Source organism: Elaeis guineensis, chromosome 3 (genome assembly GCF_000442705.2).
Source record: "Elaeis guineensis isolate ETL-2024a chromosome 3, EG11, whole genome shotgun sequence".
Lineage (NCBI taxonomy): Eukaryota > Viridiplantae > Streptophyta > Magnoliopsida > Arecales > Arecaceae > Elaeis > Elaeis guineensis.
In genome coordinates, this window is record NC_025995.2 from 100,461,069 (window position 1) to 100,533,008 (window position 71,940).

The 71,940-nt window shown below is 39.3% G+C and overlaps 5 protein-coding genes, 1 non-coding gene and 1 pseudogene across 8 annotated transcripts; 5 read left to right on the forward strand and 2 right to left on the reverse strand.

The window, feature by feature from the left end:
* The first annotated feature begins 10,693 nt into the window (after window positions 1-10,693).
* LOC105041432 (uncharacterized) lies at window positions 10,694-11,424 on the forward strand. Its single transcript, XM_010918405.4, has one exon. The coding sequence runs from the start codon at window positions 10,790-10,792 to the stop codon at window positions 11,213-11,215; it is 426 nt and encodes a 141-aa protein (XP_010916707.1). The 5' UTR covers window positions 10,694-10,789; the 3' UTR covers window positions 11,216-11,424.
* Window positions 11,425-28,648: 17,224 nt separating this feature from the next.
* LOC105041593 (cytochrome P450 CYP94D108-like) lies at window positions 28,649-30,160 on the forward strand. Its single transcript, XM_010918533.3, has one exon. The coding sequence runs from the start codon at window positions 28,649-28,651 to the stop codon at window positions 30,158-30,160; it is 1,512 nt and encodes a 503-aa protein (XP_010916835.3).
* Window positions 30,161-30,213: 53 nt separating this feature from the next.
* LOC140856298 (uncharacterized) lies at window positions 30,214-41,737 on the forward strand (annotated as a pseudogene).
* Window positions 41,738-41,867: 130 nt separating this feature from the next.
* On the reverse strand, window positions 41,868-42,859 carry LOC105041431 (uncharacterized). Its single transcript, XR_012139807.1, has 2 exons — window positions 42,470-42,859; window positions 41,868-42,395 (listed from the first exon to the last, which is right to left on the reverse strand). It is a non-coding gene; the product is annotated as an uncharacterized protein (transcript).
* A 1,891-nt stretch (window positions 42,860-44,750) lies between these two features.
* LOC105041430 (F-box protein At3g07870) lies at window positions 44,751-50,650 on the forward strand. 2 transcript variants are annotated; one of them, XM_010918404.4, is made up of 3 exons: window positions 44,751-44,962; window positions 45,042-45,128; window positions 49,135-50,650. In XM_010918404.4, the coding sequence occupies exon 3, from the start codon at window positions 49,267-49,269 to the stop codon at window positions 50,560-50,562; it is 1,296 nt and encodes a 431-aa protein (XP_010916706.1). In that variant the 5' UTR covers window positions 44,751-44,962; window positions 45,042-45,128; window positions 49,135-49,266; the 3' UTR covers window positions 50,563-50,650. The 2 variants fall into 2 exon arrangements, with proteins under 2 accessions (XP_010916706.1, XP_010916705.1); XM_010918403.4 differs by having other exon boundaries at window positions 44,751-45,128.
* A 9,457-nt stretch (window positions 50,651-60,107) lies between these two features.
* LOC105041429 (F-box protein At3g07870) lies at window positions 60,108-67,809 on the forward strand. Of its 2 annotated transcripts, XM_073254147.1 has the most exons (3): window positions 60,108-61,206; window positions 64,408-65,748; window positions 67,243-67,809. In XM_073254147.1, the coding sequence occupies exon 2, from the start codon at window positions 64,542-64,544 to the stop codon at window positions 65,697-65,699; it is 1,158 nt and encodes a 385-aa protein (XP_073110248.1). In that variant the 5' UTR covers window positions 60,108-61,206; window positions 64,408-64,541; the 3' UTR covers window positions 65,700-65,748; window positions 67,243-67,809. The 2 variants fall into 2 exon arrangements, with proteins under 2 accessions (XP_073110248.1, XP_010916704.1); XM_010918402.4 differs by lacking the exon at window positions 67,243-67,809 and having other exon boundaries at window positions 64,408-66,018.
* LOC105041428 (uncharacterized) lies at window positions 66,763-69,068 on the reverse strand. Its single transcript, XM_010918401.3, has 5 exons — window positions 68,754-69,068; window positions 68,266-68,340; window positions 68,112-68,194; window positions 67,823-68,025; window positions 66,763-67,125 (listed from the first exon to the last, which is right to left on the reverse strand). Exons 1-5 carry the CDS (start codon window positions 68,924-68,926, stop codon window positions 67,036-67,038), a joined length of 624 nt encoding a protein of 207 aa, XP_010916703.1. The 5' UTR covers window positions 68,927-69,068; the 3' UTR covers window positions 66,763-67,035.
* Window positions 69,069-71,940: the final 2,872 nt, after the last annotated feature.

Here is a 71,940-nt window from a genome sequence, read left to right on the forward strand (position 1 = left end):
GAAAGAATATGAATACCGTATTTCAATGGTTTAGATTGGATCCGATCATCTAATTTCATCTAATCAAAATCTAATTAGGATCTAAACGATCCAAAGTTCGACTATCAGATCAAATCAGATTCGAAGTGATAGGACCGAGGTTTCTTCATCGATTTCATAAAATCAAGTAGAGAGAGACAATTAGAGAAGAGAGAATTCATGAGGTACAATTCGAATTGATCAGGTGACACAATCTAAAATTACGATTGGTCCAATATCTCGATTGGTGAAATCAACATGATCAAATCAAGTCATGGCTAGATCGAAATCATAGATGATCGAATCTAAAGATTTATGGTCTGATTAAGGTGGGTGCCAGTACGCTGTCTGACAATCATGGATCAGGATTCTTCATTAGATCAGAAATATTAAAAAAAAATTTATTGATAAATCAATCAAGAGAGAGAAATCGATCGAGAGAGAAATGACTTTAGAGAGAAAAAATTCTAAAGAGAGAAAATTTTAGAGAGAGAAAATTCATCTTGGACTCCTCAGACGATATGATTCAATAAATTAGATCGATCAGATCAAATCATGCTAAGATTATCATGTAGATAATTCAATAAAATCATGAAAAATAGAATCTTAAAAATACCTAATCTGATTAAAGTGGGTTTCGGTGTACCGTCCGACGATCATAGATCAAAAATCCATCACGAGGATCATTTAAATTCATCATCATTCTTCTCAAAATTTTTAAAATCTTAAGAGAGAGAAATAATCTAGAAAGAGAATTCTAGAGAGAGAAAATAGAGAGAGAAAGTTCAATTCTAGAGAGAGAAAATACTAGTTCAGGCTGAAGAAAGAGAGGGAAGAGAGAAAAACTCTCTTTCTTATATTTTATTATTTATATCATTATTTATTAATTTATTCAATAATTTTTTTTTCTTTTTCTTCACGGAAGAGAGGAGAGAAAATCCTATTTATTATTATTATATTATTTTTTTTCTTCTTTTTCTTCTCTCTCTCTTTTTTCTTTTTTTTTCCTTCTTCTTTTTCTTTTCTTTTTCTTTTTCCTTCTTCTTTTTCTTTTTCTTTTTCTTATCTTTTCTTTTCTTTTCTCTCGGGCTCCTTCCTGGCCGAAACAGGGGATCTTAAATCTCCTCATTAGAGTTTCGACCGACGGCGTAGCCAGCGTGGGGCGGCCGTCAGCAGGAGGGGACGACCCAACGACAAGAGAAGGGCCAAACCGATTGATGAGGGACAATCCTAAAAAGAAAATCAATCCTAATAATCAAGCTCTCTTCTGTTCATCAACAACAAATCACGTCCGGCCAGGGGCTCATTATTCCCAAGACAGACAGTATAGTTGCCTATACTATACTCAAGAGGCGTGATTGATTGATACGAGACTAAAGCGAGATCAATCTAAATGATACAGACGAATGCCATTCGAGAGATCAATAAACAATTAGTAATAGAAAATTTTATAAACAGATAGCAGAAATTAAACATGCTCACGAGTAAATGCAAAAAAAAGAAATAAGAATGGAATGAGAGAAAATAAAATATTAAACCCGTGAGAAAATCCAAAAAGATGATAAGAATCCGGATCGTGGTAGTTAAGAAACTACTCTGATTAGGGCTCTTAATCTTTTAACCAAAACAGATCCATCGATAAAGAACTAAGTCTTTACCAACATCGGATTAAAAAAAAAATCAAAGATCAACTGTTAAGGAACGAAGGTCCTTGACAACATATGATCTGTAGAATAAGAAATCACTCCTCTCAGCACGACAGATGAAAATTCTGGAGGAGACAGATCTTCTCTTGACGGAATGGGCTTGCGTAGATAGATGGTGGAGTCGATCAGAGTCGCAAGAACACTGAATCTTAAGTAGAAGGAATAGGATAGAAAGTGGGCCTCACACCCTCCCCTTGTGGGGCGATTTTGGATCTCACACCCTCTCCCTCTCGGAGCGATTGACACAAGTATTTGTGGAGTTTGTAAAATCATTTATTATTTTTCTTTCATGAAAGATATAAGGATTTATATAGGACTTTAAGGGTCCTATTTGTTTAGGAATCTCTTATTTTTACAAGAAAAAAAATCAACCCTCCACAAAAAAGTAAAGCATTATAATCTACCATAGGAAAGAAATCAGCCTTCAACAAAATAAGTAAGTAGCCAAGAACTCTTAAGAAATTCTAAAGAAGAAATAGAATTCCATGTGGGTGCTTGATGCTTGACACAACTTGGCATGAGCACGGCACATGCTGGCATGCATATTTCTTCTCTTGGCATGTGGAGAGTGGTGGCTCCAAAGGTGACGTGGACAAATCCAAGTATGGCCCTATGGACCCAAAGCCAAATGCATTAAAATTTATTGATCGAAAATAAATAACTGAAGTAGAATCAATTTAATGAGGCTTCTTCGATCCAAATCGAACTTAAATTATGTTACCGATTTTTGATGGCTCTGGTGTCCGCACCAATTCTCCCGGGGTGGAAAAAACTCGACCCTGTCGAGTATGGGTCGATTCCGCTCTGGTGACGCTCAAGTAGATCGAGATCAATGCGTTGCAGCTCTTCTCGAGTGATCCAGGTATCTTCAGACTCCGATCGACCTCGCCATCTGACCAGATACCGCTGATAGCCTCGACTCCGGGTGGAAAGGATCTGCTCATCCAAAATTCTCTCAATCTGATCGTGTTTTGCTGACATTTTGGCTGGTGGACACTCAGGGATAGGTTCGCTCTCAAAGGTTGGTTCAAGCTCAAATGGCTCACTAGGTATCCGAATTGGTTTTTTATAGGCGACAAGATCTGTAATGTTAAAAGTAGAGCTAATTCCAAAATCAGAAGGTAGGTCCACAACATATGCATTTGATCCGATTTTTTTTATGATCTTAAACAGACCTGCTCCTCGGGCATGTAACTTCTTCACGGTTCCGGGAGGAAATCGTTCAGGCCTCAATCGAACCATCACATAGTCTCCCTCTGCAAACTCTTGAACACGTCGATGAGAATCTACATTCTGTTTATAAACTTTATTACTCATACTAATTTTTTTACTGATCTCTTTATGCAGACTCTTGATATGCTGTGCCAATGACTCTGCAGATTCAGAAATTCTAGCATGCATGGGTAGTGGGATGAGGTCTATTGGTTTTCTAGGTTGATATCCATGAACTACTTCAAAAGGACTCATGCCAATGGACCTATTAACAGAGCTATTATATGCAAATTCGGCTCGGGGCAGCAAAAGATCCCAGTTACCCATATGTTCCCCAATCAAGCAACGCAAAAGATTTCCAAGACTCCTATTAACCACTTCGGTCTGACCGTCTGTTTGCGGATGATAGACAGAAGAAAACTTTAGTTTTGTGCCTAAAAGATGCCATAGGGTTTTTCAAAAGTAGCTCATAAATGTAACATCCCTATCAGAAATAATGATTTTAGGCAATCCATGTAGTCTAACAATCTCATCAAAGTATATCCTTGCAACTTTGGACGCATCAGACGTTTGGCAACAGGGCAAGAAATGGACCATTTTTGAAAATCTATCTACAACCACTAGAATAGAATCATGCTTCCTGGCTGTCCTAGGTAATCCCAAAACAAAATCCATACTAACATCTTGCCAAGGACAGTCTGGTATAGGTAAGGGTGTATATAAGCCGGTGTTTTATTTTCTCTGCTTGGCCACGGCACATGTTCTACATTGGGCAACAATTCGGGCGACATCTCTTTTCAAGCTTGGCCAAAAGAACTGGGCTTCTACCAACTCTATAGTTTTATTCCTACCAAAGTGTCCAGCTAATCCTCCAGCATGTAATTCCCAAACTAAAAAATCTCTCAAAGATGTACGGGGGATACACAGCCTAGTTTCTCTAAATAGGTAACCATCCTGAAGGGTATATTCACTACATTCTCTAGATGGCCCCTTACGTAAAGCGGTAAGTATGTCACCAAAATCTGGACACTCCTCATAATTTCCTTTAATCTTATCAAAACCAACCACTTCTATACTAACGGTGGACAGCAAAGTATGACGACGACTCAGGGCATCAGCAGCATGATTCTCTACACCTGCACGGTGTTTCAAAACAAAAGTATAGGCTTGCAAAAACTCGACCCACCTACCATGTCTATGATTCAATTTCTTTTGAGAATTCAGGAATCTAAGGGCCTCATGGTCAGAGTACAAAATAAATTCTTGCGGTAGCAGGTAATGCCTCCAATATCTTAAAGCTTGAATTACCGCATAAAATTCCTTATCATAGGTAGAATACTTGAGTTTAGAATCGTTAAGTTTCTCGCTAAAGTATGCTACCGGATGACCTTCTTGACTAAGGACACCACCAATCCCAACTCCTGACGCATCGCACGCTACTTCAAAAACCTTAGAAAAATCAGGGAGACGTAAGATTGGGGCATGAGTCATCTTGTCTTTAATGTCTAGAAAGGCTCTATTGGCTGCCCTAGTCCATTCAAAATTTTCCTTTCTAATGCAGTCAGTGATGGGAGCGACTATGGTGCTAAACCCTTTTATGAACCTACGATAAAAAGTTGCTAATCCATGAAAACTTCGCACGTCATGCACACTCTTGGGCACCGGCCACTCAACTATTGCTCTAATCTTTTCAGGATCAGCAGATACACCATTGGGGGTAACAACAAAACCTAAAAAGATGATATGGTCTGTCATAAAAGCGCACTTCTTAGGATTAGCATACAAGCTTTCTGTTTTAAGAACTTGGCACACTCTTTGGAGGTGATCTAAATGGTCTTCCCTAGTTCGACTATAGGTCAAAATGTCATCAAAATATACGACTACAAATACTCCTATAAATGATCGTAGTACTTGGGTCATCAACCTCATGAAGGTACTAGGGGCATTAGATAATCCAAATGGTATCACCATCCACTCATATAAACCATTTTTTGTCTTGAAAGCAGTTTTCCACTCATCTCCCGATCTAATCCTTACTTGATGGTAACCACTCTTAAGATCGATCTTAGAAAAGATAGTGGATCCGGCCATCATATCTAACATGTCATCTAATCTAGGAATGGGAAAGTGATACTTAATGATGATCTTATTAATGGCACGGCTATCTATGCACATCCTCCATGTACCATCCTTCTTTGGAGTCAGTAGTGCAGGAACCGTGCAAGGACTCAAACTCTCCCTCACAAATCCTTTTTTTATCAGCTCTCCAACTTGTCTTTGTAGCTCAGCATGCTCATTAGGGTTCAACCTATAGTGGGGCAAGTTGGGTAGGGTAGATCTAGAAACTAAATCAATGGCATATTGAATGTTTCTCATAGGCGGTAAGTAATCTGAAAGATCCTCAGGAAAGACATCATGAAACTCGGCAAGAAGGCTAGCTACTTCCTTAGGATAATCCACCTTAGAATCCTCACGAACTTCTCTAGCAACAAGCATCCAAACTGGTGATCCTTCACTCATGATCGTCTCTAATTCTTTAGCACCTATCAAATTGAGGCTTTTCTTCTTAAGATTTTCTTTTGGTCCATCGCCTATCTTTCTATTAGTAGCCTTAGGTGGGAAAGAATTAATCGTGATCTTCTTACCCTGATGAGTAAAGCTGCAGGAGTTGGTACGGCCATAAATCGTAACATCATTGTCGAATAGCCAAGGCCGACCTAATATGATACTTCCGACTTCCATGGGTAAGACATCGCACCACACATGATCCTGATAGGAATGAAGCTGGATGGGCACACGGCATCTAAATTTGATGGGAATAGAGGAGGAATCAATCCAAGACACACGGTATGGACTAGGATGATCTACAGGAGTTAATCCTAATCGCTTAACCGTGTCGGTGGAGATGGCGTTGATACAGCTACCGCTATCAATGATCACCTTACAAATTTTATCGCCAAATTTTATGAAGGTATGAAAAATAGAGGTCCTACGCCAGTCTTCACTTTCCTTAGTTTGGGCTAGGACATACCTAACGACTCCAAGCCTAAGGTCTGACTCAGGTGTGGCATAACCTAGGATGTCCTCAGTACTCTCAAATTGTTCGGCTAAATCTGGATCCGCTTCATAAACTTCCTCCTCAATATTTTCTAGAGTTTCTCCTTCTAATTCTTCTACGAATAATGATCGGTTGGGGCATTGTGCAGAAGTGACCGTAACCATGGCACTTGAAGCAATGAGATCGAGAACTACTTCCTTTTGATAACTCTCCTATAACTCTTTTTCCTTTATCTTCTTTTCTCCCAATAGGATTTGTAAGTGGAGGTCTGTTACTAGGAGTTTGATTAATATTAGGTCTCGATCCAGAAGGAGTTACTCGGTTGGGTTCATGACGACGGAGAGTCGAATATCTAGAAAATCTTTCAAAATCTAAGGCAAGTTGATAAGCTTGTTCCAACGTGGTTACCTCTCGCAGAAAGAGCTCACGCTGAATATCCTCTCGTAATCCAGCTCTAAATCTAGATAAGATAACAACTCTATCTTCGGCTACTCCACATCTCATGAGATATTCATCAAATCTCGTGATATACTCGGTGACTGATCTATTCCCTTGAGTAAGCCTCTGCCATTGATCTAAAAGTCTTTGTTGGTAAGAGGTGGGGAGGTACTTCTCTCTGAGTTTTTCTTTCATCTCATCTCAGGTTTCTATCGGATCTTGTCTTCTCTGATTGAGAAGACGCTCAACACTTTCTCAATAAAATCGGGCTTGCCTCACCAATTTCATCCTAGCAAACCTAACTCTCCTTGCTTCAGATATTTCGTACCATCCAAAATAGTGGTCCATACCTGATTCCCAATCTAGGTACTCTCTCGGATCTAGACAACCATCAAAACTTGGAGCTTCGACTTTCACATTTCTAAGAATATGCTCATCTTGATCGAACTGGTTATGGTGCGGACGTGCCCCTATAGGTCGATCAAGTTCTAGATTCCTACCTCTTTGTCCTATAGGTAGTCGGGGAGACTCAGGTTCAGGTTGTTTCTGCCTAGCTTCGTCTAATATCACTATTCTCTCATCCATGGCTTTCATAAAATTTTTCATTTCATCAAACTTTTCAGTCAGAGCATTAATGATGGCTTCTATATTGGGATCCATATTGGTGTTGGGTGGGAAAGTAGGATGTTGGTACCAGGTACCTGATCTAGTGGTCATGCAACTCTAAGATACAGAAATAAAGTGCAATAAAAAATTAAAATACTTGAAAGTAAAGTACGAAATTTAGAGTGCAAAAATTTAACTTGTAAAAATTTAAATTGCTGAATTTAAACTAAAGCCCTAATCAACCTGCTCTGATACCAAATTGATGCGGGACAATCCTAAAAAAGAAAATCAATCCTAATAATCAAGCTCTCTTCTGTTCATCAACAACAAATCACGTCCGGCCAGGGGCTCATTATTCCCAGGACAGACAGTATAGTTGCCTATACTCTGCTCAGGAGGCGTGATTGATTGATACGAGACTAAAGCGAGATCAATCTAAATGATACAGACGAATGCCATTCGAGAGATCAGTAAACAATTAGTAATAGAAAATTTTATAAACAGATAGCAGAAATTAAACATGCTCACGAGTAAATGCAAAAAAAGAAATAAGAATGGAACGAGAGAAAATAAAATATTAAACCCGTGAAAAAATCCAAAAAGATGATAAGAATCCGGATCGTGGTAGTTAAGAAACTACTCTGATTAGGGCTCTTAATCTTTTAACCAAAACAGATCCATCGATAAAGAACTAGGTCTTTACCAACATCGGATTAAAAAAAAATCAAAGATCAACTGTTAAGGAACGAAGGTCATTGACAGCATATGATCTGTAGAATAAGAAATCACTCCTCTCAGCATGACAGATGAAAATTCTGGAGGAGACAGATCTTCTCTTGACGGAATGGGCTTGCGTAGATAGATGGTGGAGTCGATCAGAGTCGCAGGAACACTGAATCTTAAGTAGAAGGAATAGGATAGAAAGTGGGCCTCACTCCCTCCCCTTGTGGGGCGATTTTGGGTCTCACACCCTCTCCCTCTCGGAGCGATTGACACAAGTATTTGTGGAGTTTGTAAAATTATTCATTGTTTTTCTTTCATGAAAGATACAAGGATTTATATAGGACTCTAAGGATCCTATTTGTTTAGGAATCTCTTATTTTTACAAGGAAAAAAATCAACCCTCCACAAAAAAGTAAAGCATTATAATCTACCATAGAAAAGAAATCAGCCTTCAACAAAATAAGTAAGTAACCAAGAACTCTTAAGAAATTCTAAAGAAGAAATGAAATTTCATGTGGGTGCTTGATGCTTGACACAACTTGGCATGAGCACGGCACATGCTGGCATGCATATTTCTTCTCTTGGCATGTGGAGAGTGGTGGCTCCAAAGGTGACGTGGACAAATCCAAGTATGGCCCTATGGACCCAAAGCCAATTGCATTAAAATTTATTGACCGAAAATAAATAACTGAAGTAGAATCAATTTAATGAGGCTTCTTCGATCCAAATCGAACTTAAATTATGTTGCCGATTTTTGATGGCTCTGGTGTCCGAACCACCGGTGGTCGGCGGTGACCACCGGCATCGAAAATTAAAAAAAAATGGGCAAAAATAAAGGTTCTTCCGCAACAAAATCCGGCGACTCCGGTTGCCGGCGAGTGTGCACACAGGCATGGGAAGAAAAGGGGAGAAGAGAGGAAGGGAAGGAGGCTTACCTCCGACACCGGCGAGACTTTTCCGGCGAGCAAATTGGATGAGCACAGGTCGGTCTTCCGCGGTGGTTTTCCGGCGATTGCCGCCGACTGGATCTCGGATCTTTGGTGGAAGGGAGAGAGGAGGGATCTCCTCCTTAAATAGAGCCAGAGGAGGGATCTTTTCCGACTCCGATTGGGAGCTCTTTGGGAGTCTTCTCCTCTGTTTTTTTTTTTTTTTTTTTTGGACTTTGATGGGTTGGGATTCTTTACTCGGGCCGGGCCATCACATAAACTGTCAAAGCTTAACTCAAGCTCAAATACTCCTTTTACCAAACAAGACAAACTTGAGTTGCTTACCACTTAATCTGGCTGGACTTATTTCTACTTCAAATTATATGATGCTAAAAGTAATAACATACGTTGGACTGATAAAGAACATCATGTTCCTATCTAGGGACCCTTTGCCGAAACTAAACAAAAACCTCAATCACAGAAGAGAAACAAATTTGCTATGATACATATGCTAGAACTTACTCTCAGATATTCCTATTCAATTGACTACAAGCCCTTACTTTTGCACATTTACCTTCACTTATGCTATGTATTAAGGACCAGTATTCAATTAGTGACCCTTTCTTTAATGGCTTAAGCTTTTAAGGTTTAAAATTAGCAAGGGTGAAAGTGGAGTCCATGGTTTCAAATCTTTGTTCAAACAATTTTTTTTTTTTTTCCTTTAACTCGCTTGTTTAGAATAATATAACTAAAACAGTGTTATGAAAGAAAACAATGGTAATAATGAAAAAATAATGATATTGCCTTCTACTTAGCACCCATATTAGAACCGCCAATCATCAATTGTTAAGAGGGACATCAACCTATGCAGACGTGGAGTGATTTGGCAGAAAGAAGAACACAAAGTCACAAATTAGAAAGCATATAATTTTAAATAAAAAATAGTGCTTCTTAACTAAAAGAGAGTTTCTGGCCTGTACCGTTGTAATTAACTTCGACAGCCAAGGAAATTTTAGTTTCCATTCATTATTCTCATTGCTTGGAAATTTCATGATTGGCTGGTTCCTTCCAGAAGCTTCACAGCTGGACTTGGACCCTGTCCTCCTGTACCTCATCATGTTCTCCTCCAGCCAATTCTAAGAACTTTCGACCCACCCGAATTCTTACTTCAACACCTGATCCTAGCCGTTTGATTCCTGATGGACGAGTGCCAGCTCACCACAGCTATGTTCATAGAATCTCCAGCAAGGCGCATGTGCTCTCCACGTTCGAATGTACCACCGTATTAAAAGAAAGGGAAAAAAAAAAATCAACAATACAAATTCTATTTTTTATTAAGATTATCTGGACTTAACCAACGACCACTTCTCATCACTCGACCGGTCCGCCGGTCACGTAGCCGTCACCTTTTTGAAAACTCTTTCAGACTCCCCAACGGCTAGTTGGACTTTGTCACACGTCTCCGAAACCGACAACGTTTATATCCGCAACAAGATTGGCCGTTCGATCACCAACCTACGGCAGTCCTGACCGTTCCTTTTCTTTCGGTTCCCTCTCCAAAGTACCAAAAAAGACGTCAGATCCCTCCAAGAAAAGAAACGCGGAAAACCAGAGCTTGACGGAATCCAGCCTTAGCTGACGCGTGGACACCTGCTCCACCCACCGAACACAAATTCGGCACCGCCCAAACTCCATCGGACGACCCAAAAACAACCGACTCCAATCGGGAACGTTTCCATTTCAAACCCACCAAGCCACTGACCAAGCACCTACCGTAATATTAAAATTAATATGACCTTATTTAAGGATCTATAAGTGTAACGGCCATGATTGTCGAGTGTTACTTATCAAAAAAAATTGATCGTCCCGTGTTCCCAGCTGTCACTTTTATATACATTTAAACCAGTATTAATATCTTTGAATATTTTTCCATAATAAAAAATAAAATTTCTCATCTTGCAACCGCCATTTCCCATCCTCCACCTCTATAAATACCCTCAAGACCCCCTTGATATTTCCATCGATAGCTCGACGCTAGTACCAGCCGTGACCATAGTTTCTCTCTCGATCTCCTGCTCTGTTGCTCTCGCTCTTGGGAAAAGATGGCGATCTCCTCCATTCGCTTCTCCGTCCTCGCTCTGACGTTCGGATTACTCGCGGCGGCTTCCTTCGCCCAGGCGCCCGGAGCAGCCCCTACGAGACCCCCCACCGCCGCCCCAACGAGGCCTCCCACGGCCGCCCCCGTTAGCCCTCCGACCCCAACACCCTCCCCCGTCTCCCCGTCACCGGTTCCCGCCAGCAGTCCCCCGACCTCCACCCCGATACCCTCCCCCGCTCCGGGCGCTTCCCCTCCGGCCCCTCCGACCGCCGCCACCCCCTCGAGGTCTCCCGCCGGCTCCCCGCCCAGCACCATCGCCTCCCCGTCGTCCCAGCCCCCCTCCGCCCCCGGGGCTGACAACGCCGCCGCGGTGCCCGTCGTCAGCTGGATCGCGGTCGCCGCCGCGGTCGCCGTTGCTTGCGCGTTCTAGATCCGTGCGATCTCTCTGGCGCTTTCTTCACCGTTGATTGTTGATCATGTGACCATACTATTATATTGTTTGTCTCCTCTTTTATTCTTTTTTTTTTTTTTAATTTTTTGGCACGCATAGACATGTGACCGATTCAGCTGAGAGTAGTGTGATGCTCGTTGTACCTTCTTTTATTATTATCAGTTTTAGTGATTCTTTCTATTTTTTTTTACCATTACACCCTCCTGTTTAATCTGGTATTTAATATTTTCATCTGATGTGGATGTGCGAGAAGGGTAAAATGGGAATTTGGACCCGTTGAAAGGCGCATTTTAAAACAGGAAAGCGGGAATATGTGAGGCTGGTGCCTCTTTGGTTGCGGACCTTGGAAGTTGGAATTGCGTTTCTTTGCTTTGCATGCTCCCCCACCCATTTGAAGAGCACCTTATTTAAAAAATATTTTAATTTTATTAAATTGAAATACATTAATCTTTTCGACGAATATGTCATAAATAATGATGAACAAAAATGTTTAACAATTTTTTTTCATTTAATTTGAGAAATCTAAAATATCAGAATAATTTATAAATTTTGAGAAGTATTGTTAATATGGTCACTCTAGACGAGTTAGCCGACATTAAGAGGGTCTTCGGGCTCAGAATAAATTTGTACAACAAAAACAAATTAATTTGCTTCACAAACAAAACCTGAAGATACGTATTGCATGCTATACGGTTGGGATTGCGTCCCTATCAACTATAGTTTTATATCCTAGCATGATCCACGTTGCCGAACCTCAACGCGTATCGGGCATAAATTTCGGATGGCCGTCAATTAAGGAATGTCGTGGTGCAAGATTTTCTTGGGAGGAAAAAAAAAAAAACTTAGTTTGGTTTGGCCACCCAAAAAACATAAAATGTAAACAAAACAATATCTATCACCAAATCTTTCTGCTTTAAAAAAAAAAAGAAAATGAAAGTTAAAAAAAAAAAAGCAGATCTCCTGATAAACGCAATCTTCAACATTAATCTCTGTAGTGCATCAGTCACAATTTTGGAATACTTTGATTGGTATAATGATTTGAGATTTAGGTAAATTCAAAAAAAATGTATATGATCCTAGAATAATTGAATAGTTTTGAATCAATTCATTTTTAAAGAATAATTTGAAGAATCATACTATCAAGAAAAAACTAAAAATAATACAAGAAGTTTGCTATGGGGTATGCTGATATATCAATAACTTTTAGAGAGAAATAAAAAATAACAAAAATGAAAAAGAGGCAATCAAAAAAAAAAAACCTACCGCATATCGATCTTGAAATTTTTTTGTTTATATTTTAATCTTTAAATATTTAAATTTATATGCTAATTTTTAAATTACATTAGTTAGACATATCAATCAATATTGGAGTCTTTTTTTTTTTTTGATACAAATAGGTGGTCACACCATTTTAGTGTGAAAGCAATCCAAAGAGTCAAAGTATAAAATATCTTTCAAAGCTCGGGGGCAGGTGTTGTCTCACCGCCAAGTCTAGTCTCCAAAATATTTGGCAACAAAGGAGGCAACCCAATCCATAGCACTATTAGTCTTTCAGTAAACATGTTAAATAGTCATCTTGGTGGATCGGTGAAGGGATCTTGAGATGTCGCAGAAAAGCAGATGAATATCCAGATGCTTCGTCTCATCCCGGATATAAGCAATGACAGTAGCAGAGTCATCTTCGATGAAGATCCTCTCAGTTCGCAACTCTTGTCTCGCACAGATGAATGCCCACCTAAGCGGCATGAAGCTCAGCATCAGAGATGATCGGGTCAAAGAGCTATAACCCTTCTACTATAAAAAGCCTAGCATTTGGACTCCGGATAGTAAAGCCCGAATCACTAGCTATGCCATCTCTAATATTACCATCAACGTTGACCTTGACAAACCCCGAGGGAGGGGGCTCCAATGAAATGAAAAGGCATAGCAAAGGAGTCCTAGGATCTCGAGATGGCAAGGTTCGAGTCAACAGTATCAAAATGGTAGTACTCCATAGCAAAGCAGTAGACTCTGTCCAGCACAAGCTGCATTTGCACAATCTCGACTTCGAGTACAAGGATATTCTCGGACAATCAAATCTAATAAGCAATATATGCCATTCTACTGCTCCCGAGTGAACCCTCAATCATGCTCTAACAGATCGCATCCAGAAAAGGTGAAAGCCAAGGGCAACTAGTTGTCCCCCATAGCTGGCCAACTACCATCCGTCAAATTAAACTCACCCTCAGATAGCGAAGAAGAGTGTGCTCCATCGACTCCTCCCCCAGCCCACAGATTGGGCAGAAAGTCGGAACTTCCATACCTCTATCTCTGAGAAGTGTTCGAGTTGGAAGTCGATCCTAGACAACCTTGCAAAGAAAGAGCCTGACCTTGGGATGGGCAGCCACTCTCCAAATCCATGCCATATCTATCCTCCTGTTAGGCACTGGTCTATTCATATCGACGAGCTCCCTAGTCGAAACCTTAGGACAGTAAGATCACCCCCATATCCTCAAGTCCTGACTTTGATGGACAAAAATCAGGATGGTAAGAATCCTATCAGCAAGCTGCAACCAAACAGGCTGGTGACCTCCTAAGCCCTCCAACTCCTACCATCAGTAGTGGTCAGATCATAGACCTACAGATGGTCGTCTACCTCAATGCTGATGTAGGTTGGCCAATAAGAGTCTATAAATTTTTCTCTTCCTATTATTCCTTTTATCTTTTCTAGTTTCTTCTCTTGTCCTTTATCCTTCTAAAAATATCCAATAACCACTTTTTAAATCATTGTTAGGTTTGTTTCGAGAAATTGTATCTTTTGGCCAAACAGTAATTTTTGAAAAAAACTATGTTTTGATGTCAAAAATTACTTTAAAATAAAATAATTTTTTATTTGGTTGTTAATATCCTAAAACTGTTCTAAAATTATGGAAATAATTTAATGCATATTTGTTTGACAAATCCAAAAGCTACTTTTGATTGACAAAATAATAAAAAAAGATAAATATCTAAAATTATTTAGATTTAAAATTCTCTATTTTATTTTTTTCTCATCATTTGTTATATTTTTAAAATCTTAATAAAATATAGGATAGGTCTCCCCTCTCTATTCATCAAAAAATAAAAAAATAAAATATCTATTATATTTTTGTCTAAAATTTATGTACTAACTTTTGTATTTCTTTCGAAATTGATCAAATGGTTATTGTAACTGAAAGATTTCATCCATTATTACATGTTCCCATGCGAATGTTCTTTAAAAGATTGACATTCTTGAATCGGCATGTCTATTAAATAAAGGGAGAGGAAGAGAGTGTTAATTCACATGAGCTCGGTAGTTCCTATCGAAGCATGAATGAGAACTCTTGGATTGGTGAATCATATGGAAATAGAGTGGAAATCCAAAAAAGATAAAAAGCATGGTCTTCGTATTATAAGATAGGGATGGAGATAAAAGAAAATTAATCTGAAGAAATAATGAATCTTGATATACAAAAAAGTCAAAAAAAAAAGTATGTGAATGGAGATGAGAGGAGACTAATTTGAAGTTGAACAAAAGAAATTTAGATGAAGATGAAAGAAGATTAATCTAAAGAAAAAAAATTATCCTAATGCACAAGAGAGTGAAAAAAAGAGATGTGGATGTCTTGATACACAAAATAATCAAGAAAAAAGAAATATGAGGGTGATGAGAGAAGATTAATCCGAGATATAGATAAAGATGAGAGAAGATTAATCAAGGATATGGAAAGAGATGAAAGGAGATTAATCTGAAGAAAAAAAATTTTAATAGACAAAAAAGTAGAAAAAAGGACATGCAAAGGTTACTGAGAGGATAATGTATTATTTTCTTAAAAAACTAACTTTCCACAAATGCGATATTGAGTTTACAATGCTACATCTATGAGAAGTGGGAGGAGGTCAAATTTATGTAAACCATATTTTGAAGGATCTTAAAAATGATTCAAAATTATTTTTTAATTATAGTCAAACACTTAAAATTCTGCTTTTAAATTCGGAATTACTTTTGGTAAGTATAAACATGCACATAGTAAATAATGATATAATATTTGATATGTGCTTTAGGAGATTTAAAATTCAAACTTTCATACTCTACCATCATATAAATATTTAATCCAACCATTGTTAGCTAAAACCAAGGCATGTACGCGCAATGATTAATTATTTTGTATATAGTAATATGCAAATAAAAGAATCAAGTGATTAATATGCAAACAAAAATGTTTGGACTAATATGCAAAAGATAATTATAAAATTTGGGGTTAGATGACCTAAATATCTTGACAACTTAATAATTTAACTTATATCAAAGAATATACCACCAATTATCAATTTTGATTAATTAGTTAGACCATAAGGACTTACATATGATAGGTTATACAATTCTACAGATTATTACATATACAAAAAACTAAGAGTTGATATAAAAGATAAACTAAAGTTGTACAGGATCTCCGCGACCTAAAGGCTAAAGGCAAAATATGCATGCTTTGTTTTACTCCTAAGAATTAGATTACATTGCAATGCATCGTGGTTGCACTCTTTTTGTCAATATCAAACATATAGATGATAACAAAATTCTATATCCAAAATAAATAAGTAAAACTCTAGTAAGATCTAAATTTAAGAAATAATTAGAACCAAACGTAGAATCTATCTACACACCATATTAAAGGGAGTCCAATACTCTCCCAAAGTGCCAAATTTCAATGGCCATCCGTGCCACGTCCATTTTCGGGAAAAAAAAGAAAAGAATGACAATATTTTCAGGAAAAAAATCTTATCTATTTAAATAGAAAAAAATAAAAAAAAATATTTTTTATTGCAGCCGATTCTCTGTCGTCTGTCACCGGTAAAGAGCACCTGCAAAACAAAAGTCATCACAAATCGAAATTATATCCGACGGAGATCCTTCGATGCTGAAGTCAGATAGAGAGTTGGTGAACAGCTAATAAGAATGTTGAGAGTGGTAGAGTCTTGATTCAGAATTATCTTACCCATACTGTTCGTTTACCTTTCCTTTTATAAATGATTCTAATGTAACTGTCAAGCACGTAGTCCCACTTTTTATGGCGTTAGATCATCGGACGATAATCGTGGAGTTAGTGGGCTGTTTATTTCCATTAATGACCGTAACACATGGTCAATAACTGTTCATAACAGTTATGGTATGTTGAGTAGATAAGCCAACTATATATCGGTAATATTGATAAGTCGGTAGAAGATCCGAATATGCATCGACTGGTAACTCTAATATGTCGATAGTCTTCGGTCTGAGATTGATCAAGTCGTTTGTTGTTGGTTGATAATAGCCGCTGTCGGTCGGTCAATCAATTATGAGTCGGAGTAATATGTTCATTCGATCGATGTAGAATCAGAGTTGAAGATCGGTTGATTTGCCTCAACACTTTTGAACCAGGAGGATGAGGAGAACCAAAGTAGAAAAGGAAGAATATGTCCTCTTACTCTTACTTCTGGTGCCATGTTCTTTGTTATCATTCTCTTTCTTCTCCTCTTTCTCCCAAAACGTGGCTGACTCTCCATTATTTCTTCTTCTCATGTTTTTCCATAGTGTCCCCTTCTTCCTGCTTCTCTCCTCCTCCATGCTATTACTCTTCCACCGCTTTTCTTTCCTTTCCTATCTATTTTATCAGATTTTTTTATTTTTTATTTTTTTTCTCTCTCTCAAACCATAGGGTTTCTTATGGAAGCTTTTGGGGGTGGAGCAATTTTTTTTTTTTTAACACCATCAAGCTAACCGCATAAAGCTTTTGGGGAAAAAATATGCGGGCACCCCTATAGAATGGTCAGTGCAGCCTTATACCGCACAAAAACCAAGCCGGGCCCATAAAAGTTCTATGCGTTCTGCCTTTTTAAATGCTAAAAAAAAAATATCTTGCATGCTGTGCAAAAATCTTCTCTTTTAGCGTTTTGCATTCTAGGCCTCAAAAAATTTCTAGTTTTGTATTTTTACCTAAAAAAAATAAAACACAAAAATTCTGTTAAAAAAGGAATCTCAACATTAGCAAGCAAATAGATTTTTTTTTCCATTTCAGCAAGCTTGGTATTTATTAGAAGAGATAATACAAAACTTATTGTATCTTCCCTGATTTGGATTATAAATGTTAAAGTCAAAACTTTTATGTGGCCATTTACAGACAATGTAGGTATCGTACTTTTTTTTAAAAAAAAATAAATCAATAATTTTCTTTTGTTTTGCTTTTGATGTACAAGAAACACCACTATTTTCGATCTGCAGCCTATATGGATCAAATTTTTTTTTTTGGTGGAGGATCCATAAATTTTTTGTTTACATATATTTTAGCTCCAATTTTATATATTATTTTTTTTTAAAAAAATTCAAATAAAATATTATTAATTTACATAAATTCGAATGGGCATTCCCTATTGTAGCTATTTATATAGCTACTTATATGTATGTATGTTTATATAGCTACTTATATGTAGATATGTTTATTTTCAATCCTACCTTATATGTACGTATGTTTATTTGTTCCTATATTTAAATGTTGACCATTGCTGAATTTTGTTCGAAATGAATCCTTTAATAATTATCCATTTACAATTGCTTTCTTGATGTTTTATTTATTGGTTGATTCTATTTGCAAATATGGATATAGTAAAAAGGATTTTACTATGATGTTCTAAAGGATAGTTTAGTTTTTTTATAAGTGATTTATTTTGGACCGTCGAATTAAAAATAGATGATTTATATTTTTCCATCAATAATCAGTTGGAGCATCAAATATGTATGGCTAGTTGTTGGAAATTATGTCCCAAAGTCAATGTCAGTCATGGTTATGCTTTTGTATATAAATTGTATATGAATATAATTAATAAATATTATTTGACTTATTCATCACTTTGTATACATTTTCTTTGTTGAACTCCTATGATGTGATGAAGTCTGTAAGACTATTTTGATGTATATAAGAGGATATATCATTTAATTCTTAAATCTGTTCGTGATCAAATGATAAGCTATTACTAGGACGATAGCTATACCAAGTGTAGATCATTGTGTACCATATGGATTTGTTATCCTCTTAATTAAAGAGTGTGAAGATACTGGTATGGCATGCAGGTGAGATGTAGGAGTACGTCTCACTGAACGTGATTATTTGTGGAGCACTCTACTGTCAAGAGTAGCTTGCAAAGGATATGGATATAAGTGTTCCTCCGACATGAGATTACCACGATGACTTGCAAGTAACTCACTGTACTTTGATATCGGACAACATAAATTTTTAATTCAGTACTGAAAGATTTTTGAGCACAATCAAGTACTTGTTGAGTCAGTATGCGAGTCAAGATGGAATGGACCCCTCTGAATTTTAGGAGAATACATCACTGTATTTTAATTTAGTAAAATCTTAACTAAAGTAATCCATGAGATGGATTTGAAAGGTTGAAATATAATGCGGATAATTTTTTCAAGATTGATAGTTAAACTCTAGGTCACCTTGAGCATTAGGGTCAAAGGGATGAATTATATGGTAACTATATGTCAATAAGTTTTGAATGTTACTTTACAATCATTTGGTCTATCAGGACGTCGGGTATCATTGCTAGTTGGTCATTTCGATTGGTACAAAAAATTATTTCTATGCTACCGACTTAGGTTCGAACTTATGAGGTCACACTCAAAAGAAGTTTTTGACTGATCTGATGGCTGATCGATAATTGAGAATCGTTCAAGGATATAATCATCAATTTAATTAATGATTAACCTTATACAAAAATTATGATAAAATAATTCACTAAAGATTAGTGAATTAATGGAGGATTAATTAGTAATTAGACTAATGATTAGCTCAATTTAATTAAGCATTGAGGTTTGGTTAAAGTCTAATTGAATTGGATTCAATTAGATTTGATCCGATTAGGTTATGAGATGATCTAATCGCTAAGGATATTTGATTCCTGATTTGATCAAGACTTGAGCTCAATTAATTTTTGATCCAATTAGAATTTAATTTAGTTAAGTACCTAATTAAATTAGATCCTGATGTCTAATTGGATTTAACCTAATTTGATTAGGAAGGAGACCTAATTAGATAAACCCTAAAGAGTCCAAACTATTAGGTTGGACTCTTCCTAAGTGCTGACCACTTTCTTTATGCCTTCCTCTTCACGCAAATTCAAATTTTTGCTTGGAGAAATTACATGCCAAAGAAGCTTTGTCACCCTCCCTTTGGATAAAGATAATATTGGTTAAAGGTTGAATTTAAAATAGTTTTGAATTTGATCTAGAACTAACCCTTATCTTATCTCCTTATCCTATCTCACTGCCCACCATAAAAAGCCTTCTATTTTGTGCGACAAAACATCTGAGTTTTATCATGAGAATTATCTTTTCATTGAGAGTGGGGCATGAAATTTTAGAGAGGGGGCGGGCCTTCTTGTGCGACAAAAGAGGATACATATTTTCTCTTAGGCATGAGATATCAGAGTGGGTACTCTAGGGTTTCACTAGGGTTTTGTGAGAAGAAAGAAAAGAGGGTCTTTTTTTGTTCTTCCTACACCACCGCTTCCTCCTTTTGTTCGTTCTTTAGATCCGAGAGAGTCCAAGGAGATTCGAAAAAGGAGAAAAATCAGCCATCTGATGGGTCTTCGCACGAGCTAGTACTTTTGAAAAGACAGATTAGATCGGAGCTTCGAGTGGATATCCTGTAGAGGTCGAACGTTCTATGTGGCTGCTCGGCATCAGAAAAAATTCGATATCACATTCATCAGTAGCAGCGATCATCAACCTGTATGAAGGTAATAAGTTCTGAACTCATCTGATCAGATCTAATTACTAGATCTGATCTAGGGCATCGATGTGATCGATACGGATTTTTTTTTATTTAAGATTTTAATTGCATGTAAACTCATGTTATAGATCCTTTATTGGTAGTTTAGATATGATCTTATACATGTAATGTAGATTAAATAGTTTAATCTAACCTGCTTTTGCTAAAAAAATTTAAAATTACATGCATAGAACTGTCAGTTTTTTTTTTACTAGTGCGATAAATACCCCAAAGATTAGGGTTAAATTGAATGATAATTTTTTTTTCGAAAAGCCTTCTTGCCACTCCTCTCCAAAATCATGATTTTTTAGTGGGGGCAGGTGATGGAGTTGGGGAAGGTCAGAGGAGGAGTTGGGGGGGGTGTGCACTGATGGCAGAGGAGAAGCGAGGTAGGGTGGTGGTGTCATCACCAAGGATGGAGGAAGAGGAGAGAGAGGAGGAGGAGGAGGTGCATTGGGGTCATCACCAAAGGTGGAGGAAAAAAAAAAGAGGGGGGACATGAGCACTGGAGGGGGGATGTCGGCGGCCTATGGTGGAGAAGAAGAAAGAGCAGGGCGACAAGGTCGCAGAAGGGGGTGGAGGTGGTGCGGTCGTGGGAGGAGGGGCGGTTTGTGGTAGAGAAGACAAAAGAGGAGTTTTGTGGTGGAGGAGAAGAAGGGGGGTTTGCGGCGGAAGAGAAGAAAGGGGTTGGGGGGGAGACGGTGCGGTCGCAAGAGGAGGGGGGGTCTACAGCGGAGAAGAAGGGGGTGGCAGGGGGAGGAGGGGTGGCGGCCTACGGTGGAGAAGAAGAAGGGAGGGCGGCCTGTGGTGGAGGAGAAAAAAGGGGGGAGGAGGCGGCGTGGTCACTGGAGGGGGTGGGGGGTGCGGTCTGCGGTGGAGAAGAAGGGGGGTGGGGGGTGGGGGCTTGTGGCGGAGAAGAAAAAGGGGGGCCGGCCTGTGATGGAGAAGAAGAAAGGGGGGGAGTAGAGCGGTTGCGAGAGGAGGGCAGTCAGCGATAGAGAAGAAGAAGGAGGGGTTTGTGGTGGAGGAGAAGGGGGAGGGAGGGGCGGCCTGTGGTGGAGAAGAAGAAAAGGGGGAAGGCAGTGCGATCGCGAGAGGGGAGCAGTCTGCGGTGGAGAAGAAGGGGGATGAGAGGGTGGGGAAGGTGGGATGATCGTGGGAGGGGGGCAGCACAAGGACCCAGGGGGGTGGCATGAGGACCCGGGGGGTGGGGGCATGACCGCTAGGGGGCCGAGGGAGGTGAGTGGGAGGTGGTTGGCGACCGCGAGGAAAAACAAAGATGATGGTGGAGGAGGATAAAAAATAATAAAATATAGAAAAAAAGATAGTAGTGTAATGTCTTAAATGTCTTTTATAATAAAAATATATTAAAAAAATACCGTAGTAAAATTTTAATAAAAATTTTCATCAAAGCTTATGTTAAAGGAAGTCATACAAAAATCATCACTTACTTGCTGTGCTGATTTATAGAATTGAAGTTTAAGACGTTGTTTTTTTAAGATCTTTCGTTAATATTATCCTAAACGACATATTAACTCTGAAGAAAATATGTTTGTGCCAAACTTTTACAAGGAAATGCCTACACAAGCATCTTAAGCTATAAACAGAATAATACACTTGGACCAATATTGTACTTTTGCATAGGTGTGCTTACACATTTTTATTTTAAAAAAATAGTAAAATTTAACCGTAATTTTAACAACATGTGCGGAGGACCATCAAAAGAGCCAAACCACCTTCTGGTGTCCTTATGTTATTTGCTGTTGGTTGTCTCTAAAGGTCTGGTTATGTGTGGATATCAATGCTCTCTATTGCTAATCTTGATTTCCTGTCTCTTTACGCTCAATAGCCCACGGTTAGTTGTTGAACTGAATGCTGAGTTGCCAATGATCTCTTATATTTACTCTCTAATAAATGGTTATCAGTGGTGCTGTTACTCGAGCCCCCATACAATGTTTCATATGAGAATGATTCTGATGGGATATGCCTCATAGCCTAAATGGCCTAATATTTGAGGCCTTCATGGGTGCATTGGTTGGTATTTTTTCTCTTGCAAAACAAGTCTTCTTCAATCAGAGTTTGGCCTGTTGGTATGGCAGTATACAAAAGGGCTTCTTGCTAGGTTCCATCGTAATAACATCTTATCTATCTCAACTGGTCTCCTTTGATTCTTTGTCCAAATTTTGGGCTTACTTAGCAGGGATGGAACAGAAGCCTTCTGTAATTGGGTTGTCTGGATTCCTTTTTCTTACTGCCTATAGACTTCTGATCCTCTTCTCCTTGTCTATGATGTTATTGTTATGACCTGGTCAGTCGGCAGTTCATTTGCTTGGGAGAGAAGATTCAGACTTGCTTTCCTTCGGATCGTGTTATGCTACTGCTACTTCCTTCGTATCTTTACCTGGGAGTGTTGTGACTCGGCCGTCGGCTTGGCCTATTGTTCCATGATGGTTTTACAGGAAGGAGTATTGTCTCGGTGCCTCCCCTGTGATTCTTCTTGCTGCACCAATATCAGATTTCTGGGGGTTGTGTGGTCTGTATCGCCTCCTTTGGTGCTTCTTTATCATTAGTGTTGCAGCCAATCCCCTCATCGTCTGGTCGCCGGGAACGAGCACCTTGCTGGTATAGTAGATAGGCTAATGGGTTCGGTTCTCGTTTTTTCGGACGAGCACCAAACTGACCGCCTCAGAAGATGTGGCCAAGTAGAGATACAAGGTCTCCCCGACCTGCGGCTTTACGAGCAGCGGCGGGGAAGCCAAGTACTTCTTCAGATCTTCGAAGACCCGTTGGCACTCATCCGACCAAGAAAAATCATTTGTCTGGCGCAAAGTTTTGAAAAACGGGAGGCACCTTTCAGCTGATCGAGAAATGAATCGGCTAAGAGCGACGATTTTTTCGTTCAGCTGTTGGACCTCCTTCTTGGTGTTCGGATGACGCATGTCGAGGATCGCCTTTATTTTCTCAGGGTTGGCCTCAATCCCTCTCTGAGAAACGAGGAATCCGAGGAACTTCCCTGAGGTCACCCCAAAAGCGCACTTGGTCAGATTGAGCTTCATTCGATGTCGTCGTAGAGTGCGGAAGGTCTCCTCGAGATCCTGAACATGATCTGGGATCTGCGCACTTTTCACTAGCATGTCGTCCACGTATACCTCCATGTTGCGCCCGATCTGGTCTTTAAAGACCTTATTGACAAGTCGCTGGTAGGTGGCACCGGCGTTCTTCAGTCCGAAGGGCATCACCCGATAACAGTAGAGGCCCTTGGGAGTCACGAAGGCGGTATGCTCCTCGTCTTCAGGCGCCATCCGGATCTGGTTGTATCCGGCAAAGGTGTCCATGAAGCGAGCAGTCGAAATCCGGACGTCGCATCCACCAGCTGGTCGATCTTTGAAAGTGGAAAGCTATCTTTTGGGCAGGCTCGGTTCAGGTCGGTATAGTCGATGCAAATCCTCCACTTTCCGTTGGCTTTTTTGACCATGACAACATTGGCGAGCCAATCGGGATATGTGGATTCTCTGATGAAGCCCGCTTCGAGTAGCTTATCCACTTCTTCGTCGATGGCCCTCTGTCTCTCTGGAGCGAAGGACCTTTTCTTCTGCCTCACCGGCCTCATCGTCGGGTCGATGTTGAGTCGGTGGGTTATTGTCTCTAGAGGGATGCACGACATATCTGCTGCCGACCAAGCAAATATGTCGGCATTGGCCGTCAGCAGCTCCGTCAATCGTCGTCGTTCGGGGTCGGGCAATTGAGATCCGACCCAAACCTTCCGGTCAGGATTTTTCGCTATCGGGATCGACACGAGCTGCTCGGCCGGCGAACCCCGTTCTTCCTCCTCCCGTTGGTCTATCTTGTCGATCGTCAGGGAGCCCCTCAACTCGTCGTTTTGAGCAGAGATCTGGAAGCATCGTCGGGCGAGCTGTTGATCCCCGCGCATCTTCCCGACCCCATTTTTGGTCGGGAACCGAACGAGAAGATGGTACGTCGAGACGACTGCCTTGAGGGCGTTTAGTCCGGGTCGTCCAAGTATGACGTTGTAGGCCGAAGGCACTTGGACGACCGCAAAAGTTAAGTGGACCGTGCTTTGTCGTGGTTCGGTGCCGGCCGTCACAGGCAGGGTAATTTCTCCTTCCGTCGTGACAGCGTCCCCGGCAAAGCCGATCAAGGGCATAGAGACTCTCTTAAGTCGGTCGGTTGACAGTTGCATCCGGGAGAAGGTCGAGTAAAACAAAACATTTGTCGAACTTCCATTATCAACAAAAATTCTTTTTACATCATAGTTTGCTATTGTTGCCGAAACAACAACAGCATCGTCGTGGGGAGTTTGGATGCCCCGAACGTCTTCCTCTGTAAAAGTGATTACGTCGTCCGGGTGCGGCTTTTTCGTCGGCTCCCCTCCCGCAGACGTCCCCGGGCCCAGCCGCTTGGAGATCATATTGATGACTCCGGCCGTCGGCTGATTAGTCGCTGCCTCTTCAGTCGGTCGGGGTCGTCGATCGGCAACTGATTGGGTCGGCGGGTTCTTCCGAAATTTACTGAGATACCCCCGGCGGATGAGAGCTTCGATCTTATCCTTAAGCTGGATGCACTGCTCGGTGTTGTGGCCGTGGCCTCGGTGAAATCGGCAGTACTTCCGACGGTCGAGGCCTTTTGCCTTCAGAGGCGGAGGCCGTCGCAAGTATTCTTCCCCCTCGATCTCCATTAGAATCTGTGCACGAGGAGCGGAGAGAGGAGTGTAGGAATCGTACCTAGGACGTGCCGGCCTTGGAGTCTGCTGCCGGGGTGACTTTTGGATTCGTCGGGGTGGCGAGACCCAACTATCGGTCGGGGGCCTGCTGGGTTCGGCGGGTTCCCGACCCTTCCTCCGCTTCTCCTTCGGGCCTCTGGGCTCGGCCAAGCATCGGTCGGAAGCTCCTTCATCCGCGCGCATGTACTTGTATGCGCGCTCCAGCAGCTCGACGTACGTTCGGGGGAGGATCTTGTCCAGAGAGTAGGTAAATTGGGACGCCCTCAGCCCCCGCTTCATGGCTGAGATAGCCATGTCTTCGTTGAGGTCCCGGACCTCAAGCGTGGCCGTGTTGAATCGCACCACGAAGTGTCGGAGCATCTCATTTTTCTCCTGTTTAAGGGAGTAAAGGCTGTCCGACGTTCGCGACGGCTTCCGGCTGGTGCTGAAGTGGGCCACGAAGGAGTGCTCGAGCTGCCCGAAGGAGTGGATACTTTTCGATCGGAGATCGGAGTACCAGGCTCTGGCAGCTTTGCGGAGTGTGGCGGGGAAGCCGATGCAGAAAAGAGCGTCGGATGCCCCTTGGATCGTCATGAGAGCTTGTAGCTCTCAAGGTGGTCGATTGGGTCGGTGGAGCCGTCGTATGGCTCCACGTGCGGCATCTTGAACCGACTGGGAATCGGTTCGTCGAGAACTAGTCGGGAGAGAGGTTGGGCGGTTTGGAAGTCGACGTCGTTCGAAGACTTCTGGCCGTCCACCTGCAACTGCGCAAGCCGACGGTCGATTTCCTTGAACCTGCGCTCGTAGTCGTCTGTCCGTCGGTGCTGGAAAATCCCAGGAGTGGAGTCTCCGGAAGATTCCGACAGGGAGGCGGACGGCGTTCGCGGTCGCTTCTCCTTCCTCGCCCGTTCCAGCAGGGAAGGAGAGGGCTGCTGGGACCGTTGGTCATCACGCCATGGCCGTCCCTCCTCCTCTCCGTGGGAGCGCTGTTGCGGGCGCTCGCGCGGAGGCGATGGGGATCGGCGCGGGCGTCGGCGGCTGCTCCTGGAGGGCATCGGACGGGCCGCCGGTTGTTGCTGGAGGCTCTTGACCGCGTCCGTCAGTACGGTCATCTGCTGTACGATAGCCGCGATCTGCGCCTCCGTGGTCACCGCGGGGTGCGGAGAGCTGGGCTCCGCCGCTGAGGGTGGCGGGGAGGCCTCTTCCCGGCGGGAAGAGCGCCTCGCCGACCCGGTGATCCTCGATCGCTAGGCTCTTGTCTTTGTCATCGTTCCCCCTACCTGGCGCGCCAATCTGTTGCGGCCAATCCCCTCGTCGTCTGGTCGCTGGGAACGAGCACCTGCAAAAGAAAGTCCGCACTGACCGGAGGCGGCTCCGGCGGGGACCCTCCGACGGTCAAGTCAGAGAGGTGACTGGGCAACAGTGAAATGAAGACTGAGAGCTCAATCGAGAGAGAGAGAGAGAGGAGCGAGCCTGTGGTTTCCAAGTCGAGAAGTGGAGATCCTTTGCTCTGTTGCCTTCCCCGATTTATATAGTGGAGCACGGTATGGCGCCGTCATTAATGGCGCGGACAATTGAGGAATTATCAACTCACTGTAGACTGTCAGAGTCGCCGTAAAAGTGTCATGTCGCCGTGGGGCTGTCAAATCACTAGGGTTGACAATGCCCTAGGCGGGACAATGCCCCTAGGTGGCAGTGTTGCATGTTGCTGTCAGAACTGACAAGCTCTGACGGCTGTACAGCGATCGGAGGAGTCGACCGACCCTAGGTCGGTGGCCAGCTGAGTGGCGTCGGGTGGAGATTCGGGCCCCTCTGTTGGTCGGCGAGCCTTACGTGAGTCGGCCATCAGACTTCCAGGTTCAGTCGGTCGGAAAAAGTATGCCCGACCGACTCATCCTCAGTCGGTCGTGGGCCGTTAACTGGCCGGTGATGGCGTCCGTCGGTCGGTCGCTCCGACTGTTGGTCGGTCGGTAGGTCCCTCCGACTGTCAGTCGGTCGGTCGGTCGGTCCCTCCGTCTGTCGGTCGGTCGGTCGGTCCCTCCGACCGTCAGTCGGTCGGTCGGTCTCTTCGGCCACCGGTCGGACGGTCGGTGGGTATTCTCCAACAATTAGTACTTTTCATAAGTTTGTTACTTCTATACAATTATATCTTCATTTTGGCTGCTTCTGCCTTATGTAAACAGTGACTTTATATTATAATATAGCTGCTGCCTCCTCAGATTACCCAAAAAGGAAAAAAAAGTGCCAAACCCAAAAAGGCCAGGTATAAGATACTATAGCTTAAGACAAATCCATAATATTAACATTATCTTTTTTTATAAAAATAAAGTTTTTTAACTTTTTTTACTTAGCTCAACTAAGAAAGATAAGGGACGGAAGAATAAAATAATTATACATACACAGACATATCCAGATATATACATACATACATATAGTGTGTACATATATGTATATATTTATATCTGTATACATATATACATACGAGCGCAGATCATCTGCTGTGCACCGCACGATGCGCGTGATGGACGATCGTGCACAGCCGCATGCAACAAGTATGCATCCACGTATGGCTGTCCATCATGCGATGAATAGTGCATTATGTACCGCACCATGCGATGTACAACAGAGAATTCAGGCTCTATACATATACGTATATGTGTGTATTCATCCGATCATTATTTTAAAAATTTTATTATAAAATTAATTTCATGTTCTACAGCGTAGCATTGCTTTCCCGCCCGTGAGAACAGAGGATGGTTCGTAGAGGTGGTAATTAAGTTGCATCAGATCAGATACGGATCGAATTGATATGGATTGTATCAAAAAATCATCAATTCGAATCCGACCTATTTATCAAATAGATTAAAACTTTAGTACTGATTTTGACTTATTTATTAAATAGATAATTTGACCCAACCTATTTAATTTATATATTGAATAAATTTAATTAAATTAAATAAATTAAATAGATTAAATAAATTAAATAGATTAAATAAATCAGATTAAATAGATCATAAATAGATTAAATAAATTTGAAATAAATTAAATAAATTTTAAATAAATTATCTGATTCAATTTGATTTGAATATTAAATAAATTAAATATTTAAAATTTAAATATAATTTAAATATTAAATAAATTAAATAAATCAATCTATTTATGATTTGAATTTTTTATCTTAAATTCAAACTTCTTTACAGCGGATTGAACGTAGAACAGATTGATGGATGGAATCATTTTTTGCCGGCCTCAGTGGTTCGTTTGGAAACGTGTCATGGAATATTCTGAGAGCCTTCGGCGGCTGAAACAGGGGTGTAGGCTATCAACCACCATTGCCCTCGGATACGCCGTCCACATGGTCCAAAATCTATAAGTGTATCGTTTTACTACTAGACTTCGAGGCTTCTTCTTGTGCCCAGAAACTTTGTGCTCCATCGCTCCACCCCGATGCATACGTTACACAACGACGGACGGCTCCATTTACCTCAACATATATAGTCTCCCTCTGTGTTTCGTTCAAGAAACAAAAGAAAAATGATATACCGTCTCAAGGTATTTGTTTCCTGTTAATCCACCCTAATATATAAAAACATCTCGGTGGCTCCCATATTCCTTGACATCTTGCACTTCATCGAAGAAAAAACACCCAGAACGTTGATGAACTGGAAGGCTCCAAGTCATCACCGATCGTCCGTATTCACAGGTTCGCTTTCCCAGCTAGCTTGAGTATATAGACAACAGATAAGTCATGATGAAGGACTAGACCTTAAACTCAACCCCGAAGTGGAGATCGGAGAATTATAAATATGTATCGCTTGGGACTTAGGAGTCATGCACTGAATCCAACGTTAATTCTACTCAACCATCCGGGGGGAAATGGTGGACGACTTCAGTCTCCTCCCTGCCCTTCTCTTCATCACGTTCTTCTTCTTCTACTACTTTAATCAGCATTGCTCATGCGAGAAGAAATCTAGTAGACGGCCTCCGACGAAGATAAGCTTCTTCGAAATGGTGAAGAACAAAGAGCGGATCCTGGAGTGGACAACGGAGCTGGTGCTGGCGAGCCCAACCAACACCATCACCATGCCTTACACTGTCGTCACCAGCAACCCCGAGAACATCGAGCACATCCTCAAGACCAACTTCCACAACTACCCCAAAGGCGACGACTTTACCGCCATCTTCTCGGAATTGCTCGGGCATGGGATCCTTAACTCCGATAGCGACCGCTGGAGGCTCCAGCGGAAGGCTGCGAGCCACGAGTTCAGTACCAAGAACCTCCGCAGCGTCATCTTGGACAAGGTCCGCAACGAGTTCACCGACCGCCTCGTCCCCCTGCTCTCCAAGGCCGCTGCCACAGGCGCTTCCCTCGATCTCCATGAACTCCTCGATCGTCTCACCTTCGACGTCGTCTGCCAGATTGTCTCCGGCGTGGATCCCGCCTCGCTTGGCTACGACAAGGACGACGTCGGTAGGTTCATCCACGCCTACGAGGCGGTCATGGGTGTCGTCAACCAAAGGTTTGACCAGCCTTGCTTTCTGTGGAAGCTTCAACGGCTGCTCGGTATTGGATCCGAGCGGCGGTTGAAGGAGAATATCGGCGACGTGCATGAGTTCGCCATGAGAATTGTGAAGCAGAGGAAGGGAAGGAAGCCTGAGGAGATAAGAAGCAGCAATGACTTCCTCTCGCATTTTGTACTTAACGGGAACTCCTGCGACGAGTTTCTTCGCGACATCATCATCAACTTCGTGTTTGCCGGTCGGGAGAGCACGCCAACCGCCATGGCATGGTTTTTCTGGTTAGTCTCGACCCAGCCGGAGGTCGAAGAAAGGATTTTGGATGAGATCGATTCAGTCAGGAGGAGGCATGGAAATCCGGATGGAAACCTGACACTGGACGAGCTGAGAGAGATGGATTACCTCCATGCGGTGCTGTCGGAGACGCTGAGGCTCTATCCTCCGGTGGCGCTCTGTCTCCGGCAGTGCGCGGAGGATGACTCGCTGCCGGACGGGACGGTGGTGAAAAAGGGGTGGAGGGTAATCTACAACAGCTACGCAATGGGCATGATGGAGAGCATCTGGGGAGAGGATTGCAAGGAGTTTAAACCAGAGAGGTGGCTGGAGAATGGAGTTTTTGGGCCAAAGAGTCCCTATCAGTTTCCGGCTTTCCATGCAGGGCCGAGGACGTGTTTGGGGAAGGAGATGGCATACATCCTAATGAAGGTGGTGGCCACAAGCATAATCGAAAGGTTTAGTTTCGAGGTGTCGGCAAAGGAGGAAATTAAATTTTTTTCTACGTTGAAAATGAAGGGTGGTTTACCAGTGTCGGTGAGGATGAAGGAGGGAAAAAGAACGTCCAAGAATGGCGCTGACTTTGTGATGGCTTGATGTGACAACCGCTGTGGTACAACCATACTAGCATCCATGTAGCCTAGTTAGTAATGCTTTGTAGTGTTCCTGGTAATTTGAGAAAGTCGTAGAATTTTAATCCATATGTTAATCTCATCATTTATCATGGATTACTATGGTAATATATTGCGACTAAGTTGTTTCCTTCCGCTTGACATAATCCACAACAATTTGTTTTCTCTTACTTGCAAATATTCCACAGGAAAGTTCAAGACAAAGTGTTACTCGACCCTTCTTTTCTTGTTGGGAACATCATCGACTTGGTAATTTTTTTTTGACGGACTTTTACCAATTTTCACCATTGCTAATATTAAAAAAAATGCAAGTACTCACCTATTATATCACCACCCGGTTCATCAGTCCTGTGGAAGTCGCTAACTAGGTGAGAGGGGTACCCCGTAATCCATTAAGATCACATACGCTAGTGTAGCGCAGGCACTGAATGCCGCATTAGAATGGTGAATAAAAAGGTGACATATATATAGAAAGAATTCCAACATAATTCTTTCCATGCTGATTTACCGGTCTGAAATTGATCTGTACTAATTCTTTACTTTAGCTTCTTTAAAAAGAAAAAAATATATTTACTTTTGTGGGCCCAATGACCAAATCTTATTATCATTTTCAAGCAGATAAATTTATTTTCTGTTTTTATATCAAAACGAAAAGATAATCACTTGCAAACAATATTAGGCTGAGTGAGTCAAAATTTGAGAGCAAAGAACTATGAAGATCCATAACATAGAAATTTTCCCTAAAAAATCTCTAATTTTTTAATGAATTATTAAAATAATTTTTTTTTGAGATTTAGCATTTTTTTTATTGAAACATTTCGGTCATGTTAATTGGCCATTTTGTCCTTGAGCTTGGACTTAATGGACATTTCCTTGTTGTCCTTGATATATTTGTAAATATATTACGGTGTGCAGAAGTATGTGCACCTCTATGTAGAAATAAGTCTAACCCTATTTGTAAGATTAAATAGGCAATCTTTACTATGTAAAGGATCCATTATAAGATGATCAAAAAAAGATCATATAATTATGATCAATTACTTAATAAGAGAGCTATTTATGAGTACGTAGTGGGTTCTTGATGCTCAATTAAGCAAAATATGAATAAAATAAAAATAAAAATTATATTATTTTAGTTATTATTTAAATATTTTTAATCTTTATTATCAATTAGCAATATAGTTTATATAAAATAGAAAATATCGTAACTATAGAATGGTTGAAATTAGCTCAAAGTACATATAACAAAGTTTTAAAAAAAGTTCATTAAACTAGTACTAGAAAGTATATTGGCCAGCAACTAGTTCAGCATGCACGATACAGATATGTACTATGTTGTTCAGTGATGTATTGACATAGAAAAATTGAAGAGAGAGGCAGATCGTGAGAAAAAGAGAGAGAAAGAGAGAAGGAGGAAGAAGGGAAGGGACAGAGAAACCCTAATCCAAATGAGAAAGAGAGAGTGGTGGGGGAAGCGAGAAAGAGAGAGTGTAAGAAAAATCTTAAAACTAATTACTCGAGTAGGAGAGAGAGAGAAAAAGGGAGACTTTAAAACTAACTCGAGTAGGAGAGAGAGAGAAAGATAGAGAGGGAGAATACGAAGGATGGAGGGAGAGGGGAGACACATAGAGTGAGATGGGGGGGGTGCGATAGGGTGAGCAACATCTCGAGTGTTCTAAACAGTCGCAAGCCTAGTGGAAAAGGTGCTATATATGACCATGAGCAACTAGATGAGGTGGAGGGTCTTTTAATATCGTGAGATGAGGAGAGCCTACTACAAAAGATTTTAATTAAGCTGGGTGAGAGAATTGAGTTGGGAGAGGAGATTGTATTATTGCCTAAGGTAGCTAACGCTAATTGAATTTGTTGCATTTCAAAATGACAAAAATGGTTATAACTTATATTTTTTGATATAAATTAATAGTTGATTAAAATATGTTTACTAATGAACGAAAATCAACAAGCATAGTGCATGTAAATACTAGAAGCTAGATTTTTACTTTTATATTTCATCCTTAATTATTTATTTTAGTTATTCATATTTTATTAAATATTAAATTATGATAAAGTAGATAATATATATCGACCAATGTTATTGATTTTAGCCAAATCTGTTGCACTTTGAGACAATAAAGTGGTTATGTTTCTTACTATCCTATGCAAATTGGTAGCCAAATATCACTTGTTAATCAGAAAATAAAAATCTACACATAATGTGCATATGAGCTATTGAAGTTTGGAACTTTAGTTTTGTGGTTCATCACAAATTAAAATTCACTTAAATTCTTTTCATGATCTCCATTCTCCATCCTCTCATTATTGTGTTTCACTTAATTTCTCTTTTTGCTAGTGTTTCCGATTTTATTTTTGCCTTTTGTTGGAGTTACCATCAATTTCATATTGTTAACCCATTGATGTTTATATAAATGTACATATTAACTAACTAAATTCACTATATTAAGATTACATTATTAGAAAATTATACATTATACTCAATCTTGCTAACCCTAACTGAACTCATTATAGTTTAAAATGATATAAATGGTTGCATTTTCTATTCCTTGATTTAGCTTAGCAAATGACTATCATTTCTAATGTAGTAAATGAAAATCATATATCCTATGGATGCAATCCACTAAAATTCCTTTGCAATTCCTAAAATTTTCTTTAATAACCATCATTTCATCTATGAGTTAAGTTATTATGGAGCATCTAATTTTAATGATGAGGACATTAATCTGAGATGAATCTATTATCCATCAATATGATAAGTTTATTATATTTCACATCCATCGATACAAATTTACAGGTCATCTTTAATTAACATTTGTTTAAATTTATTGCCATTTTGTCTTAGACTAAATGACTATGAAGCAGATTCTGCATATTGACTAAGGTTGATCCTAACTAAATCAATTAATATACTTCCAAACAATGTAGTTCTATTTCTTGTTGTATGTAGATAATTTGTTAATTAGTAAATAAAAATCAACTCATGTCACTCATGCAAGCCTTTAAAAGCTAGCACTTTACTTTTTAATATTTGACATTTATTAATGTTCACCTTTTTCATTTTATTATCTTCATTCCTCATCCTTTCACCCTTCCATGTTCAATTCTCTCTATAGCTAGGGTTCCCATCTTAGTTTCCTCTCTTTGTTAAGAGAAAACTAAGATTGTCTTTTAGTTGAGTCTATTACCTTTCAAGATGATAATGCTATAATATTTCACATTTGTGGAAATAAACTAATAGTTGGTTGACACTTGCTAAATCAAAATATATACATGCATTGTGCATACAAAATATGACATTTTAATTTCACAATTTCATCTTTTTTATTCAAACTTATTGCCATTATATCTTAGACTAAATTATTATCAAATAGATCATGTGTTTTGATTGATGTTGGCCATAATTAAATCCATTACAATTCAAAATAACAAAAGCAATTCTATTTCTTTTTTTTTATACAAATATGCAATCTATTTCTTATTTTTTATGCAGATTTATGACTGGTTGAAATTGTTAATTAGTATATGAAAATAAACACACATCACTCATGTAGATCTTTGAAAGCAGACACTTCACTTTTTAAGATTTGACATGCATTAAAATTTACTTAATTCATTTTCATTATCTTCGCTCCTCATTTTCTCATCCATTCATGTTCAATTTCTTCTCTTATCACCATTTCTATCTTAGTTTTCGCTTTTTGTTGAGAGCCACTATGCTTATCATCTTCTAATTGAATCTTTTATGGTTCAAGATGATAAAGTTGTGGTGTTTCATATTCATTGGAATAAATTAATAGCTAGCTAATACTTGCTAAATGAAAATCAACATGCATATTATATGCAGACCACTAAGACCTAGCATTTCAACTTTGCAATTCATTTTTGATTGAAATTTGTTTAAATTTATTGCCATCTTGAATGCATATTGACTTAGATTGGCCCTAACAAAATCTATTACAATTCAGAACAATAAAACTAGGTCTATTTCTTGTTGTCGATGCGGATTCCTAATCAGCTATGATTTGTTAATTAATAAATAAAAATCAACACGTGTCAATCATGCAGATCTCTGTAAGCTGGCACTTCACTCTTTTAAGATTGGATAGTTATTAAAATTATTTAATTCATTTTTATTATCTTAACTCCTCTCCCTGAAGCCCTTAACGCTTTAATGTTCCCTCTCTTGGTTTTGATCTGACCCACCAAGTCCAACTCCAACTCGAGATAGACCCCACCCCCAAACCCCGCTCCCTCTCCCCAACACCCGGTTCGTTGCGGTTCAACCGTTTCCCTCCCGCTTTCGGAAAGGAAAAAACCAGCCCTCGTTGCGTTCTTTCCACCGTCTCTTCTTCTTCACTCCCACTCCTTGTGGTCTCTCTCTCGGCTTCCATGTTTCTTCACTCCCACTTAGGGTTTCGTTGCGCCCGATCCGGCCCGGCGTATTAGGAGGGACTTCTACCCCGATCGCCGCCCAGCCATTCCGGCTGGAGAGTTCGCTTTTCCAGGACGAACGGCCGGCCCCTCAGTCCCCAACCCCCGTCCCACTGGAGGCGCTGGAAAGAGCCGCCGGAGCCTCGACCCGGCTTCGTCGTCCTTCTCCGACGCTCCCCTCCTACCCAGAAAGGCCTCTCATTGTCCTACATACGCGAACTCATGGTCTCCTGTCCTTTTTCGCCGAGGAAGTCCTCCTTTACTCCCAGGGCTCCCGCGTCGCAGAGCTCCATTTCAGGTGCTGGGCCGACGCTCTCGAGGCTATCGTCTACCTCTGGGCCACCGCCTGGAAGGCTCCCACCCCTTGACCCCAGCATCGAGTCCTCCATTGGACCACATCAGGGGCCGTCTCGAGTGCGAAGCGGTGCGGCAGTACGAAGGGAAGATCGAACAGTTGGAGAATGAGATTAAGATCGTGTCGGAGATGCTCATGAAGCCGAAACGGCTGGCTACCTTTGGGGGCTGCAGGACAGGAGGAGTCGTCTGGAGGTGGAGAAACAACAGTTGAAGAGCAGGCTGAAGGCCTTTAGGAGTGCGATGGAGGATCTTCTCAATTGCCTCTGCAAGCAGCAGCAGCAGGAGGTCTGTGAGGAGGAGGAGGAGGAGGAGGAGGGGAAGTTAAGATTTTTAATCTTCAGGGTGAATTGGATCGGACCACTATCCACAATGTGAAGAAAAGTGAATGCCGGCGGCTTAAGGACGGGTTGCCCATCTATAGTTGCAGAAGGAAAATTCTTAGTCACATATTTTCCAATCAGGTATTAGCTTTTGTCAATAGAGTAAGTGGAGTTATATATCTTCGTTATGCTTGTTTGTTCTACTTAATAAATTGCTCTCTCCCTCTCGCTCTGTGCATGGAAGTGTGATTGCTGATGGTTCTTTATAGTGGACTGTTTCTTTTCCCACCACTTGATGGTTGTGTCAGAGTGGAATTTGTATGGAACTATCCATGCAAATTATGGTAACCATGATGATCTTGACAGAATGTTGACATTAGGTTGAGAGCCCTGGTATTGAACAGGGTCAATTTAAGTGGGTTTCTTTTCATCCATGTAGCAGTCTTATATAGAAGGGATAAGGCCCGTTGGTTAAGGTGTATAAACAAGATCCTAAAATAGGAGGAGGTAATTTGGATTGTTTTCTGATTATCTTTGCATATGCTTTATATCAATGTAGTATTTTAGGATCCTGTTGAATTAATTAGCTAATCATTGAGCAAAAGTTTTTGTTGGCTCAGCATGTTCTTTTTATTAAGCTCACGTGATTATTTTGAAAATCATCTTTTTGAATGGTTGGTTTCGTGGGACTTGGTAAGACAAAGATTCTGATATGAGTATCCATAATGTTGCAGAGATTCTGATATGTGTCTTCACGATATTGTTTGTATCTGAATTTAATATGGGATACAGTGTTGGTACTTGGTATGTCCTAGGGTACACGTCTTATGTCAAAACACATTCTAAATGAAATTTATTGTTATTTAGCGATAATCAGTTTCAAGGTTTATGATGAAAATTTACTGTCAAGAATTAAATAAACATGTTAGCACAAACTTTAGGTTGCATTTCGCAACACTTGTACATGGCTTGTCATGTAGCCCTGGAGAAAGGGTCATACTTTGGTATGAGGCAAGAGAAAGAAGAAAAATAATTAGGGGCCATAAAGACAGATGGAAGGAAAAAGACGAGGTGAAACCACAATCAAAAATTTTTCTTCTATCAGAAATCAATTATCATATTCATATTACAATTTTGAAATTCCCTCTCACTTCTCAGAGAAGGATAAATAAATGACCAAAGGACAATCCTAATATATGCAAAACCTTTCTAATCTGACCTATTAAATTAGAAATTGTGACAATAATTAAAATAAGACTCCAAATGAGCCAAAATGTTGATTTTTTGGATCAAAAAAGAAGGTTTCCTAAGCAGATGTATGTACTCCCAAATTCGAGGGTTCTCAAGAACTAAGATTCTTTAAATATTTTCCAATTTCCAGGCTCTTAAGTAACAAAAAGAATGCATGAAGAGCTTAAATTAAAAAAAACCTAAAATCGAAATGTGGACCTTTCTTCCATGATCTTGTTGTGCAGACCAATTTGAGTCCTCCCAGTTAAATTGTTCTATCGTGGCTCCATGTGATTTAGATATGTGGGGTGCACTTGATCAAGAATCAGATGAAACAAATAATGTTTTTTTTTTTTTTTGAAGATGAGTGGATGGTCATATACAATATCTTGATCTCGATTGTTGGTTCAATGCTTACTTCTTGCATTTGATTGTTAAACTGGTATTCTGGATGTGACTGTTTGCCCCCTAATAGTTGCATCTTCTGACAAGTCTTTTTTTAAATAGCCAGGTTAGGTGAAGATATGTTCCTTGGATGTGTGGACGTAACAACATATCTCTTTCCAATGTATGACCTAGTTGATTTAACTAACTGTAGATTACTTTATCAGAGCTTAATGGTGATCTAGTCTTCATGAGCACCTTCCCTCAAGCACCCTTAGTTGTGGACTTCCACTCACCTAATCCAGTTGACCACATTTTTCAGCCATGGGAATGATGTAACTAGTCAGGCAAGGGATGTTTGCATCTAATACCAAATTGATGTAGCCCCAGACACATGGTTACAGGATTCTGGTTCAAGGACAGAAGAAAAAAAAATAAAGACAGGAGGAGAAGAAACTGGAAGAAAAGAAGAGAAGATAGGAGGGGGGATTCTTTTAGGAGAAAAATTTTCTATATTCAGAAAGTTATTCTTATACTACAGTTTGTCCTCACCTTGTCACATATGAAAAGATATATGTGACATGTAAAGAGATTCTTCTGAATACAAAAGTATCCTGGTCCAACCTGTTAGAAAATTCTATTTTTGGATCAAAAACTACTAAACATGACTCCAAGTTAGTTGAGATATTGATTTTCCTTAACCTTAAAACTAAGCAACTAATGTTCAAGATCCTAATCTTGAGGATTTTTAACGAATCAAACTTCTATAAACAAAAGAACAACCAATTTGTAAGACTGAAAGTTTGTCAATTGTAACCTTTTCTCCCAAATACAATTTGAATGACTTCAAGGCCTCGACGAAATATATAAAAAAGAATTCAGATTCATGTGACCATGTCTTGTTAAAAAAGGATAACAGAAGGCACCAAAATGATTGCAAATACTTTCTTCTTATATTGCTAGTCACTTCTATCTTTTTAGTTGATTTCCTGTTCTTATATAACTAACTAATCTGAGGAGAAAATATGAAAAAATCAGAATAAATTTGTCGGTAAATTCTAACTGAGTCTTAGGGCTATTTTTTTTCCCTTGAAAATATGGTGAGAGCTTCACTGTAAGTGCTCTGTCATTGAGTTCGAGTTATTAGATGTTGAATATGCCTTTTGGAAGCCTGTTGGCATACTCTAGATTGCCTCTGCTTATGGTACTATGGTTGAATTCCAGAGCTTTTGTCATTTGTGTCTCTTTTGGAACAAGTTCAATCAAGGCATTCTCCTTCCATTTGATTATCTTAGATATGGACAATAATATGTTTACTTCTGGAGATTGGATGCGTATGGATCTTTCAAGTAATTATTGCTGTCTTTGATTTATTCCTGTAATAGTTTTATTTTATGAAAATATTGGACTTCTTATCCTTCATGTCAGAAAGCAGTATACAGGATATTTAAGAGTATCTTGATTGACGATTGCTCCCATATTAAGGAATCATTGACTCCCTAAATGTTGCATTGGTGTTATAAGATAACCTCTTCTTCATCTGATCTGTTGCTCACCAATGAAAAAAGAAAAAAGATGCTGTTGCTGCATATTTGTTTTCCATGGTGGTTCAGCTATGCTTCTTGGTATGGAGAAGGTTTGCACTCCTTCAAGTTGATTTCTCATACCATCTTCTTACAGAAAAGGATTTCAATTCTTTTGCTTTTAAATGCCCATTTTGCAGTTCTCTTCTGTAATTGTCCTCATACAAAGTTGTCGGGACGCCTCAATAGATTATGCTTTTGGGATACTTCTTTTGGTTTCTGATCCTTATCCATGGTGAGAATTATAGGACTTTCAGGTAAAAGCGAACATCAAGGTTCAGCATGTTGTACTCCAGAAAAATAAAGCTATTATGATAGCTTCTAGAAGTAGAAGAAACATGGGCTGGTGATCTCTGTGATCAGGCAATCTCTTCTCATCTAGTTATGGATTTTTTATTTTTAATAATTTGAGGATACATTGGAGTTGGTTAATCCGTGTGAGCATATTTGTTGCTCCTGAGAAATTTAAACTTGCCATATTATGGTCTACAGCTGTTAAAGAAGAAAATGAGATAGAATCTTTCTATGAAACTTGATTATCTAAATAGTGGTCACTCTGTCGAGCCTGCTTGACTACCATGAGCTTCCTGACCATCACCTTAAGAAATATCTCAAACAAGAACACATATCATTGCTGGAGGTGCTTTATGCATTCATGTGGTGAAAGATGGAAGAAAAGAGAAGAATCAATTCGATATTGCTGTGTTTGGTTTTTATTGGAGAATAACAAGAATAAATAAAATTTATGTTATAAAATCCAGATCTTCATAGAACCCTCTGTGCAAAAGACCTGAAGTTTCCTAAAACACAACCTTAATCACTCTAGGAGTTCCTTGGCTCTATCTATTATCAAATTAGGGCATCTAGTGTTATTTTTAGTCAAGGCAGTGTTGCAAAACATTGACAAATTAATGCTTTAATGATTCTGAAACAGACAATCTTCCAATACAATTGATTTTTAGTCAAATTAGGACTTTATCATAATTAAATACTCAATAAATAACTAGTTTGACGATAAATATTGAAAAGTCAGGATAAATTTGACCGCAAATTATACTTGAAGTTTGCACCCATTCGTAAATGCCTAATATGTTGGGATCTGACTGAGAATTTTTCAGTCTTATCTCTAATTCTCGAAGGAAGTTTTTGCATAAGTATAAATATTAGCGCTTTTCTAAAGCTTGCCGGTATCTCTGAGACTGCTGCTTATTTACTGGTTCTTGATATGATGAATCAATAGCTTTACATGGATCATTGTTTGAATTTTCATTCATAGTCACAGCAGACAAAGTGTAGCATAACTCTATTTTACAGCTGGATCTATTTGGTAAAAACTATGAAAGAAAATTAATCAAATCAAACGATATGCTTGGATTAGATGTGTTTCTAGAAATATTTCTATGGAGTTTTTCAACATCATTAAATAGTTAATTAGTTTTCTTTATTCTCATGGGACGTACAGGTGCTAATCTATGAAAAAATATTGTAGTTATGTGCCTTCCTTAACAACTTAGAGTTGAATTGCCAATATATTTGAATTGAAACTGGAAGCAACATCCAAGATGATGATGGCACTGATGGCAAAATGCAGCAATTAAGCAGCTAGATGTTTGAAATTTCAAAAGTTAAAAGATGCATGTAAAAGAGAGTTGGTGGTGGAATATGTCGGTCCAAAGACGCATCAAGGAGAAAAAAATTGTTTCAACTGTTGGGACTTGAATTGCATATATTTTGAGAGAAAAATAAGGAGTTTAAAAAGGGAGGCGAGCGAACTGATGTGGCAAGCATGCAACCTCAATGGTTAAACTCTGTTGATGTCATTTCCAATGCAAGTAAACCACCTGCGTAGGTGAGGGAAATTTTGTAGGAAACTTTATCTTTCTTCTGAGTAACCATCAGGTCATTTAGTTTTATACTCTTGTTGTAATTACTATCTTATGTGGTACAGAGTGCTATGACTGCAGACCTTTTAATTCATCATAGACAATATCGTTAAGAAATTGCATTATGTTTGATATCTGCTAAGATCTCCAGGTGCAGAACAGGACTAATTGTCGTGTGGTATCGTACTGTGCAGGTGTGTCCTATAGTCTGGAAAAGAGTGAAGATATCTGCCAATGCCACAAAAACTATAGCAGATTTGTGGAGGCCTTTGGAGCGGTTGATGAAAGGCAAGACCATAGCCATCCAAGCCTCACTCCAGCGGTGCTTCAGCTACTTCTTTCCGGGGATGGCGTGAAACTCTTGAAAGCTGTGGAGCAGAAGTCTGGAATTGGCATTCTGTATGACAGGCAGAACCCAAATGTCAAAGTGTTTGGACCCCGAAGGAGGTTGCTGCAGCTGAGGAGAATTTGGTGCAATCACTGCTATCCTTCCACGAGGACAAGCAGCTTGAGATCCATCTCCGTGGTTGCAACCTCCCACCAGGCTTGATGAAAGAAGTGGTACAGAGATTTAGAACAGTTCTTCAGGGCTGAAGTAAATGATGCCTGGGGTTGAGCTGACTCTCGACATCCGATGGCATATCATGAATGTTCGAGAAAACAAGGAGCTGAGCAAAAGGTGGAAGAGGCGATATCTGGAATGGTCGAGCCGCCGTCGGAAACCTCATGCCGCATTTGCCTGTGCGAGCTGGAGGAGACGTACAGGCTTGAAGCCTGTGGGCATGATTTACTGTCGGAGCTGCTTGGTTGATCAGTGTGAGTCCACCATCAGGTCCAGAGATGGTTTCCCTTTCTACTGCACCAAGGAGGGGTGCAACAAGCTCATCCTGCTCGCGGACCTGAGGTCTCTCCTGCCGACTGAACAAATGGAAGAGCTCTTCAGGACCTCTTTGGGGGCCTTTGTGGCTTCCAGTGGCGGGGCCTACCGCTTCCGTCCCTCACCTGACTGCCCGTCCGTTCATCGGGTTGCCCCTCAGGATGCAGTGGTTGTCCGTGTTGTTTGCGGGGCTTGCTCGGTGGAGACATGCACCAAGTGCCGTCTAGAGTATCATTCTCTCGCATCGTGCGAGAGATACTGGGTCATTAACGGAGTGGCGCGGGGGGGGAGGAGGAGAACAAAAAGGACTGCCCGGCCCGTGGTCACGCGATTGAGAAGATCGATGGTTGCAATCACGTTGACTGCAAGTGTGGGGCACACATCTGCTGGGTGTGCTTGGAGTTTTCTGAAAGCCGTGATGAGTGCTATACTGATCGTCGGTCTGCGCACCAGTCTTTCTGATTTAATGAAAAATATAGTAGACAAAAATATTTCTGAATATGTAAAATATGTCTGGGCTGATGTAGAAATTCTTCATCTCATCGAAGCCATCATTGGCCTTTCTGATCTCATACTATTAGTAATCCTCCTCTTTATGCATATGAAGTATCTTAAATTGATAAAAATGATCTACTCTGTTTTTTGAGCTTGTACATCATTTCAATAAAAGAGTTTGTACATGATTAAGTCCTTTGTAATGATAGATCTATTGATTTTTGTGAATGAATAGACCAACCAATGGAGAGATCAAAACATGCAGCGGCTAAATACAAACCCCATACTGACAATGCCCAAGCACAGGGCCAAAGCCAAAAACCATGAGTCGGTAGGCTCTGCATCATCCTCATCCTTCGCTTCCTCTTCCACGGTCATCGACCTCCTCTTCTCTAGCATTGAGACCTCAATCTCGAGCAGCCTCACCCACTGCCGGTGCGCATACAGTCTCAACGACTCCTCCAAGATCAGCACGGCCAACTCTTTGTTTTGTTTGTTCGCCAGTAAGGCCGCCTTCTCGGCTTCCCTTGCTCGTGTCTGTGAGAGCTGCAGGGCCCTTAACAGGCTCGAGTTCTCACCGCTTCCATGCTTCGATCCCAGTTCATGTTCCATGTGATCGTCCTTGCTGCCAAGTCAGAGAAAATGATCTTTACAGTCAACAAAAGAAAAACCAATTTATGTTTACAGTGCGGAACTTACATCGGTGCTGGAGTCGGGGCAGCTTGTTCTTGTACTGGAATAGCAGGGCTGATGTCTCCAATCCCCCTCTTGTCATCATACCCCTTGACTGAGAAGACCTTGAGGGGAGGTGGAAGGTCACAGTTCTGGAGGCGGCCACCAGCTGAAGTCTCTCTCTCACGTTGCTCCAACTGCCGGGCTGTGAGCTTATTTTTGCTTGAGACCTCCGGCCAGGAGAAGTTGGTGGAGTTATTACATCCATTCATGGATTTAACAAGGAGTAAAGGAATAAAATTCTCTTTCCTTTTGGCAGGGAAGATGAAAGGAAGAAGAGGGTTATAAAATGGTGTGGAGAGAACTTGGTGAACAAGGGCGGAGGAAGCGTGACGCAAGGAAGGCGTTTTTCTTGAGGGGTTCTGTGCCTATAATTTATACAAGAATCTTGTGAAGTGTTGGGTTATTTACACCGCTTTACGGCCATGCGGTCGAAGACAAACCTCTTTTCCCAGGTTGGCCACCGGTTCACGTTTAGCGCAAGGGCCCATAGATGCAGCCCTGGCGTGTTCCACCCCGAACTTAGTTGTCGAGTCATGGTGTGCATCGCTTGTTTCGGGCTTACAGATATGGCCATAGAACAGAAACCATAACGCATGTTTCTGTGTCCGTTGTTTACACATGTACCATACGGTGGTACACCATATCAATCATAGTGACTTCTTTCTATGGGCCAATTACCACTATAAACTTATAATGACGAATGGTGCCCACAGAAATGAGACAACGTGATTGTTGCGGTGAACTGCAATATAATGCATGCTTTTGTAGGATATAATTTTTTCTATTTTTTTTTGAGTAGAAAAATTTTTATACTTTAAATATAACATAATTAATGTAAATCAGCCTTAGCTCGTTGGAGTATCTCTCTATTCATTAGCTATATAGGTTCGCGGCAGGCCATTCTTACGGCTTAGAAAAAGTAGCAGGAGTATTACTATTCAAAATAGATATTAGATAAAAAATTGTATAGATATCCCTTCAATTTTTTTTTTTGCACATTTTATAATTTATATTTATATTAAAAAAGTTTCAATTTTTTCAATTAGGTTCTAAAAATTATGAATTGATTACGATATGACCTACACATCCATCTAAGCTCTTGTATACTTTTTTTTTAGTTAGACTCCAAAATTATGAATTGCTTACAACATGACGTAGAAGTCCATCCAAACTCTAATACCCCTAACTACAAGTATGAAATTACTAATGTATCCTTAGATTTTTATTTCTGTCAAAATACAACTACTCTTTTAATCCGACTAGCGAAGATACTAATGAAATTTTGTATCTAAATTTATCTCATATGATAATCATATATTCATGGATTCTCACTGCGATAGATAGTCGAATCTCAGTGAAACCAAAATATTAGTTTTGAGATCCAATCAAAAAATTAAAATTTTTAGGATATAAGTAAAAATCATAGAATATTGAAGGGTTGTCGTTATATATTTTTTTTAAATATTACTAATTTGAATATTGATTTGTTCTTGCAATCTCTCACCATCCAATTAAGACAATTTTAATAATGGTCTATTGGTACAATTAGCAAGAGGTGAAGTAGGACGGACCAAATAGTTAAAAAAAAGCATGAAACTTTTCCTTAAAGTGCTGCACCAGATTTGCCTCCCTTTAAAATAATAATAATAATAATAATAATAATAATAATAAAGCATCTTACCAACTTTGTAGTTCTTCACCTATTCCTTAAGCTTTGTCTTTTGCACCGAACTCGGATATGGGTGTGGCCCGGCTCATTTCCAACGGCCGTTGAGCAATTGTCTGGTATCAACAAAAAGAATCCTAACCCGTACAAAAGCGCTTAATTTCCTAACTCTTAAGTTTCCAAAATAACTCTTTACTAAATTTCTTCCTCAGAGATTTAAATGATACTAAATATCTATAAAATAAATTCCTAACAATGGCCTTAGGAGTCAGAGAAAGCAACTCTTCTTAGATAGCAAACTTTCGATTGCCATGATCATTTACCTAATTAGTGGATCCTTGGTGTTGCATTTGATTCCGAACATTTGGTTAGAATCTAAAACAATTTCGGATCCGTGTTTGGGTCCTAAAAACGTGGTGTACCAAAACCTGGCCCCTCCCATTATTTCGCGCTCGCGCGATTCCACCGTTGGTTCGCCCAATGCACAGATCGTAAAGCGATCCATACAACGTTAGCATTACTCAAAGCGACCAGCGGATGATCCAACGGTGGATTCGCGCGAAGGAAGATGAATCCTCCGTTCGCACGAAAGATACACCCCGAACTATGCGCGGCCGCAAGCTGGAAATCATGTATGCGGGAAGTTGCGCCAAAATTGCCGTCGGAATCCCTTCCTCGGTCTCTCCGATCTCCTAAGAAGAATCCCCGGCTTGAGTTGCGCCTTTCCGAGAGGAAATTGTGCCTCTCCTGTCTCTATTGTTCTTCTCCAACTCCGTCGAGTGGATCGCGAAGTTGCGCAGACCCTAAAACCCTAAATTTTATCCATTGTTGGGGAGAATTTTATTTGATTCTTTTCTATTCTGGATCCAGCGATCGCGTTTGTTGGGCGAGTTCTTTTGCTCCAGAGGTTCGCAGTCTCTCCAGAAGATGGCATAGGTCGTTCAACTGAAGAATTAGGTGAGATTCTCGGTTACTTTAGAGCTAGAGCATGTCTTCTTTCACGTTATCTGGTCGCGTCGCCTATTCAGTTCTTTAAAGAGATTTCTTAATTCGGTATTCGAAATGCTGGTACTGTGATGGGAGTTAAATGATGCTTTTCTGTTTCCTTGTTTGGTCATTTTGGGTCAGAAAATGGGTCTTTCGTGTCGAATATTTGAGATAAAGATTCTTTCACTAGAATTTGTAGAACTCTGCTTTGAGTTACCTATTCTATAATTTGTGGGTTTATGTAACGCATGATGGTCCACATGAGAACCCAAGGACTCGATGAGGATTTAAAATCATAGGATTTTATTATTAAACTCTATTTATATCATGGTTCTCATTTGACCAAAGGGCCAAACAATTCCTGATTCATTTTTGGCATTTGTTATTGTTTATCATTTTTTTACTCAAAAATAGCTTTTGGATTTGTCAGCCAAACATATAGCACATGGTTTCTGCAGTTTCAGAATTGCTTTTGGACCTTGACAACCAAAGGCTTTTACAGCAAAAGCTGCTTTGCCCGACAACAGCTTTTAATCTCGAAACACAATTTTGCCCAAAGAAATTTTTGGGCAAAAGTTATAGCATCCACAAACAGAGCCCTAGAGTCGTTCATTCTCCAATGCTCAAACTCATAGTGATTTGTTCATCATAGACTTAAACTTATATTGGATTAAATTCCATAATATCCCGTTATTAGATATCTTCTCAGAGGTTTAAATCATATCGAAATCTATTTTGAAAAGATCCTAACATTGCTGGACTTCAAGTTTGAGAAATCTCACCTTGAGCTGGGATTTCTGTGATTATGCATATAACAACTTTTGACTTCCATGCTCTTCAAAATTCAAATTTGTCTTAGACCCAACCTCATGAATCAATGTTCGTCACAACCTAGACTTGTATACACATCAAGTTGATTGCTAATAGTACAAAACATAAAAGTATATCCATTTTTCACAACTATGGATGAAGATCCAATGGAGATTGAGATGGTTGTACTGGAGTATCATATCATCAATAGTTTGAGAGTATCTGAATTGCTTGCAGTTCCGGAAGTATCCTTTATCCTTGCATTGGTGGTCAAAACTAAAAACAACCCTAAAACCTGAAAGCAGATTTTATCATATGATCAATCTACCAACTATCTACCCATAAATCCAGCCTCTTCCTTTTTCTCTGAATTCCTTCATCATAATGGAACTCTTCTAAGGCACTCCAATATAGAGGGGAGAGTTGGGCTCAGCTACACTTGAGTGGATCTCCACCCAAATCTTGTTAGGTCTATATTAGACAATAAGAGTCTTACATCGATGATATGAGCTATCGGATGTGATTTACTACCTTTAAACTACTTACATACCAAAAATCATGTGATTTGGATACTCTTAGCCTGTTCATCTGGTGATCAAAGAAATATATTTAATTTCATGTTATTTGGATTATCCAATTTTTCAAATATTTGATGTGTAGGCTCAGAATTTTTGGTGTATAAGCAATTTAGAAGTAGTAGATCAAATTCAATGTCTCATTTTATCGATGTGGGACTATCATCATCTAATCCATACCTGACTGGATTTGAATGTAGATCCACTTGACTGTGGCCAAGTCTAGCCCTCTATACACACACACACATATAGGTCATACAAGAAAGAGAATATCATAAATGAACTATGTTATTAGCATGATTTGATATTTTGGTATCCATGGATCCTTTCTTGCTAACAACTGTTAGCTCAATTGGTTTGCACCTCACCCCTAAAAGCTTGCCCTTTAGATTCAGGTCCAAGGTTCAAATAAGTATTGCTTTAAACAAAAAGGAAAGACATCCATGGATACTTTAATATTGTTGAACATGAAAAGGTGAAGTAGAAAAGGTCTTGAAGGAAGCCATATTATTTTTTTTATTGAATCATCTCCCCTACCTATATTATGTCCTTATGTAGGGGCTAAGCAATCTCTACCACTACCATGAATCCTTTTTTCCTTAATTAAGTAGAAATCCAACAAGGGCACCAACAGAAATCTCTACTTCCAATTCCTCCCGACACCAATGAATTGGTGGAAAATAGAGTTACTAAACTTTGATGCTGTTCTGGACTCTCTAACTTTGCAGGTTTGGTTTTACTAGCAAGATTTATAATGCACAACAAGATAGGTTGTACATTGTAATATGATTTTATGGTCTGCAGTGTCCTTCGACTGTATAAGTCTTCATGACCTCCTAGTACTTGAGCATTGAATAGCTGGTGAATATATAAAGAGTCACTTTACTACATAAATAATTTTTTTCAGATGTGATGCAGATCATGTTTCACATAAATCAATATTATTATTTTTTCTTTTTTCATCATATTTTTGATTTGATTAATTTCTCTGTTAATTACTTTGGCTTGCTTTAATCCATGAATGGATCTAATGTTACCCATGAAGGTTTGTTATCATCGGAGTATGCTCTAAGCCTCTGTGCAGGTTTAAATGTTTTCAGTCATTCTAATTTTCTTCCTTCCAAATCTCTTCTTGATGTATTATTTATCTTTGTTATGAAGACTAGGTAAAAGATAAAAGTCTTTCATCATTCTCCTAAAATTAATGTTACATCTCATCTACATAGAGAATACAGCTGATCTAGTGACTGATGTTTCAATTTCTCGATAAGCAAAACTGTTTTTCCTGATTATTGGTTTCATGATGTCCATGTTTGAAAACATTATTGCTGTATGGCTTGCCATACTGAAACCCCTTTAGTATTTCTATCTTTTAGCTTTTTCAAATCTTTGATCATATTCTCAGTAATGATGAGCACCAGTCTCAAAAATGCACAGGAAGAGAGCCATTAGGCTTCTATCTTGTGCTTTTTGGTTTAATCAAGATGGTCTACTTAGGTTTAATGCTCTTTACTTCTTCTTCTTCTTCTTCATTTTTTGAATGAAATATTTAATGCTCTTGCTCTGTCCATTTTCTTTACCTGCTAATGTAAGTTCTATGCTGTAATCTTCAATGAAAATTTTCTTCTCTATTTTCTTAGAAAATCTTATAATTTTCTTGCCATGAATACCATATGTAGTCTTTCACCACTAGTCTGAACAGAGTGGTTTTGCAATCTTTGCTAATGTTTTTCCGTAATGAAATCATTTGTTGTTTGTATGATTTTATTTTTATTTTATTTTTTTGGGAATGCATATGACGTGCATTTGGGTTAACTTAAGCTACCATTCAAGCTTAAAAAAATAAGGAATAGTCGTGAGCCTTGTGATTACAATAACTTATCTATATTGCCATCCATGAGCAACATGTTTGTTTTTGGACCTTGTCCCATGGGCAGAGAAAGCATTCCATATCTCAGTCTAACTTTCATGTTGAGTTCAAGTTCAACAATTCTTCTCCAAATTCTCTCAAGTGCCATGCCTTTATGTTCTCATGTTCTCATCTATCACATGATTGAGAAGATTAGTCATCACAACAGATGAAGCTCTGAACCATCATACACTCGCTTTACCGCTAGTTACAAGCTGTATGCTCTCCAATGATTTCATTTATTTTCTCAAAAATAATAAAATGATCTCATTTTTAGAGTCCTCAAACGGTTTCGCTATTAACTTCACTACGTGTATCTGTCCATCGATGTGCAAAGTTTTTATTCCTAAGCTAATATCTTAAATTGTTTCAACCTAACCTTTCTCAAGGTACTCAAAGGAGAAGTTTAATGTCATAGCCAATAGTTTCTTAAATTTTCTTTATTTCTGTGTGATTTAACCATGCTCTGATCAGATGATATGCAGTGAAAATAGCTCCCATAGAAGTAGTTCTCTTCTTCTTCTTCTCCTTAACCTTTTTCTTCTTCTCCTTCTCTTTCTTCTCCTTCTTTGTCTTATTCTTCCCTCTCTTCCTTTTTAGTGCATCATGCTTCTAGGAAATAGATGCACATGGAAGGTTAATATCCTATGGGTCACTAATTGGATGGCTTGTTATTACGCAGGTTTTGCTCTATCAACTTTTTGTTCTTCGAGGAATAGCCTCTTTCAAAATTCAGTATGAGTTAAGAGCTCACTAGAGCTTTACACTTTCAACTCACCTTTGGAACCTCGAAAGTAAGAGAACTAATCTAAGCATGGCTAGAGAGAATAGCAGAATTAAAATGCGGCTTCAAATCGAGAATGCCCCTCGTGACATCCTGTTCAGCATCCTTAAAAGACTGCCCCTAAAATCTGTGCTTCGGTTTTGCTGTGTATCAAAGTATTGGTTCAATGTGATAATGGATCCAGATTTCAGGATCCTCCACTTCTTCCAATCACCAAGTGAGCCCACAGCACTAATCTTATCACAACGTAAGTTGTTGAGGGAGAATGTAGTCAGCATGAGTCCCCTCAACCGAAAGCATCATAAAGTCCATGTAAGTGATAATGCCATTAGTCATATGGTTGGCTCCCATCCATTCAACCTAGTAGGGACATGCAATGGCTTGCTCTGTTTCACTTCCTTCAATCAAGGGGAGTCTATATATGTTGGCAATCCTATCACCAGGGAACTTGTCACTCTGCCAAAACCACCTAAAATTGCATCTCCTGAACCATGCACACTGGTATATGGGTTTGGGTTTGATTGCTTGACAAAAAAATATAAGGTTGTTCGCATATTCTATCCAACACCTTCGGTTCAACAAAGATTCATATTCGAGAATTTGGAAACTCACATGACAGCCGAGGTTTACACCTTGGGTGCAACTGGTTCTTGGAAAGCAGTGCAAGGCTTTAATCGTCATCCCTTTGGCCAGCCAGTATTTGCTAATGGAGCTATACATTGGGTGGTTCATCCTCGCTTTTTGCTTGGACACAGGAATCACAGAATCATATCTTTTGATATCAGCAAAGATGAATTTATTGCCACACCACACCCCGTATTTGCATCTACATTCAGCATCGCTGAGCTGAGAGGATGTTTATCTGTGGCAGATATCATGTCTGACCTTATAAGGGTATGGGTGCTAAAGGACCATATAACAAATCATTGGGAACAGGAGTACATTGTCCCTATAAATCATCCCCGTTCTCTTGATGGGAGATTTCCTAGGCTGATATCCATCTATGAACAAAATGAGGTGCTGCTGATTTGGCTTCAGGATGGCCTTTACTCATATGAGCCTAGGACTTTGCGTCGGAAGATGTTGAAGATATCGGGGTTCCCTACATGGTTGGATTGGGAGGTTTGCAGTAGTTTTAGAGGAAGCTTGGTGCCTCTTGGGGCTTATTGTGATAATGGATGTGGCGAGAAGGATGCAGCTTATTTTGTCAGTGACATGGAACTTTACTCGAGGCCTATTAGTGCTCTAGTTTGTGAACAGGAGAATGTTGGTAGGTCTAAAGCCCTTATTACATGTTTTAGCAAGAATCAGATGTTGGTGGATTAAGTTTGCTCTACTTCATCATAATGTATGACTGCAAAACCTTACATGGGCTTCCTTTTTCAGTGATAATATTCTGTACATGTTTGAAATATGTCCTCTGAGGATATACATGTTCCAAATACAAAATCTTGCATTTGTATTTCCTGTCGTTTTGCTAAAAGAAAAGAAGTATTAAATCTTGCAGTTTACCATAAATTGATATTTAATTTCAAGCCAGTTTTAGGCATTATTTTTGCTGGCAAGCTTTTTCATCGTATGGTGTTCACTTCAACAATGGGTTTATGATTGATGCTGGTCAGTGTTCGATTGCATATATGCATATATATTTCTAGCTAATGACTGAAATTCAGAAGTTCGGCAGTTGAAGCTGGTACTCAAGCTGTCCGCAAGTTTGAGCTATAATTTTCAGCAGGGTGCAACTTTGATATTAGTAACAATGCTTTTGTTATTGGAAGTTAGCCTGTGAATTCCACTTCTTATGGAGGGCAGTGACTGAAGGCATGTCCATGCGAGTGCCGAATGGCGTGTTACCACCGGAGATCGTGTTATTGATTTACATCTATTTGATAATTTACTTGTAAAATTGCAGGTGCGAAAACACATAAGTCCAGATATTGACTATTGAATAGTTTAATTCTATAAAACAAATTTATGATAAAATAGTTTTTCTTTTTTTTTTTAAATTTTTTTTTAGTAGTCTGTGAGTTCATTTTGAGCAATTAATTTAATCTAGATCAAACCATTTTACTTGACCATATATTACATGTCAGCACATCAGTGCAAAAGGTACTTCTCATATGGTAGCCCTTCTGTCTTTTGAGAAGAGGGAGGGAGATCCATCCATATCATGTAGCTTCGTATGGGAGCTTGATAGTGTATGATTTTCTAGTTATAAATACTTATTTTTGTGTACCCGATTAGCCATTTCGGTATACTGGGTGTCTACAAGAATTATATTTGCTAATGCCAAGCAACTTGGCCAGCTAGTTACACCCTCCCCTCATGGGAAGAAATCTCGGATTCCATCCAAAGAAATTATTGCATTTTCTTAGTATGAGGAAACTTGCACAACGGTTTCTGGTACGAATGGAACAGTTACTATGGAAGAAGCTAATCTTAGAGAATTACATCGAAATTGTTATCGAAAATCGCTTTCCCAAGGTTTACATCAAGAATTCCAAAATCAGGACTTCAAAACTATTTGTCATTTCAAAAAAAACACAAATACAAAAAGTATAACAAAAAAGCTCTATAATACATTCAAGAGGAAGCAATAGTTCTAAGTGGGTGATCACTCAAACAATTACAGTTGCTTTGGACTTTTGACATAGATTTCTCATATAAGGATTCTGAACAATCCACAACTACTAAAAAGCATCTATCCCTTCTTATTTTTTGCATTTTTATTTCTGCAGATTTTCAACTGGAACTCCCTGGACTATCTTATAGCTGAAAGGTAAAGATAACCATTCAATACTTTACATGGTTGTCCCTCTTGATCAGAGATATTCATTGTCTCACGTATGTTTTACAACTCACTAATCAAATAATGATACCGTCCTGTGCATGTTGGTTTTGCGTTTGAGTTTTTTATGCCCTATGAACCTGCATAAATAACTTGATCCATTACAAACGTAAATATACCCAAACATACATCCATACAAATTCATACATACATACAAATATATATTCAAACACACACACACACACACCCACACACTTATGTATGTACGCATTACAATATTAATTTCATTTATATATTCTTTAATTAAAAAAATAAAAGATAATTATATATTAGAATATGCTCGGATATTTATACTTATCTTTATGTCTCTTTTTCAATTCTTAGTACACTATTATTATATATAACTAGTCGAAGATCCACGCGTTGCATGAGACCGAATGTATGAAATAATTTTTCAGATATTGTTGTCCTACTTTTCAGATGTTGCTGTGTTCTTATTATTATTCAAATTTTTATTAATAATAAATTAATATTTTAAAAATAATAATATTATTATTTTAAAAAAAATAATATTTTAAAATAATATTTTATTATTAATTTTTTAAAATTAATTTTTTAAAAATAATATGTTATTATACAAATACTATTTTTAAATTAATAAGAAAAATATTATTTTTAAAATAATATTCTAAAAAATAATAATATTATTATTTTAAAATTAATATTTTTTTCTTTAAATTATTATTAATAATAAAATAGTAATATATTTTTTTCCTCCCTCTCCCTAAATATATTTTTTTTCCCTTCCTCCCATCGCCCCCGCCCCCATAGTGTGAGATCTAGGTAACAGTCATCCGTGCTGCTTCCACTGTGGCCCTGCTTCATCATCATCTGTATCGGATGTATAAAAATAATTTTTTTGATGTTACTGTATTTTTATTATTATTCAAATTATTATTAATAATAAATTAATATTTTTTAAAATAATATTCTATTATTAATTTTTTGAAATAATTTTTTTAAAAATAATATGTTATTATTATTATTAATAGTATTTTTACAATAATATGTTGAAAAAATAATATTTTTATTATTATTTTAAAATTAATATTTTTTTGCTTCAAATTATTAATGATAATAAAATAATAATATATTTTTTTTTCTTTTTTCCTCCCCTCCCTAAATATTTTTTAAATTAATATCCTAGAAAAATAATATTTAAAATTATTATTAATAATAAAATAATAATATTTTTTTTCTTTTTTTCTCCCTCTCCCCAAATATTTTCTTTTTTTTCTCCCTTCCTCCCCTCCCCTCCCCCCCTCCCCAAATATTTTTTTTTTAAATTAATATCCTAGAAAAATAATATTTTAAATTATTATTAATAATAAAATAATAATATTTTTTTTCTTTTTTCTTTCCCCTCCTCAATTTTTTTTTTCTTTTTTTTTCTTTTTCTCCTTCTCTTCCCTTCCTCTCGCCGTCTCCCCCCCCCACACCCCACCCTCGCCACATCCCCCCGGCTCCGATGCCACCAACCCCCCTCCCCTCTCCTCTACGGCCCCGCCCCATTTGCCGTCCCCTCCTGTTCTCTCCCTCGGCCCCGACGAACCCGAGCCCTATGGCTTCATGCGAGCACTAGCGACCGTTCCTCCCCTCCCCCAACTTCGGCACCACCAACCTGGCCTCGTCCCACCGCCGTCCATGTCGCACCCGCCGTCCACATGGCACCTGCCATCCATGCCGCATCCGGCTCCATGCGACCACCAAATCCTCTCCTTTCCCCTCTCCTCTCCCAGCTCCGACGCCTTCAACCCCCATCCCATTCCCTCTATGATCCCGCCCCATCACCATCCCCTCCTGTTCCCCAAAAGGCCTGGATCCCCAGCCACCGTCGCTCTCTCGACCAACTTTCTTTTCTTCGATACCTTGGATTTCTGCTTCCGACGGATCGAGCAGCCGTCCTCACCGCCGTTCAAGAGGAAGGGATTGGAGGCCGGTCAGAAGGAGAGGCTATCGTCGTCGTCGGAGCTATCACTGGCGAGAAGGTCGAAGGACACATTTCGCTCGCCAGATCCGATGGACATGGGCAGAAGAATTCGATCGAAAGGAGAAGGAGATGGGCGTCTAGAGGGCTCGAGAAGCTTAGAAGAAAAAGAATTAGGAAGGAGGAAGATGATGATGTCTTAGGGAGATCGAAAGGGCGGGCCGACGCCGGTGATGATGGAGAGAAGGCGATGGTGGAGAATGGCAGGAGGTAGCAGCGAAGAGAGTGGGGAGGAGATGGGGAAAAAAAAAGTCGGAAGGGGTCGGGAAGCTTAGTAAAAGAGAAATAAAATATTTATAGAGAAGCCAGAGGTCGATACATGGCACTTTGAGAGGATTTTGACTTTTTGAGTTGGCAACATTACAATACTCCTCCATAGAATATTATATATATATATATATATATATATATATATATATATATATATATAGCGATGGTGGAGAATGGCAGGAGGTAGCGGCGAGGAGAGTGGGGAGGAGATGGGGAAAAAAAGTTCGGAAGGGGTCAGGAAGCTTAGTAAAAAAGAAATAAAATATTTATAGAGAAGCCAGAGGTCGATACGTGGTGCTTTGAGAGGATTTTGACTTCTTGAGTTGGCAACATTATAATACTCCTCCATAGAATATATATATATATATATATATAATCATCAAATGCTCGTTTGTTTATGATTTAATTTTTTTAGGATATACTGAATTTCTTATAAATTTTTCAAAGCATGGATGATTTAGCTTGATTAACTTTTTGGGATATAATACTTGATACGATGAGAACCAGACCCGGACCAATATCTGAGCAGATCCTCTAATGGAAGAAAAAGTGGCAAAATCTCGAGAAGGACCAAGTTGGATTTAGTAAATCCCAGACCTGAGCGTTCCCTGTTTTGTCCGGAGCTCATATTCCGTTACCCTTTCCTTCTTTTCGCCGGGTTTCGGCTGATGCCGTCTTCACCTATTCGACTCTGGTCATAGGAGACCCGCCAACCCCCACCCCTCCGCCGATTCTTTCCAGTGGCATCACCACCACCTTAGCACTCGAAAATGGTGAGTTTGGTGAATGAAGAGGAATCGATTAGCAACACACAGATGATGGAAAGTTTAACGTGCCCCGAATCCAATATCTTTCTCAGGCACGTGGTGATCATGTACTTCTTAAAATAAAATTATAAAAAATATATAAAATTTTAAATTCATTACAATTTCAACATCTCATCAACATCATTGATCTAAATTCATAATAAATATTTTATATTAATAAATATTAAATTTTATACAATTATAAGACTCGACTATCATAATTATCTAACTGACTAATATTACTGATATTCTATCTAATCAATTCTTGTATATCATAATCCTAATTTTAACCAAGTATAAGTATCTTGTAGTTTTGAAAAAAAAAAAAAAAGGCGTTGTGAGCTTTACAGTCTAATAAAAATTTCCACACATCAATATCAATATAATAATAATAACAATAATATGAGAAACTAATAATAGTTGTTACTTGTATAAATCACATGCGAAAAGATATCACGATTTATAAAACATGACAAATATATATCTTTTTACACATAAATTACATCGTATAATTGTCTCGAGACAACATACATCGGATCCGATCATATTAAGATGTTCGACTGTGAACTACCATAGCCATATTTTCAGTTCATGTAGGACAGCAATATCTTGACTAGTCGTATGAACTATTATAAATGCATTTTCAATCTGTGATAGAGTATCAATACCGTTGCTAGTCTTGTGGACTACTACAACCATGTTTCCAGTCCATAACAAGGCACTAATTGTGGCTAGTCCAAAAGACCACAAGTGCTTAACCCCAACTACCACAACCATGTTTACAGTCCATGGTGAGGCACTAATAGGATAACCACGTGAGAGGACCATAAATGCTTAACTTCAGACTACCATAGTCACATTTCCAACCTGTTGCGGCTAATCTCCTATTGCGCTCGTTGTCGGAGAAGAGCACCTGCAAAAAAAGTCTACACTAATCGAAGTTGTGTTCGACGGAGATCCTCCGATGCTTAAGTCAGTGAGAAGTGGTGAATAGTAAATAGAACTTTTAGAAAGGCAGAGTATCAATCCAGAAGTGTCTTACCAATACTGTTTATTTACCTCTCTTTTATAAATGATTTAGGTGTAATCGTCGAGTATGTGGTCCCGCTTGTTATGGCACTAAGGAGTAGTTACCCAGATTATCGGGCCATTATCATGGAGTTAGTAGACAGTTTATGCCCGCTAATGATCGTAGTATGTAGTTATTACCCATGACTATAGTATCGTATTTATATATTTGGCAGTCGATCATTTGACAGTCGGTCATGAAGATGGTCAGTCGGCTATGATATGAAGATGGTCAATCGGCCATCAAGACGGTCAGTCGGTCATGAAGATGGTCCATCGGTCTCGACATGAAGATGGTCGGTCGGCCATGAAGACGATTAGTCGGTTATGAAGACAGTCAGTCGGCCATGACATGAAGATGGTCGGTTGGCCATGATATGAAGACGGTCGATCGATCATGATATGAAGATCATCAATCGGCCATGAAGACGGTCAGTCGGCCATGACATGAAGATGGTCAGTTGGCCATGAAGATCGTCAGTCGGCTATGACATGAAGATGATCAGTCGGTCATAAAGATGTTGCTCAGCCATGATGACTCAAGTTCAGTCATAATGACTTTGCTTTGGTCAGATAACTCTGGTTCAGCCATAATATCTCTACTTCGGTCAGATGACTCTGCTTCGGCCAGATGACTCTCATGAGAGCTGAATTCTGAAAGTTTCTTCCTTTTCAGATCCTATCCTTTTGGGATCTCTTGGCTCTTCTTATATAGGTATGGAACAAAGGCCGATCTCGAATAGGAAGCTGACATAAAATCGGGGGGAGCAAATCCGATTGTCCCAACAGTTGCCCCCTACTTCTAAGTCTAAAGTGGCTTGACTCATTGGACGATGGGAGTCAGCGTATCTTCTGCCATGATTTCGAGTCTTGATTTTGTGATTATTTTAGTTGATAATGAAATTTTTTTTTTTGTTACCGGATCTTAGTCCGATTTTGTAGCCTTTAGTTCGTAGTGAAAATTTTTTTTCTTTGTGTTGTCTCTTTGAATATGATCATCATTCATCATAGATAATTATTGAATATTTTCTGATTGATCGGAGTTGAGTTGGCATATTCTTCTGTTCGACTGTAATCGAGTCGGCATATTATTTCGTCTGACCATAGTCGAATCGATATATTATTTCGTCCGATCGTAGTCGAGTCGGTATATTATTTTATCCAATCGTAGTCGAGTCTGCATGTTGTTCCATCCGACCGTAGTCGAATCGACATATTGTTCCATCCAACCGTAGTCGAATTGGTATGTTGTTCCGACCGACCGTAGTCGAATTAGCATATTGTTTCGTCCGACTGTAGTCAAGTCGGCATGTTGTTCTATCCAATCATAGTCGAGTCAGTATATTATTCCGACCGACCGTAGTCGAGTCAGTATATTATTCCGACGAATCATAGTCGAATCGACATTATTCCACTGTAGAGAAATATTGTTGTAGATTATTTCGTTGATCTGGAATATGATCGTAAGCCATTCCATTGTAGAGGAGTATAGTCATTATTTGGAGGAACTTTCCGCATCATCGATCAGGATCGATTCGTTGTTTAGAGAAGCTTTTCAAATGTCTACCTCCCGAAGTCTCATCGTTTAGTCATTTTGTAGCTTTTTAATTTGATGATCTAGCTCCTAGAGCTTCCACTCGTAGTTGTTCACGTGTTGGAAATCCTCTTGGAAAGAACACCTCGAAGTAAAACCTTTGTTGGATGAGGAATGAAAAGAACATCATTATTTTCTCTTATCAGCTTTTTTTTTTTGGGGGGGGGAGGGAATAGGTGGCGATTAGTACATTGAGAGTGATGGGCTGGGTGGTGTGGCTATCGATGAGACTGCCATCGAGGTTGCGCCACCATTGATTGTTGACTGTATTTGTTGTTGCTAGAAGATGTGGACTACCTTTGTCAGCATCTTTACTTGCTGTATGAAGGCAGTGAATTGCTAAGCATCCACGGTGATGATTGGATGCGAAGAACTGGGCTCTGTCGGTGGAGGTGAAAGATTTTTTCGAGGGAAAGATTGCCGGATGGAGCTGGTGGAAATATTTTGGGCTCTCATTTTTACCATGATAATTGGATTTTTGCCATGATGATTGGATTTTCTGCCCCTACCTGGCACGTCAATCTGTTGCGGCCAATCTCCTGTTGCGTCCGTTGTCGGAGAAGAGCATCTGTAAAAGAAGTCTGTACTGATTAGAGTTGTGTCCGATGGAGATTCTCTGATACTTAAGTCAGTGGGGAGTGGTGAACAGCAGATAGAATTTTTAGAAAGACAGAGTATCAGTCCAGAAGTGTTTTACCAATGCTGTTCATTTACCTCCTTTTTGTAAGTGATTCAGGTGTAACCGTCGAGCACGTGGTCTCATTTTTTATGACACTAAGGGATAGTTATCTTGATTATCGGGCCATAATCATAGAGTTAGTGGACAGTTTATGCCCACTAATGATCGTGGCATGTAGTTATTACCCATAATTATAGTATCGTATTTATATATTTGGCAGTCGATCGTTTGATAGTCGATCATAAAGATGGTCAGTCAGTCATGATATGAAGATGGTCAGTCGGCCATGAAGATGGTCCGTCGGCCATGACATGAAGATGGTCGGTCGGACATGAAGACAGTAAGACGGTCAATCAACCATGACACAAAGATAGTCAGTCGGCCATGAAGATGATCAATTGGCCATGACATGAAGATAGTCGGTCGGTCATGACATGAAGATCGTCAGTCAGTCATAAAGATGGTCAGTCGGCCATGACATGAAGATGATCAGTCGGCCATGAAGATATTGCTTCAGCCATGATAACTCAAGTTCAGCCATGATGACTTTACTTTGGTCAGATAACTCTGATTCAGTCATAATGACTCTGCTTCGGTCAGATGACTCTGTTTCGGCCAGATGACTCTCATGAGAGCTGAATTCTGAAAGTTTCTTCCTTTCTAGAACTCTCCTCTTGGGATCTCTTGGCTCTTTTTATATATGTATGGAATAAAGGCCGATATCGAATATGGAAGCCGACATAGAATCGGGGGGAGCAAATTCAATTGTCTCAACACAACCCATAGTAAGATATCAATACCGTGGCCAGTCATGTAGACTATCACAATCATATTTTTAGCCTATGGTAGGGCATAGAGCATTAACAACACGTCTAGCCCAAAGCACCACAACCCCACATATAGTCACGTAGCTCAATTATAAACTTGTTAGATATTATAATTTAAAATTTTATTCTTTTACAAAACTCGATGCATATGATAATCAAACTTCATCCAAGTTAGCATCAATAATATATAATACATAATATTGAATAAATTATAAATATATATTTATATAATATATCACTGTCAAAGATACATAAATCAAAATTATTAATGTATAAAATAATTTTTATATAAATTAATGATGAATATCCAAAAGTTTTTATATCTATTAATAATAAATTTTGAAATAAACTTTACCAATCTACGACTAGCATGTTCAATTAATAATGTAATGCAAACAAATTCTTCACCCACCATCAGCATAAAAAAATAAATTATTATTTAATTTTTATTTTTAAAGTTTTAATATTCAGATTATTTTTAATCTCATATTTTTTGATTCTACATAAAATATGATTAATTAATAATAAAAATTTAAAAATTTATTTTGATTTAGAAATTAAAGCATACCTCTTCTTTTTCGACATGTTTTTGTTCGATTAACTATACAATCAAATCCATAGTTGAAAAAAATTATCAAGTAATTATGATTGTGATGAAAAATTACAAAAAAAAAAAAAGTTATTTAGATAACTATATCTTGCAATCCAAGTGGACCGAATCCAGATGACTCAACCAATAGATCATAAAGCAAGTTCAAAATAAGCATTGTCAATGGTGAATATTCTATGAAAGTGTCCATGGAGACCAATAACAACCCTTCACTAGGGTAACCATGGATTCACCTAATCCTCTCTTGGGGAGAGGGAATAGAGAAAGCTAGGGAAGAGGGACAGAAAGAAGAGAGTGAGAGTAGAGAAGAGGAAAGGGAAAGCTCTCTTCTTCTTCTTCAAAGCTTAAAAGAAACTCATCCCCCCTCCTCAAGACAAAGAACAAGGATTGCCCTAACACTGGTCATAGCTGGATGAATGATGATCCATGGCGGTGCCCGGCGATAACAACGGCGGTGGCTGGCGGCGGCCAGCAATGGTGGTCGGCTGGAAGGAACGAAAAGAAAAGATCTAGGTGAAACGACCATAGAATAGATCCAAACGAAGAGAGATCAGCGGGCCTGTGGCCGGCAGTGGTACTCGACGTGTGGCTGCTAAGAACTCGGCCGGAGCTCCGACAAAGATCCCAACCTCGAATCACAACGGATTGGGCGAAGAGGACCGAAACAGGGGACAACAGAGCCTGCCGATTTTCCACTAAATCCGGCAACTCGCCCGTGGAAATAAGGTTGAAGACGATGGCTGAGGGATTGGAAGAAGATGGGGATGGATCCAGGACCCTCTTCCTCGACTCATGCAGCGAATCAATGGTAAATCAAATGATGTCTTCCCAAGCCCTACTCAACGGAAAAAATCAGGAAAATTTGGTGGTTTCGCTGGCGGAAGACCGGAGATGGGACGCGAGGGATAAGGGGAGGATTTGGGCGGCCAATGCCCAGGGCTTTTGCCGGAGTCCGGCGAGCCCTAGTGTCCTTCTTCGGATGGGATTCGGAGAAGCAGTCGGACTCCTTCGGGAGTCTGGCACTGAGGTTCCAAATCTCTTTTATGTCTTAAGGCCTGCTTTAAGAGTCGTGTGAAAGAAATAGTCCATGGGCTGGCTGGGTTCTTACAGAGGTATAGTCCACCTGGGATACCATGTTATAAAGAGTTCGAGAGAATCTCTACTACTTGCTTGCGGCTAGGAAAACTCCTAAAACGCGATTTTTTTCTTCATACGATTACGACACAGCAATCCAATCTCTTTCTTTCTCTTCAAATTCCTCGTGGAAAAATTAATTTAAAGGTACGCCTATACGTTATTCATCAGTCTCTTCGTTACATTTCTTTGAAAAAGATTTCTCTTTTTAGTGTTCTTTGGAGCATTAGGATTGAGCTTTGATTTATTTACATGTAGATTAATGCGATCCTACTTGTAGATTTTGGTGTTGCTTCTAGGGTAATTGGATTTACCTGCGTTTCCTTGGAGTTGCAAGAATCTTCATCCAATTGATGAGGAAAAAAGGCCGTGGTTGCAGCAAATATTGAGTTGTGATTTCTCCTCCTGATGTTACCACTAAAAGAAGAAAGAAATTTCTTTAGATGAATTAAAAATTACAAGCATAACCCAACATCCATAGATCCTTCTGTATATATATATATATATATATATATTGGTACAAGCAGGCTATGAAAAAGTGAAGTAGAAAAAGTCTTGAAGGAAGCCATTGTACTTATATTCAGTCTTCTCTGTGCTGCATCCATGTTATGTCCTTAACATAGGGGCTAAGCAATCTAGACCATGCATCCCATTTTCTCATAAGGAGTACTGAATCCAACAATGGAACCTACAGAAATTTCGACTTCTGGTTCCATGTGACACCAATGAATCAGAAAGAAATGTACCCACAAGCTCAAACCTTACAGACAGGACTTCTAATATGATGGAAAAGCTGAAAAAGCTTTTTAACCTTGGTGTTGTTCATGGGCACTGTAACTTTTCAAGTTTAGTTTACAAGCTATATGATCCATAATAAGATGGGTTACCTTGTAGCATGAATTTGTGGTCTGTGTTATTCTTTAACAGTATATGTTTTCAAGAGCTCCTAGTATAGTATTGGGTAGTCAGTGAATATATAAAGGCTTCCTTTACTATGCAAAAGTTCGTTAGATCTGATCCAGATCACACTTCACATCAAATTATATATTTTTTCCCTTTTCGTCATAGCTTTGATTGGATTCAATTCTTTAATTATTGTGGCTTGTTTGGATCCATGAGTGAATCTTATGATATCCATGATGGCCTTTTAGCATTTTCAAATCTTTTAGTTATATGCTCAGTAATGATGAGCACTGTTCTTTTTGCACAGGAAGAGTCATTACACTTCTCTGCGCTCTGTTTTGGGTAATCAAGATCCTCTACTTACGTGTAGTGCTCTTTCAGCCCATTTTCTTCACACAGGGTTGCTTTCTTAGACTCCACATGGGGCTCATGGTCATGCTATTGTGTTCTTGTTTGAGCTTACTAATCTGATGTTTGTTCAAGAGGGTTGCAGTTGGTTTGGCCTTTGGTTAGAACATCTTGAGGGTTTTTTTTAGTAGATTGGCTGTTCCTGTTGACAGCATTGAGAATTTTTTCCTTTCCTTCTCTCTCTGTCCCTGTCCTCTCTTATTGCTTCTTTGTTCTTTCTACCATTTCACTAATCCAATGAAATCTGTGATGGGTTTGCCACCTTTTTGCTTGGAAAAGAGAAACCTCTTCCCCAGTTCATATAAGTCTTCTTGCTTTAAGTTTCAATAAACAAATTCTTCTCTATTTTCTTAGAAAATCTTCTAATTTTTTCCATGAATACCATGCATGGGTTTTGACCACTATCTCAGCACGGAAGTAGTTCTGCAATCCCAATCTCTGTTAAATTTTTTAAGTGATACCATTAGGTATGGTAAAGCTGCCATTCAAACTTCAAGAAGAAAAGGAATGATCATGACCATTGTGGTTTAATAACTTACCTATATTGCCATCCATGAGCAATATGATTATTTTGGACCTTGTCCTTGGGTGAATGTGACTATTCCTATCTCAATAGAACTTCCAAGTTGATTTTTAGGAATTATGTGATGACCTTCCAACCATCCCTTCTCGACATTCTCTAAAGTCTCATGCCTTCATAGTTCTCAGCTGTGACATTATTATTGGAAGATTAGTCATCACCAAAGATGAGACTCTAGACTACCATATACACACTTGGCCCACAGTTATGAGCTGTATATTGTACATCGACCATTTATTTCTCACAAAAATAAAATGATTTCATTTGTAGCATCCTCGAGGTCCCAAAATTTAAGGGAGAGCTGTCTCCTTTAGCATATGATCATACAGCTTTCCAATCCTATGGATGGCGTTTAAACACTATTACATTTACCATATGCATGTATCTATCAGACTGGAAATCTTTGTTGTTGAATTTAATATCTCAGAATTTCTCCTCGCTTTCTTCTCTTTTTCTTTTTTTTTCTTCACTTTTGTATTCTCATTTCATTCCCCTACTATTTGCTAAAACCTAACCTTTTAAAAGTTGCTTAAAGAAGTTTAATGTCAAAATCAGGAGTAGCTAATATTTTCTTTATCTGTGCAATATTTTGGTGCTCTGATCAGATGACATCTAGTTGAATCACGAATAAGGCACTTTCATCAAACTATAAACAAAGGGTGACCCCACCCACACCCCCTCCAAAGTAAGTAAATGAATAAATAGAGAATTAGATAAAGAAGAAAGTATGAAGTGATGTAGGAAGCATGGATACTTCAAATCACATTTCATATCGAATACAGATACTCCTGAGAAACTTTTGGGATATTTATGTAAGTATTCTATTTTCAGAATTTAAAAGCATTTTGGATAGTACTTGGATACACTCAAGGTACTTCGATGACTCTAAGAATGAGTGGGAGGGTTTTTCTTTTTTTCTTTCTTTCTTTCTCTAATAAATGTTAACCTTTTAATGATGAATGATTAATTTTAGAGTTTTTTATGTAGATGCTGAAGTATAGAATGGGGGTTGTGGTTTGTGAATTTGAATGATGACTATATAATTAGTTTGTAGAGGTTGAACTAATATATAAAGTGTGGACTATGCTATTTTGATGGTATATTATGCATGCTCTTTTACACTCACACAAATGCACATATGTATGCATATGTGTTTGTGCATGTATTTACTCGAAAATTACATACATATTTATTGTTGTTTCATATTCTATGTTTTTGAGTTTTTCCATATCGACCTATCTATATCATGTTGTATCCATATTTTGCATCCTTCTCCATGCTTCCTAGGAATTGATTTTGCAGCTACCTCAAGTTTTTTAATCATCAATTCATCATCATCATCATCTTCTTCCCTCCCTCCCTTTTAACTTTTCGTCCTCTTTGACTCTTAAGATATAGATGCAGATTGGAAAGTTAACATTCTATTGATTGCTAATTGGATGGCCTGTTGTTTGCAGCTAGTTCTCTATCAACTTTTTGTCCTGCAAGAAATAGCCCTCTACAAAATTCAGTAGAATCACAAAGCTCTCCAGATGTTGACACTTGCAATTTATCTTTGAAAACTCTAGAGGGCGAGAAAGCTAATCTAAGCATGGCTAGAGAGAAGCATAGAATTACAACAAGATCGCAAACTGAATATCTCCCCTGTGACATCCTCTTCAGCATCCTTTCAAGATTGCCCCTGAAGTCTGTACTTCGGTTTTGCTGTGTATCGAAGTACTGGTTCGATGTGATAACAGATCCAGATTTCAGAAGACTCCACTTCTTACAATCAGCAACTGACCCAACAGTATTAATCCTGTTGCACCGTAAGTCGATGGAGAACATAATCAGCATGAATCTCCTCAACGTAAAGGAACATGGAGTCCATGTAGGTACCAATGCCATTAGTCATATGGTTATTTCTGGTTCATGTAAGCTAGTAGGGACATGCAATGGCTTGCTCTGTTTCACTTCCTCCAACCAAGGGGAGTCTATATTTGTCTGCAATCCTATCACCAGAGAACTTGTCACTCTACCAAAACCAACTAGAACTGCACCTCCTGAATCAAGCATGTTGATATATGGGTTTGGGTTTGACTATTTGACAAAGAAATATAAGGTTGTTCGGGTATTCTATCCGACAAATTCCAGATTCAGGAATCCCAGATTTGGCGTGACAGCTGAGGTGTGCACCCTGGGTGCAACTTGGAAAGCAGTCCGAGGTTTCAATCATCCGCCCTACAGCCGTCCGGTATTCGCTAATGGAGCTGTACATTGGCTGGTTCATCCTTTGCTTTCGCAAAAGTATAAGAGAATTATATCATTTGATATAGGCAAGGATGAATTTAATGTTACACCACACCCCAAATTCTCTTCAAATATCAGCATCAGTGAGCTGGGTGGCTGTTTATCTGTAGTACCAGATATTGAGTATGACCTGGTAAAGGTGTGGGTGCTGAAGGATCACACTGAGAACCGCTGGGAAAAGGAGCACATGTTCAGTATATATAGGCCCTATCCCAGTACAAGATTTCCAAGGCTGATATCCATCTGTGAATGCAATGGGGTGCTGTTGGTTTGGCTTCAGGATGGTTTTTACTCATATGACTGTAAGACAAAATGTCAAAATACACTGAAGATATCAGGGTTCCCTACATGGTTGGATTGGGAGGTTTGCAGTGGTTACAGGGGAAGTTTGGTGCCTCTAGGGGCTTATCATGACAACAAAGATGGTGAGAAGGATGATGCTTATTTTGTAGCGGCATAAAATTTTACTCCAGCCCAGTGTGCTCTGGTTTGTGAGCAGGAGGTTTTTGGTAGGTATAATGACATAATTTTTCACAAAGAATGACATGTTGTTGGTTTAAGTTAGTTCTTCTTCTTCTTCTTCATGTTATATGACTGCAAGACCCGGTTATTGGTTTCTGAAAGTATGTCATTGAATGCTAGAGAAATTAGTTCTTCTATGTGCTTCTTTTTTTTTTAGTTATAACATTCTCTATATGTTTCAAATATCCAATCATGTAAGTTACCATATTTGGTTATTGTTTAAGTTATTCTTAGGCTCGTCATTTTTTTTTTGAGAAACTTTTTCGTCATATTATCTCTCCATTGTTTGCTTTATGTTTTATGCTGTCAAGTTTTACATTACATAAATTTGAAGTTTTAGCTGTTGACTCGTTTTGACGAGGTGGCCTGCTGATGCTCTGGTCCTACAGCTGTAAACAGTTACTATTTTGAGAAAGAGAAGTTCAATTTATTATTATCTAACGGGGTACGACCTTGATACAATTAGTGATTCAAAGGACACTTGCGACAAAGTTGGAGATCAATCTTAGGTGGTGGATAAATAATATAAGAATATTGACAAATTATGACGATTCTTCCTGTTATTGATCCAGAGTTCATCATTAACTTATTTGGAAGTACTAGGGTTGTGAACCAACATATTCTGGCAATTATCATAAGAGAGCATGTTGGAAGTAAAATATCAGGGAAACATTAAGCTTATTCTTATATCACATTTCAGCAGTATGGTCAGAAACCAGCCGCTGGAGAATATGTCCCATGACAGCAATTCCTGCCAATGTTTTAATTAACAAAGCTCCATCCTCTGTCAGTATTCTTATAATTGACTGCTACAACATATTGTCAGTCATATTACTAGGTGCAGAATGCACACCAAACAAAAAGTATATGTTTTCTTCAAGAATAATGGATCGCAATTGGGCTTCTAATTGTAGTATTCTTCATTGTATTGTATTTTTTTCTAGAGAGAAGAAAGAAGATTTTGCATAAAAGGCATTCTCCATTGTATTGTATCTTATATATATGTATTGCATTCTCCATTCTATTTTATTCATTCATGTAAATCCATGACTAGGGCAAGAATTAACAAGTGCGCGATAGGTCAGATCGCTATATACTTTATAAATGGCAGAATCCAATAAACAATCTGAAGAGAAAGTAACAAATCTTGCAAGATAGGTCAGATTGCCATATACTTTATAAATGGCAGAATCCAATAAACAATCTGAAGAGGAAGTCACAAATCTTGCAGAATCTAATGCAGGTATTCTTATAAATGTAGTGCTTATGGATTTCTACTTTGCATGGCCTTCTCTTTCAACAAGCTTTTCTGTCTTCATAATGGGCTCCAGTAGCATTTCCACGTCGTTTTTCAGTTCATCAACCTGCATGATGCCATAAATCAAGCATTTATCCTTATCATTTTGTCCAGACTAACCATGCGAAAGACCACTTTTTATGTTTCTAATTGTGTTCTCTGACTCTTATGAATTCATATACAGGACAATTTCTTTTCGAGGGAAATTACAGGCAAATCTTGATTAAATTTCTTTCAAACACTACATAAAGTAAGAAGGACAGTTTGGTAATTTGGCACTCCATCACATTATCAATTATCAAAAGCCTATGTGCCATGACATAATTAGGAAATGTGGGAGCTTGGAGGACAGAAATTGATGGAGTATCAACTTTTTTTTTTTAAAGGGAGATGGAGTATCAACTTAGAGGTTGCTTTGTCTAATAAATTAGTTGCAGTTTGTTACTTTCCAATTACTACGATTGGTTGCTTGAGCTTGCACCTCAAGCAAATATATACCAAGGGCAAAAGGTGCTTTAGCAGAAAACCCTCCATCATGCTTTTTAAGTTATAAAGGCTTCAAAGAACGCTTAGAAGCCTCAATTTAAATAGCTGCAAAAGTAACTTATTTTTGAGCACAAGCAACTTCATCTCATATCCTGTCCATTTTAATTAAATATTGTTTCTCCTCAACTAAAGATCTCCATCGGGTAATTAACAAAATGCCTCATCTTAGTAGAGCAGTGGAAGGAAAGGATTGATTAGAGGCTCATCGGAGAATAAACCTTATGAATGATGTCCTTGGCAAGATAAGCCTCCTCTGCTGTCTCTTGCGCCACATGCTCAACTAGAAGGGCTGCATTTTTAAGCTTTCCATCCTCTGGTAATCGATCTGCTACTTGTGATGATACCTTTTCAGTGACAGTTGCCACCTTTTCCACCATCTCTGCTGCATTTTCTACCATATCTGCTACCATCTCCACCTCCCCTGAAAGAGTCATATCCTCATGTGAGCTACATGATTGCTCTCTGACACACAAACAAACTTAAATCAATTGGATTTTATATCATCACCTTCTATCCTTGACAGGGTCATCCATTTATTGTGCCAAAAGGGTAGTATTAGAGCTAGTATAGACCCGAAAGCCCATCTTGCCCTGCAACAAGATAGCAATTTAGTGGCACCGAGAATAATGTATACGAGAAGTTGGAGTTAGATGATTATTACCAAGAAAAAGGTGATCGAGGTGGAGTTGAGGTCCGAAATGATTTTTTTTGAGCAACATTCTTACTGCTGATTTCCCTATATGGCAACAAAGAATGAAAGGAAAAAAAGAAAAAAAAGGTCAGTAACAGGCAAATTTTGTTGAATTGGGAGCATATTTGATTCCGTGGTCCAGTCCAATGATTGACCTATTGGTGTTCAACATGCAGAGATCTAAATATGAAACTGGTAACGGCATTACCGCTTTGTTACATGTACAGGGTCAGCCATCAGCATGAGCTGAACCATTTTCTGAATGATTCAATTGTAAAGATAATTTCGGCACCTCAAACATACTCTAATTCCACATCGATGCATAATTACCAATATGCGATCATTAGATTAAAGAAAAAGAAGGACAATATATTGAGGTCACTTGGAATCTAGAAGAAGTTGGATGGGGAAAGATATAATGAATAGCATTAACAAAATACTTCTGATGGAGATTATACATCTTAGACTTGGATCCAGAGTGTTCACCTCCCGAGCAATTACGCCTTTGATCCACCACGGCCGTCCATTGAAGGCGAGAGAGATGCATAAGATCATGTGAGTGAGATCCATGGTGATCAAGAACATGAATGTTGCGGCGCCAGTAGGAAGCCAAAGACCTAACTAGAGACATTTTAGGTGAGAAGATTTGCGATCTTTTGAACTTCTTATACAGGTCGTTTGCGAGAAGAGACTAGGTGCTCTTAAAAATGTTCAATTGGAGGTGGCTCATGGCGGATGTCTTCGCTATGTTTTGCGTGCTAGGAAACACGATAAAGGTTAAAATGTCCCTACCACGCTACTCTTGATGTGCTTGGCGTGGTGGCAAGAGTGAGGCGGTGAGTTAAGCTAAGTCCCTGGAAGGGAAAAGGAGTACGGGTTGGTCATTTTAGAGCCGTGCAAGGAACAACACTTGTGATGCATGAGAGACATGCTCCCCAAGGGCGGTTTTCATACGTGGAAGGGGCACATACTTGGACGCTGGCATTCAATTACTCCCAAACCCAGATTTTCTCACTTGCATGTGGGACCCACATGGAATTATATTGCAGGGGGTGTGAGTTTGGGTGAACTTAGCATGTATTGGATGGAAATAGACAAAAAGAAGCAAACATTGTTTAGCGTACTCGGATATGAAAATAAAACCCTAGAAACATATAAGATAAGTTATATATATATATATATATATATATATATATATATATATATATATATATATATATATATATATATATATATATATATAAACATAAGTAATACTGAAGATTTTCTGCTGCAGGCAAACATCCTCCGGTATACCGTTCAAACATGTATAGATTTTGTTTTTAACGACGCTAGTACTGTAAGAATAAAACCTTGTCTAAAAGGATTTGAATCGTAAGATAGATATCTTTGCGGTTTTCATTCTAACAAGAATTATTTCTTCAACGAGCAAGAATATTGTTCAAAGCATTATTAGTAAGTCCTATTTTTTTTTCTTGACCTAAAGAAAAAGAAAAAAAATTTTCTATTCTCACTAGATGTTCCCCGCTTTCCTAGAGATTCAGTCACACCGAAATTCTTAACTTTAATTCTTCTTTCTTAAAAGTAATGTGCCATGTCAAAAACTTGCATTATCAACCTTCTTATAATTAATAAACAGTATATTAGTATTTTTTTTTGAAAATTGTTACCATTAGGGTTGGAAATGAATCTAAGCCGCCCAAAACCTGTTGCATCGTGTCAGCTGATGTTGGACTTCATGGCCCAAGAGTTCGGGCTTAGGTTCTAGACTTGCCTCTGTCAGGGCTCGACTCAGAGCCTAACTTAGAGCCCCATCTGGTCTGCTCGGTCCAAAACCAATCCCCGATGGCCCCACCCCATCCCACTCTCATGTTGTCTCTCTCTCCACCCCTCCTCTCTCTCTCCCTCCCTCCCTCCTCCCCTTCTGATATGTAAGCTTGACTCTCCCTATGCACTCTCTAAGGTTGAAAACGTGCTCAACTTGTGATGGTTTTGGAGCGAGTTCTAGGACTCGTGCCCATCATGGTTTTGGTTGGCTTCAAGTTATAGAGCTCAAATAAAAAATAGACGTGACTCAAGCCTGGCTTGAAGCTCGACTAAGGGCTTGACTTGGCCGATTCGCCTCCTAATCCCTCCTACCTGGGCCCGTTCTCATCTCTTCTCTCTCTTATCCCCATAGTACCCGGCCCTCTCTCCCAATCTCTCTCTCTCCCCCCTCCCAATGCACACTCCATGCTCCCTTTTGACTCTCCATCTCTCTCTCTCCTCTCTCTCGATCTCTCTCCCCCTCCCCCTCCCCCTCCCCTTCTCCTTGCTCCCTCTCATAGTCTCTCTCGATCTTTCTTGTCTCTCTGCCTTGAATCTCCAACTTTTTCTTCTCTCTCCTTTATTTGTCTCTCTCATCCCCCTTTCTGTTGTCTCTCATTTTGCACAAGCCCAACAAAACGAGGGCAAAAGGCATACCGGCAAGCAATAATGACTTTTGTTCAATAATGGAGGTGAGTTTGGGACAAGCCTAGCCTAGCCTTCAGCTTGGTTGGGCTTCATTGTGTTGACCTATCTGGCATTTGGACCAATCTCCTGTCCAATTTGGATTGAGTTCATATGAGGGCTAAGTAAAATTTTTTGGGTCCATGCCTAACCAAAAGCCCAATCCTTTTGAACTCATTTGGATTTTCGTCCAAAGTCTGGCCAGGAAACATTTTTGATCCATTTTCTACCAAAAAAAATATTTTTGGTCCAATGTCTAGCCAAGCCTTTCAGGCTGGTGCGCTCGATCTGGTCTGGCCCTTTTAAACTTTGGGCCATGCTCTTGTTCAAGTTGGATTGAGTTATTCCAGGCCATAGTAAAAAAAGAATTCATGCCGAAGCTTGATCCATAGATTGATTTTTTTTAATATAAAATGAATCATTTATATAATTATTATGTGAATATATTCAAAATAGTTAAAAAATAAAATATCTCTAAATGACCTCAGAGCCTTTCTTATATCCGTCCAAAGCATAACCTAAGAGTACTCCGCGATAAAAACTGCCATCCAATCCATTTTCGTGTTCGTTTTTCTAAAGTTGTGTCTGACAATTAAGGCCGCAAGATTAATGTATCCTGCAAAAGATGGGGTGGATAAATGGGCTAAAATTTTTTAAAGGACCAGTCCGTCAGGTTAAAAAATACGGCACGGTTGATCCTAATTCCAATCTTCGCCCTCTCCCTCCTCATGGGCCCCACACGCCCCTCTCCATGCGGCCCACACCCATCTCTTGCGCTCTCTCCTCCTATTTGTATTATTCATCTTACTGAGTGGAGGAGAAAAGGAGGACTCCTCCCCCACCATGCCCCTCGCCCATGTTGTTCACTTAGCCCCGCTCAACCAAGCATGCATCGCTGCCACTGCATTCACCTGAGCCTTAACTATTGTCATTGACCACCTCCGCTCATCAAACCACCCACCTGCATCCACCCTCTGACCCTCCCGATCTTCCTCTCCTACACTACTTATCGTGTGTTTCATTAATCTCGCCCCCCTCCCCTCCCCTCCCTCCTGTCGCATCCACCAGCCTCGCACTCTGTCTCACTTTTTTTGCTACCATCACTATAGAGACCCCCGAGAAGTGGATGAGGATAAGTCGGGCTCGGCCCGGACC

Bases quoted from the DNA above. Each gene is read 5' to 3' on its own strand.
- LOC105041432 (XM_010918405.4), top strand. From the start codon at position 10,790: ATGGCGATCTCCTCCATTCGCTTCTCCGTCCTCGCTCTGACGTTCGGA.
- LOC105041428 (XM_010918401.3), bottom strand. From the start codon at position 68,926: ATGTCTCTAGTTAGGTCTTTGGCTTCCTACTGGCGCCGCAACATTCAT. The intron at 68,341-68,753 runs GTATAATCTCCA...GTTGCCATATAG, and splicing joins TCTGGATCCAAGTCTAAGAT to GGAAATCAGCAGTAAGAATG. The intron at 67,126-67,822 runs GTTTATTCTCCG...GGCATCATGCAG, and splicing joins CCAAGGACATCATTCATAAG to GTTGATGAACTGAAAAACGA.
- LOC105041430 (XM_010918403.4), top strand. From the start codon at position 49,267: ATGGCTAGAGAGAATAGCAGAATTAAAATGCGGCTTCAAATCGAGAAT.
- LOC105041593 (XM_010918533.3), top strand. From the start codon at position 28,649: ATGGTGGACGACTTCAGTCTCCTCCCTGCCCTTCTCTTCATCACGTTC.
- LOC105041429 (XM_073254147.1), top strand. From the start codon at position 64,542: ATGGCTAGAGAGAAGCATAGAATTACAACAAGATCGCAAACTGAATAT.